Here is a 72089-nt window from a genome sequence, read left to right as displayed (position 1 = left end):
ATCAACTCATGCTATGTTACAATTAATAATGGCATTTAAACAAATAAAAAATTAATCATACTATTCGAATCACAACATATTAGAAATTCTAGGCAAAAAATAACAATATGCTGTATTTAATATTCAGATTATGCCATAACAGAAAGTATATCACTTCTGAAACTTTTTGAAATTTTCTAGCATTTTCTGGAATTTTAAATAATTAATAAACACACATGTTCAGAATCTGAAAAAATGCAACAATCATACCAGTAAATAGTAAACCATTACAGTGGTCTACAGTAAAAATTTCAGCTCCAGAAACTTAATCATGCAACATCAGAAGCATTTTAAAACAGAAATAATGAATTATTATTTCAGGAAAATTATTTTTAATTCTCAATAAAATTTTGAAAATTTTACAGAAGATAGAAAATTTAATTTTGAGTCTAACAGTACCAACCACGATTAAAACAAAGTTATAACGAATTACTTATGACTATTTAACGCAATTTTGGATTTAAAAAAAACAAAAAACAAATAGACCCTTACACCCAGCTGCCAAACCAGCCAAGCCGACGCGAAAAACGGTGCGGCTCGGCTCAGCGCGCGGCTCAACGCACGGCTCGAGCGTGGTAGTGCACGTGGCGCGGCTCGAAGCAACGCGGCTTAATGCGCACGTGGAAGGGCACAAGCCGTGCGCGTAGACAACGCAGACAGCGCGTGCGTGGTAGCGCGTGGAAGGGCGTGGGAAGGGCGCCTAGCACGTGGTGGCACGTGGAAGCGTGTGGCAGTCGCTGGCGGCGTTATCTGGCGCCTGAGCCTTCTGGGGTGTTTTCTGATCCAAAATCCAAGTTATGCTCTCCTAAGAGCAATTTAACATAAAAATATTGAATTTTTTATTAATGAAAAATATTTTATTTTTTTCATAAAATTATGATCTTGTATAAAAATTAATTACGAACCCAACGGTATAAGCCATGCTTCAATAAGAATTATGACGAACAATTTAGAAGCAATTAGCGTAGTTTTAAAATTAGAACAAAACAAACAGGACCTTAACGCAGCTGCCTTTTGCAGCTTGTGTGTCATGATGACATCAGCGCGTGTCATGCTGACATCAACGCACAACAATTTTGTCTTCTTCTCCGTTTTGTTCAAGTCTTGTCTCAAATTACGGTTTGAGTTTTCTCCTTATCCGTAAGTCGAAATCAGACCCATAACATACCGTTTCGAAGGTATCGGAACAAAGATTCCAAATATATAATTTTCATAACATAAAAATAAAGCATGTAAAACCAGCATGTAGTCAAAGTTACGAAAAATTAAATATAAATCTCTATTTTTTTCAAAATCCGACTGTTGGATTTTTATGAAACTTGGCAGATTTATTCTAAATGAAATATACTACAACATATGTAAATTTCAGGTTGATCGGAGAAAGTTCAGAAAAATTATTAATTTTCATGCATATATTGTGTATATATTTATATAAAATTATACACCTATTTTGATGCATAAAAATAAACACGACAATACCCATTAAGGCTCTGATACCAATGTAAATCAAGTATAACGCAGCAGGTAAAAATATCAGATCATACCTTAAGTGATAGAACCTGAAGCGAAGAATCTTGTAGGTAAATCACGTGCTTCAAAAATGCGAACAACAAACTCTCAGCAGTGGAGTGATACCACAATATAAGTATCACCCACACAGGTCACAGTGCAAAAAACTTGATCGTTGTTTTAATGGGAGAGAGTTAGTATGGGAAAAAATCATTCGTTATTTTTATTCATCCCATATCCCATATATCGTATCAGATATATAGGCTAAGTATATCATCTATCCATATCAGTTGATATGATAGATATAGATATCATGAGTAGACTATCCAAATAAGTTTTGAATTTATATTCAAACTTACATAGATAAGGTTCAAAAGGGTCATGGGTCATGTCACATGGGCGCCCAATTTCTAACATTGAATTTAGGACAACTTATATTAGTGGTCTATACATTTTACTCTTTAGTTTAATTTTGACTCTTAATTTTAAAATTTGTATCAATTTGGTTCAATTGATAATATTAATAGTATTTTTTTTCAAAAATTTATCACTAAATTGATTGACGTTAATTCTCTTAGTTGATTAAATTTATAATTTCACTCTAAAAATGTGACACATAACACTTATGTGCGTATTTTTTTGTAAAAAATATTAAAATTTGTAATCAATTAGATCAAATTGAGACAAAGTAATAAATTCAGAGTCCAAATTAAATCAATTAAAATTACAGAGACTAAAATAACATAAATACTAAAATATAAGGACAACTATCATAATCTGCTCTTGAATCTAAAATAAATTATGAGAGGACTTGGTCTAATCAAACTATTTCTTTGGGTCCCTTTCTTTCCATTGAATCTAATAAAAAACTAATAATAACCACTATATCAGAAAAAAAAAAAAAAAAAAATCCCATAATGAAGAAAAATGTACAATTAAAGAAATATCTCTAATAGGGTAAGCATGCTGACAATAGTTTATCCTAACTTTTTTTTATTGATAGTGGATGAGCGTGGCAATTGAACTAACTCAATTAATTAATTATGTTCATACATTTATACATGTAAAATATGTATTTTTTTTCTCTCGTTATTATACCTAACCTTTTGTCGAGTGGGACGACGGAACCTTAAACAAAACCACATGGTTTTTGTTGTTTTATTCATTGAAGAGAAATTTACTTCTTGTTATGTCATATCGTTCCTTTCTTTTTTATTTTTTAAATAAGTTTAAAAAAATTATGAATTTAAGTCTTATCACAATTGTTTTTTAAATTTAAATTATTTAATTTATTTTTATTTTAAACTATTTATCTATTTCGGCTAATGACTAAAATATTGATGACTTCATGTATATAAATATGAGCAAATAATTAAAGTGGCAAACAAATTTGTCTGAACATATTAAAGTGAGTTATGTATTTAAAATAATCTAATTTAAAATTTGTTCATTTAATAAAAGGTTAATTAGATACGAATTGGACAAATAAATTTGACCAATCTATTTACTTTATTGAAAGTTTTTTTCATCTATAACGCCCTCAAAATAAATGCATAAATCAATCATTCATAATATCCATAAACATGAGAAAATAAAATGTATTCATTCATCAGAGTGTTTTCTACAAAATATGTTACATATTGACAATAAAAGTAAATGCCCTACGGGCTTACAACTTTTCAAGTCAACACTTGGTTACAACAAAAGAGGGTCAAAAGCCCTTTACAATTAAAGCCCTTGGCTTGGAAATAAAAACATGTAACACAAAAGAAATATCAACAAAAGAAGCATGTTGCCTCTAAACCACCCAAGCTAGGTCCTTGGAGGCAGCATGTCTCATGTACCTGAAAATGATGTCCCATATAGGATGAGCCAAAGGCCAGTAGAGATACGCTAAAACAGAATATAAGAATTAACTAAAACGTTAGCATTCGATAAATATTTCACCTTATAAACCAACTTGTACCATTCTCATGACCAATCAACAATTTCGTCATATTCAATCTGTTTTCCATCATTTGATCACATTAATCCATTAGCATAATCCGATGTTATCCAAATTGTTTTAAATGAGACTATAACTCATATAATCACACTTCAATAACAAACATCATTCAACACTTCTATTCACATGCCATTTTACGGGACTACGTCTGAGGGAACCGGCACCCATAAATATATAAGATTTCGAGACTTGCACCCAGGACACTCTGATCAACTTGGTTATCATTGGAGTCCATCCCCTATCTCCTCACAAACAATTGGAGTCCATCCCCTATCTCCTTCCACACAATATACATCTGCAATGTATTTAAACACATAGTCATATACAATGACCCAACAGTTCACATATTCAATGTGTTAAATTTCACCGTCACATTCAGTGACATAATCCAATTGATTAGTTTTAATTTACCTAATCATCATGCAGTGTCTACAACAATCAAGACTATCCTCCACCGATAACCCAAAACAGTTATTTCTAAACAGATAAATAAATCTACCAAACAGATACTTTATTTCATTTTCCATCGGTGAGTGATTTATCAATCCAACTATATCATTCAACCACAATTCCATCTAATTTCATGATTTCCAAATCAATTTCATATTCCCACAATTTACCATATTAATTATTTAAACTTAATTAGAGCATTTTTCTCATTTTCTCAAACATCAACCCTAAGGCTCAATTTCATCAATTCTACACTAATAACCTCATTTTCCAAGGTCTCACATACACATGGTGCTCAACAATTGAAAACCTCTCTTTTATAATTTCAAATCCAAAACCCTAACTCCCCAAAGTTTCCATAACTCACCATTAATACAAAATGACTAAAATTTATGCTAAAACTCATAAAAATGAGTAGTTTATCTATACCTCAAATGAAGAGACTCAAAGGAAAAGGAGAGAAACTTGAAAGTGCTCCAAATGCAAACTTTTTTGGATCAAAACGAAACCCATGCAATGCTTTACCTTTCTTACAAAGAGACTAGAGTAGAAGACCCCTAGAACAAGGTGTATTTGTAGAGAGCGAGTGTGTGTATAGAGAGAGAGAGACAACCGGATCTAGGGTTTGAATGAAGGAGATGATGAAAAATTCAAGTATAACACGTTGCTGCCAACTGATATATTCGAAGCTCACTCGAGCGAAGGAGTGGTCGCTCGAGCGACTAGACACAAAGGAACCTCGCTCGAGCGAACAACGCGAAGCTTCAGGTCTGCAACCCAGACGCACACTTGAGCACAAGAGTTCTCGCTCGAGCGAAGAAAAGCAAAACATAGAGCTCGCTCACTCGAGCACAAGAAAGCTCGCTCGAGCGAAGAATACCAACCTTCAGGTCCAAAAGAGACTCAGACGCACGCTCGAGCGTAAGACTGCTTGCTCGAGCAAATAGACACAAGACACAAAGCTCGCTCAAGCGCACAAACCCTTGCTCGAGCGAAGAAGCAAACACCCAAGGCTCGCTCGAGTGCACAAACCCTCGCTCGAGCGAAGAAGGAAAAACCTGGGCAGCAACCTTTTGTTTCAACTCACAACTAACCTGTGTCAAACCTGCCTAACACATCCCAAAACTCGAATACAAGGAATTAAAGGACGGAAAAGAGATATATATATAACAATACTCAACCATGGAACCCAAGTCCAGAATACTATAAGTAATGGGGAAAACCGGGGTCACTATATCATCTCAAAAGACAGTGATAGTAGCAACAGTGACAATAACAATTATGATAGTAGGGTGCGGTAGCAATGTGGTGGTGGTGATGTTGGCGGAGTAAGAAAGGAAAGCCAAGCAGTAATTGTAATATGTGCTATAAAAAGGCTAGGGGTGCTCAAGAATCGGATTGGGTTAGGTCATCTTTTATCTGCCATTCATTTGAATTTAGGCAAATTATGAAAAACCAATCTACATCTGTCTGCTTAGCTAGCGGATTCGAATTGAGTGGGTCGTGTGGGTTGGTGGATAGATGCGAATCAGTTTGATGGATGGACTTTACTATTTTGGACATTTTAAAAACTATTTTTGAGTAATTTTTTACTATTTTGGGCTCAAAATTTTTTATTATTCATTTTTTTTATATTTTATAAGTAACAAATATAATTACTAAATAAATTTTAACACACAGTTTAAAAAGCATAACATCATTTTCTCAGGGGTATTGGCAGATCCTGTGGTTGGGTTGCCTCCCATTCGCCATTCGTTCGAATGTGGGTGGATTGAAAAAATTGCATCCATATCCATCTATTCGAACCATTAAAACCGTTCATTTTGTGATAGAAAGCCATTATTTGTTTTTGTTTTAAACAGAATAACTAAAGTATTTGTGGCATTTGAAAATCTATATTTATATATTTAATATAAATATTAGTTGTAATTTTTTATAATATTATTAAAAATTAATTCAATAATTTATTAATAAAAAGATATTTATAATGCAATAAAAAATTGGATAAATTACAAATATATCTCTTAAAATTTGCTTAAAATATGAATTAGCTCATGTAGTTTGGAAAATTACAAATGTCTTTTTGCTAGAATTTTTTATTTAACAAAATTAACTGAAAAAAATAAAATTCTTAACTGCTCTCCTATACAATAATAAAATTACCTAAATTATTAATTAAAATAATTTTCTTAAATCATTAAAAACTGTTAATTGACTTGATTATTTATTAATAAAAAGAGTTATTCGTTATGAAATTAAAAATTTTAAGAGGCGGGATGTAATGATCCAATTTTTTATTTTTTTTTAAAAGTCAGTGCATAAAGTAATTGAGCAATATTCGAATATGACTGTTGTGTAAAATTCTATGTGAAAATAGTCTAATTTTTTATTTTTTTTAAAAATAATTCCCTATCTCAGAAAATTATGAAATTTTTGTATGTTGTTCCCATATGAGTGTAGCATGTTAGGAAAAAAAATTCAAAATTAAATGATTAGCATTTATTTATGAAAATTTGTGAACTGATTGGCAGTTAGTGTTAAAGCAGAATTTTGATATTGAGTTTTGGGTGTATAGACCATGACTTCAGATAACGTTTGTTGGGTCTATTTTCATATTTAATTAGATCATATTTGGCTTATGAGTGAGAATTTAATTTAAGACCCATGACTTAGAATCAATTTAATTTGGGGTTGTGTATAACTCATGTTTAACTATTTGGTCCGTTTAAATTTTATGTGAATGGTTGGGACCATTTTGGGAGTTGCTATTATTTATTATACTGTACTATAATAAATTTTTAAAAAGTAAATTTATGGTGTGTACCATACGGTGAAAAAATTATATATTTTTCTAGTGAATAAAAAAGGGATATATTTTGTAGTGAGTAAAAGATAATATTTTGTGGTGAGAAAAATTATATCATTTTATGATTTATCTTACAAAATTTTGAGGGATTTTTAATTTATGGTGTTGGGTTGGGTGAGAATCCTTGGAAAAACAAACCCACGTGGGGTTGCTCCTCCACAATCTTTCAGTTGCACCTCTACCACAGACACTTGCACCTTCATGTGTTAGTAATTTTTTTCTATTTCTCCCACATGTATACAATTCTCCCTTTTTCTTTTTCTTTTTTGAGTAGAGAGCTCTGTCTCTCATTCTCCTCTGTGCCTCTCTCTCTCTCTCTCCATTTTTGACCTCCATTGTTGCTCAACTTTTGAGCTTCGAACGAGAGTCCTTAAACTGAGATTTTACAAAAGTTTTGTAAATGAAAGCCAGAGAACTTGTCCTACTCTTTGTAGAAGTAATCTCAGATCAAAAATTCAGTGAGGTTTGCATTTTTAGATCTGCTCATTTTCATTATTTGAGGTAGGGACTTTGTTCATATTATTGCTTTAAATCTGTGTTAGGGATATTTTGAGAAAATATATCATGATAGGAAGCATTACATATATTAATATCGGATTTTTGTTTGAATAATTTTTGGAAGAAAATTATGTTAAAATGTTAAAAATATTGGTATTCTGAAATTGATTTGGAAAAATCAACTTGTGTTGGCAATATTTGTTAAAATCCGAAAACAAATTTAATAGTTTATGATTAGATAGTTTATTTTGAGAAAAATAACGTTGAAATATTATCTCATCTTTGCTTTTTTTAGAATTTATTTTTGAGAAAAATAAATTGATGTTGATGGATATTGTTTAAATTGTTAAGTTGGAATCATAGAGTTGTTTTGAGATTAAAAACTCTAAAAGTGTTAGATTCATGATATTTGATGAATGGATATATTGATGATTAGGTTTTGTTCATTTTTTTTTGTAAATGAAAATATGAAATGTGAACTTTTGAACGTCTGACCTTAAAAAGTATACTCTTGGACATATTTCATAATTTTGATGTAAATATTATATTTATTAGTTAATTTTGGAAAAGTTGTGAAAATTATTATGTGTAGGAAATTTGGAGAAAATAAGTGAGATTAGTTGTTTGGTGTAAAACAAAATTGAACTAAGATTATTAGTTAAGTTAATGTGATTTGGTATTTGGTCACTAGTTTGACTAGTTGAGTTGTGTTATTATAATAATTTCATACCTCAAATTCATATATGAAATGTTGGAATTGTTTTAGCGGTTTTTTACAAGAAAATAAAAGAATGAAATTTTAGCTCGTTTAGAGCAAATGGATATTTTGAATTAAAACATAAATTGAGTTATCAAATTATTTTTTTTCCCCCCGATTAACTTGATGATGTAAATGTTAATAATTCGAAAGTGAACACTTGTTTATATTTTATAATTATAGTCAAAAGAGGATTTTGATATAAATGATTAAGGGTTGGTTTGGGATGTTCTAAAAAAGTGCACTTTTTGACTTATTGGCTTATATGGGTTGGGTTTAGGTTGGGTTTGATGTGATGTGTTAGAGAGGTGATGTGATTTAAATAAGATGATCTGACTTAAATAGGATAGTGACTTTTTGACTTTAAATAAGTGTTGAGAATATTTACTTATGTTTATTGAGAATTATGATTTAACTTGAAGATGCCGAGACTTTACATGCATAAGAAAAATGAGAATTTAATTCTATTGAATGTTTGGGGTGGTGATGAGTTTTGGAAAGAATGTAATTACATTACATTAATAAAGTATGTGTGTCAGAAATGATGAAATTGATGAATCCGTTTTTGTGTTGTATGTTATTGATATTGATGAATCTATTACTTAGAGATTCTGTCCTTGGTAACTGGTGAAAGGTTGCATTGTTAGTGATAGAATGATATGGATTTAGGTTAATCGAAAACTTACATGTAATGTACTTGTTTTTATATTGGAAATGAAATGGATATGGTATGTATTGTGATTGGTTATTGTGAGTGCTATAGATAGGGTTCCTTTTTTTCCTGTTAGCACCTGGTAAAGCGTGGCGCATTGATAACGGTTCTGCTCCCTTTCGATTTGTGCCTGGTAAAGTGTGTTGAGGTTTTGCTCCCTTCCGGCTTGAGGTCTAGTAAAGCATGACGTTTTGAAATATGTTCCACCCCCTTCCGGCTCGTGCCCGGTAAAGCGTGTTGTGGTGGTTGTGGCTTGACGAAACTTGATTGCATTATGTTATGTGATAGTAGGTGATGATGTTATGGTAGATGATTAAAGTGAGTCACTGAAGTTGTTTAATTATTTAAATTAACCGGTGTTTGTTAATTAAATAATTTGGACATATTTTTCTATTGGTAGTCGCTCAGCTTGATAACTTGTTAATGAGATATGGATCTATTTAAGTTAATGAGATATGAGTATGCTTGTTGATAACTTGATTTATTTAAGCTAATCGGCATGAGTTAATTAAATAATCAAGTTGGAATAGAGGCCTTGCTAATAGTCATTGTAATTGGTGGGTTCATTTAAATTAACTAGTATAAGTCGTTAAATGAAATGTATTTGATTCTTTGTTGGATGTCATTATGAATTATTTAACTATTGGATTTAACTGACAATTGGGTAATTGAATAGATTGAAAATGATGTCTAGTTGACGTTTGGAATATGTTTATTTATTTAAGTTAATTAATTGGAGTTAATTAAATAAATTGGATTTAAGAGATTAGGTAATAAAATTATAAGGTTATGGCATGATATGATTTTATGTATGAAAAATGTTTGAGAACCCCTTTGGGGATGACCCTCACACCCCCAAACCCCCAAAGTAATCTTAGCCCTCCATGTATGTTTGGGGGCCACTCATGTATGTATAGAGTCCACATCATGAGTGGTCCAGATTTGTGGGGGTCATGTGGGGGGTGGGGGTCTCAATCATTGCTCTTTATGTATAAGTATGGTATCATTATACCCTCAGGTTTGTTTGTTTGTTTTTTTTTTTTTTTTTTTTTAATAAATAATGTTATAATACAAGATTGTTTGGTGAGCTACTAGTTTGCTCACCCCTGCCTGTACATGTACACAGGGAATGCTTTTTGGACTTGAAGATTAAACTGTTGGTTTTACCATTTCATTGTTGTAATATAGTGATGAATTGTAATACTTTATTTGTTTATTTGGTTGGGTGCCCTTTCTTTTTTTGTAAAGAGTAGTGTCCTCTCATTTATTGTAACCTTTGAGATATTCCCTATGAAGCACATATGCGGGTACGGATATGGGTACATGTACGAAACGGGTACGTCAATACAACAAATTCTTTAAAAAGTAGGGTATAGGTACGAGTATGGCTAGGGTACGCCAATTTTTTTTTTATTTTATTTTTAAATAAAAATTTATAGCTAAACATCTAACATATAAATCAAAATTTCAATATCAAAACTAAAAAGAAAACAACTTGTTTAAAAAGTTATATAATTCTTTCTTTTTCTTTTTTGATTGTTTTAAATAGGATAAAAAAAGAGTAAAATCATGACTCATGGGTAAAGGTTGTTGGAAAAAAATTACTTGATATTTTCAAAATTGAAAGAAAACAATTCGAAAATTTAAGTTGTTCCTTAAATTTTATATTAATAATATTTAATTATAAATGATTCAAAAAAAAATTTTAACTTTACGTTATTATTTGAAATTATTTTATGAGTATTATGATATTTTTATTATATTTTTCTTAAAATAAAATACACTAAAATATAATATTTTCTATACAACAAACTTGCATGGCCCCCAAGACTGCTCGCCACTCACGCCTCATTTACTATATAAATAGCTATCTATGAGCATCATCATCATCACCAAACTCTCTCTCTCTCTCTCTCTCTCTCTCTCTCTCTCTCTCTCTCTCTCTCTCTCTCTCTGGCGTCCAAGTTTTATATATAAAACTTCGAGTTTAGTTTAAAATAGTTAGTGGGTCACAGTGAACGAGAGGTAAAAGTTGAAATTAAAGTTAGAGCGAGTTATTTTATACCTTGAGTTACCATACTATGTTTTACATATGTTTTGAGTTACCATAATTTATTTTACGCAATCATATTTTATAAATTATATTAATGTTTCAATTACAAAAATTATTTTCTGAACTCTATTTGTTTAAAATGAAATCTATGGATATGTTTGTTTGACTTTTAATAATTATTTGACTATGATTATATAAATATTTATTTTTGATAAGTACCACTCCGGGAGTCCCATGCTTTAGGGGACTTAAATAACCATTGGCTCTCTGATTAGTCATGTTGTGACCCTCTGTCTATCATGGATCCACTGACACTCTGATTCTGGTATGGAGCAAAGTGTTGTACGGAGCTAAGTGCTACACTATGGTGAGAGTCACCGCTAAAGTTCGTACGAGTCACCGCTTGAGTCCATACATCTGTTCTGTTCTATACCGTGGTTATGATTTCTGGTGTGGAGCAAAGTGTTGTATGGAGCTAAGTGTTACACTATGGTAAGACCACCTCTTGAATCCATACATCTGTTCTGTTTCATTTTGTACCGTGATTATGATTATTTTTTTAATATAATTTCTGTATTATATGTCAAATGATTTCTGTATTATATCAAGCTTTGTTTAGCCAATAATTATCCATGGTGAATTTTATGCCCTTATGCTCTTAGTATAATATTTCTCACTCTGCCATGTACTTATAGTTGTTTACCAATTTCCAAGAAATAATGCAATTCAGAAATAACTTTAGGAGAGTTTTAGATGCAGGACGGCAGAATAGACACACACGGTACTTTTATGGTATTTTTATATGTAAATATCGATCTTTTTGGTCAATAAATTTTGTTATAAAAATTGGAGCTCCAATGATTATTTTGGTACTCTCACTTAAATATTTTTCCGCTCGCGTTTAGTAATTTGTTTAAGAATTGGCCAAAGGTAACTTCAGTTACTAGCCATCATGATGTGGGTACGGGGAGTGGGTCGTGATAGTTACAAAAAATAAAATAAAATCACCTCGTCGTACCCACGATGTACCCAAATGTATTTGCTGTACCCAATATGTGTACGATCGTACCGATACGCATACCCGCATCTAGTAAATATCCGGTACTCGTACAACACAATTTTTAAAATCCCGTGCTCCATAAGATATTCCATTTGTAACAATTATATTATATTAATTGAAATACACATAGATTGAGTTTATGGTTTCATTCATAATATTTTCTTATATAGAGTAGTGAAAAAAATAAATAAAGAAAGAAAATGGTTAGTGAAAATGAATTTTTGATAATAAATTAAATGAGTATGAGATTTTTTTAAAAAGCCTCACGTTTCAGTTTCAGTTTTAGGCGAAAAGTTAAAGAGTTATTATAAATTACAAAAAAAAATGGTGTTTTTCAAATGAGACTTGGCACATAATGTAATTATTAAAAATACATAAAAAAAATCACATTTTAAGCCAATCTCAAAAAAACATATTTATAATTTATCCATTTATTTAAAGGGATAAAATATAATTTATATAATCAAGTTAGGGATTGAAATTGGGGAAGAGAAAAGAGCGCGAACACAACAGACGCACCTTTTTGTTCTGCTTTCAATTTGAATGGAGTTTGGAGCTTGTTCTAGGGTTTTGAACACCAATCAACCGTCGTCGTCGTATTTCAGCCCTACTATCAGATTTCAACCATGCTTTTCAAATGCTTCGTTTCAAGTTTTCACAGCTATTCCTAGCAGAAGCGATTGTTGTTGCAGAGCCATTGTCAAAGATTCCGACAACAACATCAGTAGTATGTCCGTAGAAAAGGAAAAGGTTGTTGTTTCTCTCATCATCACTCTAATAGTTTGTGTTTGTGTTTGTATACCATTATTATTATTATTATTATGTACAATTGCTCGCTGTGGCAATTGCCGAATTGAAAACAACTACTTTATCTATGTTTGTATTCATAAGGCTGCAAAAGAACCGAGCTGGAGCTCAGCTTATCGAGCTGGTTTATTGAGCGTGAGCTCGGCTCGTTAATTTAACGAAACTCAAGCTCGACTCGGCTCCGTATATATTTTTTAATATTATTTATATAATTTAATATATAAATAATATATTTATTATATAATTTAAATAAAAATAAACGAGCTGAACTTATGCAAGCTCGAGCTCGGCTAGTTTACTAAACGAACTGAGCCAAGTCCTTAACGAGCTGAGCCGAGTTTGTTCATGAACAATTCGGTTCATTTGCAGTCCTATGTATTCATGATTAGTGTGGATTGGCATTTATAATGCGTAATTAGGGTTAATGGTGTTGATATATTAAAAATCCAACTTTCTGAACCTTGTCACTTAAACCCAGTTCGGGCTTAATTAATTTATTTTTTAAACACAGTTTTATTTTTTTTAATCGTTTTATATTTTTATATTTAAGGTAAGCAGTTAGTTTTATACCCAAAAAAAAAAAAGAAAAAGAAAAAGAAAGTATAGATAGTCAACACTCAACACGCTGAGGGTCTACACAGCACACCCAAGCCAAAAGCTTGACAAAACATTGCACCTATCAGGATAAGATTAATTGTGTATTAACATTGCACCTAGCCTACTAAGATTAATATCTCACAATACGAGAGGCTAGGCGAAATTGTCACACTCTTAGGCAAACAAGCTAAAAAATACTTCCAAAACCCTGGAAGTGGACAAGATCCATCCATCAAGCAAAACAAAACTGCAGCCACAAGGAGCACACATGCACATACGTGTATAAACTTGTTTGACTAAATGATTTCGAAAACTGTTTGGAGAAATTTTTATAAAAACACCCATTTGGAACTTTTTTCCCCATTGTTTTCAAAATTTTCAAAACTGTTTTCGATAAAAAAATGACTATTTTCAAACTTTTTATTGTTTTATTTCAAAAAACTAGAAAAACAAAATTGAAATTTTTTGAAACGATACCAAACAGGCCAAGGAGTTGTTGCTTATATCTGTATCTATGTATAAGTTTATATACATGCATAAACTTTCTTAGGTATGCATGCACAAGTGCATGCTCACATACACATAGGCATGTGCGTAACTATGCATATATTGTAGTTTGATTCACTTTGACTCCAAAGGTTTCCCATTGAAATTGTAGGCAACTAGTTTTCAGGGTAATGCATTTGCAATGCGACGAACAAAAATCCCATGCCAAGCAAGCTCAATCTAAGCACGAAACAATATGTAGGCTATTTTATTTTTGGGGTTTAGTACATTGGTGGCTGTAGGAGAGGGGAGTCTTTCTTATGGTAAGACTTGAACCCTTGACCTTCTAAGTTCTAATGAGATGCAAGGGTTCTCGCCAACTAGGCTAGCCCCAGTTGGTTGATATGTAGGCATTCTGTTTATCAAAACTAAAAATATATGTGTGTATGTGTGTGTATGCATGTGTGCTAATGATCCAACAAGCCTTTAATGCGACTATGGTAACTCAATGTTATAGTATATTTCTAATAAATGTATGATGTTCCTATAATTTCTATACCATTCCTCTTCCATATTCTGAGTGTTGGTACATTTTCATAGATGCAGTACCGGATTAGTTTAGACCACTAACACTTGTTGTATTTCATGCTTTTTTTAATCTGTTTTTGGACCTTTGTAGGTAAAGAAGATGTCTGGAGAATATTCTCGTGACTTTGAGCTCTCAAGTTTGACAGCTTTGTCACCTCTGGATGGTCGTTATTGGGGTAAAGTCAAGGACCTGGCTCCTTATCTGAGTGAATATGGCCTAATTTACTTCCGAGTTGTGGTTGAGGTATTGTTCTATCGTATATCATTTTTACTTGAAACAGCAAAACTTTGTTATCGTCTTTGTTGTTATGAACACTTTTAAGTTACATGTACGAGTGGGTTGAAAGAAAAGACAGAAATATATGAAGCATAATATCAGATTAGTATCACTATAATACATAGTTTATATCATGGTCATAATACCATCGACTTTTGCATTTCCTGGTGGCTTACAGTTTCAAAGTGTTGAAATAAGTGCAATATTTTGAACAAACAAAATTCAAGTTAAATGCTTTGGGGTCACAAATTTTTCTATGACTGTCTTTTTTCGGATAACTAAAATCTCCTTCTTGAAAGTGGTTTATTTTTTTTCAATAAAATAAATGTAATGATTTTTTACAGTAAAGATAAAAAATGCTGACTCTAATCTAAAATACACGAGCCTATTGTAAAGGAAATATTTCATAAAAGACATTAGCTTATTTACAATACAATTATTCCTTTTTTCTGATGACAATAAACTTCTTTACAGTGCTGCTAGCTCTTCTTGAATTGTTTTGTATATATGCTTGTACAAATTGGAAAAGCTTGGTTGATAATTAGTGTTGTGTGGTGGTCTTGACAAAGTTATCTGGCTCGGCTCTCAAGTTAATAAACTTCAGCTTGAAATTTATTGAATGTTATGTACTATTAAGATCACTGTGCAGCTTAGTGGAAAAAGTTATCTGCACAATTGCTTGGAATGTGACTCTGCTTAAATTCAAATCATTTGTGCTTGTGCAAAAATTTTGGTTCAGCTAAAATATTGTAAATTGGGTTTTTTTAAAGCTAAACTCTAGCATTGTTTCAATCATGTATATTAATAAATAGTCAATGAGTCTTGATAACTTGGTTCTGGAATCCTCAGACGAGGAGTGATATACTGGATACAATTGTCATTTCGTTGGCCAAAACTGATGAGAATTTTTTTTGAGGAGTTTTGAGATGCCCACCACATGACTGAAATTTTATATAAAATTCATCTGCCCTTTGATGGTTTTTACGGCATTGTGTTGTTAGAGTCATCATATTCTAAACCATGCTCAAATCATTTAGGCAAGTTTGTCTCTGAGAATATTTTCGGTGAGCTTAATCATCATATTTATGCTTTAGGAAATTTAGGAAAATTTAATTAATTACAAACAAATCTGTTCAGAAACATACTTATTCATAAAAACATAAAATGAAGACTCAAAATAACTTGAAACTTGATTACATAAGGTAGGCCTGTGTGAAATTGCTAATTTGACCTTATTTTTCTTAGCATGCTATGCATCAATTCAGAATGTATTTTTGAGATTGGTATGTAGGCTGAATTAGCTGATAATACATCAAGAAAATTACAAGACAATGCATCATTTTGATATAAAACTAGTATGCGACAGATAACTGTTAAGTGATCCTTGCTGCAAAACATTGCAGTGTGTGTGTGCGTCTTTGTATGTCTGTGTAGAGAGAAAGATAGACAGACTGATTGGCGGATAGACCGATGAATGCTACAAGTTTATGAATAATAACTAGTGAGCAGTATGCAATTCAAAAAGTGTGGATGCTGATGCTGCTGCTGCTGCTGCTGCTATGATGAATTCTTCTGCAGCAGCTTATAAGCATGGACTTGGAATTTCTCTGTGGTTGAGCTATCCACTGGAGTATGCTAACTTGACTAATTGGTTATGCCGATTCAAACAAGATTTGATCGTTTTTTAGATGATGTCACTGTACTTGACCCATTGCTTGATTGAGTTTGGATCTTACAAATTTACGTGTTAAGTCAATTGACTAATTCCACTTTGATTTGACTTAGATATTTGGATTGAGTTCTTCAGTGGCTGTAAGGACAGATTTTCCAAAGGATTAAGACTCTGAAAACATAAAGCAAACAATTTTTGGGACTAGGAAATCCCCTTTTGTACTAATACAAACTTTGGGGTGTCATCATTTGTGAGTGGAAAAGTATATGCTGACTTCTTCAAGTTTCTGTTCCAGCTACTTATTGCAATAATAATAATAACAATAAAATCTACTCCAGCTATGCAGCCAAGATCAACAAAATTGTCACACTTGTTAATGGTGGTTCTGCTAATATATGTTGTCACTGGGAAGTTTGTTTATGAAAAGCCTCTGTGGTTCTGCTTCAATCTTAGACCTGCATAAATCACCTGTGTTATTCCCATTTAGCGTCTGAAATTGATGGGTATTAGCTATGCATACCATGGAATGCAGTGGTTGGTTAGTCATCTGCAAAGATTGGTTAATTTGATTCTTCCAATTGTCATTAATATTTGTATCCACTTTCATTATATGTAAATTTTTTTTCTCTTTGTGAATTTTTTTTTTTTTTTTAATTCTTTTTCTTTTGGTAATTTTTTAATTGTGAAATGTTCGTTTCTTAACAATTAAAACCCTCATTCAGATCAGATGGTTGTTAAAGCTTTCACAAATTCCTGAAGTTACCGAGGTTCCAAGCTTCAGTGGGGAAGCACAGTCTTACTTGCAAGGATTGATTGATGGATTTACCATAAGTGATGCCTTGGAAGTTAAAAATATAGAGAAAGTGACAAACCATGATGTGAAAGCAGTGGAATACTTCTTGAAACAGAAATGCCAATCACATCCAGAGATTGCGAAGGTTTGAACTTGTCCTCCAGTTTCTTCAGTTACTAAAATGACCAGCTTTAGTACATTTATTTGACATAATTCAACTGCTAGTGTTGTGTTGTGATGCCTATCATGATGTTAATTTTGCTAATGCAAAATTTTTTAACAGCTAACCTGTTCTCTTTCAATTGCTCAAGATAGTATAATGACTGCCTTAGTGTATTTGACATAATTGAATTGTTACTGTAGCCAGTCTTTAAGTTGCAGTGTCTTTCATTATTACTGTTGCTATTTGAAATATTTTGAGTAGCTAACCTTCTCTTCATTGTAGGTGCTTGAATTTTTTCATTTTGCCTGCACATCCGAGGACATTAACAATCTTGCCCATGCATTGATGCTGAAAGAAGCTTTGAACAGTGTCATATTTCCTGTCATGGATGAATTAATTAATGCAGTTTGTGACATGGCTAAAGCTAATGCTCATGTTCCCATGTTGTCTCGCACTCATGGGCAGGTAGATGAATTTTTTATTTTAAAAAATAATAGATATATAGATGTTGCACTGCAATTCATGAGAGAGAGACTGCTCCATCTGATTAGTACCCTTCATACATTGGATTATCAAGAATATGCATAATCACTTAAAAATAACTAAATTTGATGACTAAAAGGAAGAAGTGGAGTTGATGAAAAATTACAACTGATTGGAGGAAAATGGTTTATTTACTTTAACTCAAATTGTTGGGATATATGCTTTGTTGAGTAAAGTTGTATACTTAACCTGCCTGGCATATGGTGGTGCATGCAATTGTGTTTGAACAATGGTTTTAGAGCTAATAGAGTCATCAATAGATCACTTATTTGGTTTATTGTTTTGTAGCCAGCTTCACCTACCACCCTTGGAAAGGAAATTGCAATTTTTGCTGTCAGATTAAGCAGGGAAAGGCTGGATATTTCTCAAGTTGAGATAATGGGGAAGTTCGCTGGTGCAGTTGGAAATTACAATGCACATCTTGTTGCATACCCTGAAATTAAGTGGCCTCAAATTGCAGAGGAGTTTGTGAATTCTCTCGGATTAAGTTTCAATCCCTATGTGACTCAGGTGTGTGTTCCATGCACGAAATTTCTTCTCACTTCAGTTTTTATTAGATTTCTCTATAATTTTTTGCAGGCCAGAATAATTCCTAGAAATTTTATCTACACGTGTTAAGTTAGCAATCTGTAACCACATTTTAATAGCTCCTTTTGATATGCTCTCTGTTCTCTGTTGACTCGTACAGACCAACCATCCACTACCCCCGCTGCTCTATGTATCAAAGCTAGAGAAGTCGGTAGTCTTTATTATCTATTAGATACTCATTAGTGGACTCTCCTTCCAATTTTTTACATCCAGTCCTTGCTCCTATTGTTTTTAGCAAATGCTTTCATAATTTAGCCATGTGTTATAGGTTAGTTGCTGCTCCAGATTATCAATGTCATAATTTGAACCACTGGTCTAATAATATTTTTTAAAAACAGAATGATTATTTAGGGATATTTTTTAATGAAATTTACAGAGGGCTTGTGATGCAAGCATCTTCATGTGTTTACCTGTTCTTTTAATTTAATACAATTTGAACTTGCTATGCAGATCGAAACTCATGACTATATGGCAAAACTTTTCCACTCACTTATCCAGTTTAACAACATCTTAATTGATTTTGATAGAGACATATGGGGCTACGTATCTTTAGGTTACTTCAAGCAGGTGAGCTTTCTGATATATTTGTGAATATGTTGCTACTGGTTTTCCTCAACTAGCACTTATGTTTTTCATGTTCAAATGCAAGCAGATAACTAAGGCTGGTGAGATTGGGTCGTCAACCATGCCTCATAAAGTAAATCCCATTGATTTCGAAAATAGTGAGGGCAATCTTGGGAAAGCTAATGGAGGTCTATCCCATTTAAGCATGAAGTTGCCTATTTCACGTTGGCAGGTAGAACTGTGTGTGTGCTCTCCATGCAAAGATATATACAGTCCCATAGTATACTCAGTAACATTGATAAGCTACATAATTTTTAGGAACCAAAAGTGCAGGGTAGAAGATTATATGGCATTGGGAAAATATGATTTCCTTACCATATTGCAGATCCAAGTTAAGTCTGTATAAACCAAGCCCAGTAAAAGGAAGGATTTTGTTAGTTAGAATTTTTCTCATCTAATTTTAGTGGTGGTGATAGAGTGAGACATGCTTTCTGTTTTGGAAGTAAATATTTGTTTTTGTATGTTATGTGCAGCGTGACTTAACTGATTCAACAGTTCTGAGGACTATGGGTGAAGGTTTAGGACATTCTCTTCTTGCGTACAGAAGTACATTACAGGGAATATCAAAGCTGCGGGTAAAAAGTTAAATCAAAAAACATTACTGCATAATTACTAACTACTTTTCATCTTGTCAACGGTAGAAGTGTAGTAGTAATTATCTGCTTATTATAGGTTGTTTTCTTATGAAAATATTATGTCACACATTATTACTCTGATGTTATTGATATGATGAAATTAGCATTTGCTATTTGACTTTTATCAGGCAGCATTCTCCATTGCCCTTGCCATTGTTTACTTCCCTTTCATTATTTGACTTTTTTGTTGAACTAATTTTGCCATAGGTTAATGAAGCTTCTTTGTTTGAAGACTTGAATGAGTCATGGGAGGTACTTGCGGAACCAATACAGACTGTATGTTCCTTTCTCCTAGTTTACATATCATATTCAATCTGAATTTTTTTTGGCCCTCTCTACAGATTTGAAGGATTAATATTGTGACTGCTAAAGAAAATCTTTTAACTGAATGCCATCAATAACTCATATTGAATGCTAGTGACAGTGATTGACTGATTTTATTTTATCTTTCCTTCTCGACACTTGTTTGAATGAAATAAACCATTCTATGATTTTACTTCATAGGTTGATATTCATCCTATGCCATATATTACTATGGATCACTCTGTGTTTAATGGGACAATTAAATGCCTTCAGAGAGCCTTATATGTAGTTTGGGTTAATTACACTTTTCACCCCTATAGTTTAATCCAAATTTCAGTTTAGTCCCTATTGTTTTAATTTCAATGATTTGTTTTTAAGTCTAGTTTCAATTTGGCCATTCCGTTAAAATTTTTGTTAATTTTGTCTATATGTATATCTTAGAAAATGTTGCAAAAATTGTTAGTTTTAACATCCAATTTAGACGTGTGACCAAATTGAAACTACATTAAAAGTTTAGGAGTCAAATTGTTCAATTTGAAATTATAGATACTAAAGCTAAATTTGAATCAAAATATAAGGGTGAAAAGTGTGATTAACCCATATAGTTTTATAGTGAGAGCACAAATTTGCTGAGAGCTGATGCATAAATGGTTACTAACAAGTACTAGCTGCGGAGGATGATCCCATTCTTTAGAGTGCAGGTGTTTGTGTTTGATGATCCACAATTCGGCCCTAGAAATTGGCTTGGGCTTGACATCACTGTAATAAATGATTACCTTTGAAGGTGATATCTACCTACTAGTCTGACAAACATACTACATAATAATATATTTATAAACATTCAAGAAACCCTAGCTAAAAAGTTACCAATGCTAAAATAAATTCCAAATATAAAATATTATCAAAATTAATTATTAAATTCTATTTCTTCAACCATCTTTTTTTTTTTGCTCTCCATTCGTCCCATCCAGGTACTGTTTGTCATCTATGGAAAGTAGACATACCTGGTGGATGTATGTCATCATGTTCATGTCTAATGCATTTGATTATTTTATGGGTTATTTATATGGAGACCTCCTAAACTATTGAAGAATATCACTTTGACCCCATAAATTACAAAAGCGTTCAAGTGAGCTCTTTAAACTATTGAGAAGTATCACCTTGACCTCCTTTACTATAAAAGTGCACAAATGAATCCTCTAACTATTGGTGTGTTTCATTTTGACACCTTCCGTTTCTATACCGTGAATTAAATCAAACTTTTTACATTTTTGAGACAAAAATATCCTTCAACACTGACACACCCAGTAGCACTTCCTCTAAATTTTCCTCGAATCCAACTCCCTAAACCTCTTCATCTCCATAATTCACCAAACACTAAAAAAATAACATCCAGTAGTAACACAAGCTCAAACAAGAAGGAAATCACATCCAGTAGCTAACAACCACAAAACTTGGGTGATATGTCCTGCTACTGTGGCATGAGAGCTCTTTTGAAAACTGCGTTCAAGAGAATAATCCTGGAAGGAGATTTTTGAGATGCATGAACTTCAAGGTAAATATTCATCAAACTAATTAATATACATATATTTGTATTATGAGTTTTTTTATTATTATTCTTATTTTTAAATATTCTTTCTGCAAAAATATATTTACAAAGAATATTTTAAAAACAATAATTATATTTAAAAAAAATTAAAAAACAATAATAATGGAATTGTAAATATATAGAATGGTGAAGGGTATTTTCATCTCTAAAATGTCAAAAGTTTGGTTTTAACTTATGGAGCAGTAACGGAAGGGGTTAGAGTGTTTAGGGGGTTCATTTGTATCCTTTTATAGTTTAGGGAGTTAAAAGTGATAATTTTTAGTAGTTTAGGGAGTCTCCGTATAAATAATCCTTATTTTGTAGCAAATTGAGAAGTTTTGTCGTTAGTTTTCATGTTTTTTCTTCTCTATATATGTAGGTTATGCGAAGATATGGCATCCCAGAGCCTTATGAGAAGCTGAAAGAGCTAACCAGAGGAAGATCAGTTACTGAGGAAAGCATAAGGGAGTTCATAGAAGGTTTGGAATTGCCCACCCAAGCAAAGGCTGACCTGTTGGAGTTAACCCCTCATACCTATGTTGGAGCAGCCATTGAATTGGCTAAGGCAGTTGATATGGCTGTGAATTTAGTGAACGGGAGTAAGATATTGGACTGACACTCGGAAGAATTGCAAAATTTACTGGTAATATGGGTTTGTCTGCATTCAAAGATTCAATCACTCATTTTTGGAGGAAAACCGATATTTTGTAACTAATTTTCATGGTACTGATATGTATTATGGTGATGACACATTTCAACCCTCCTTCGAGCTTGCAGGTGAATTGAATAGGTGGAATTTGTGCGACTCAAAAAACGGGAAATAGATTTGCATGAGAAATTTTTGGGTGCAGGTACCATGCTAGCACCCCATATGTGGTATCCTTCGCCCATATATGGGATGTTGAAATGGAGTGGAATGTTAAAACTTCTTGTTGCTACACAACTTTCTTTGTGTCTTTATCACACCATGGAAAGCTTCACCATATATGAGCATTCACATCCAAGCATCGGATGACTTGAGCTGAGTCAGACATAAATATGTTTAAGTCGAAAAAGTTATACTAAACTCTGTAGGAACAACGAGAGAGATAGAACCCAACGTGGTGAAGCTGGTGTTGAAGTTGGTCGACATGATGGTTTGCAGCTTCATGTCAAACTCAGAGAAATGCATAGAGAACAAAATTTAAGAAAATAATTTTGTAGTTCTTCATTTCGGTTACAAATTCACTTATTGAAATTTGTTTTAAATATAGATTGCCCTAAATGGTTTGAAAAATTATAAATACTCTTTTTGTTAGAATTTTCTATTTAACAAAAAATATATATATATTCTAATTGTTTTTTTATATAATGATAAAATTAGTTGAATTATTAATTGAAATAAATTTATAACATCATTAAAAATAATTAATTGATTCCTTGATTTATTAATAAAATTGATGATTTGTTATAAAATTAGAAATTTTAAAAAACAAAATGTAACACGATAGACATTGTTTTTAAGTAAATTTTATAACTTACCCTTTTTATTTTGTTTGAATCAATCATATTCTAATATTAAAATTTGAATTTGGTCTGATGCAATGTTACAGGTTTCCTTGTGGTAATAACGTTCTGAAGTTGATATCGGACAAATAAAAGTTGTCACATTGATGTTTGTTATTAGAAAAACAAAAATGTCTAACACTTCTTTTTTTTTCTCACCTCCTTTGACTCCCTCTCTCTTTCATTGGTTGGATTTTTTTTTTTTGTTTTTTTTGTTTCCTTATCTTCCAATCACCACCTGCCATATGTGTGTAGGGTGGTGATTGGAGGGGGTCTCCATCACTCCTCTTAGAAAAATGCTTTAGACCTCTAAATTATGAGCTTTAGAAGAGTTCTAACCTGTGGGCCTCAGTGTGATTTGATGTTTTGGCCTTTGTTTTGTTTTTTTCTTTAGGTTGTCACGTCACTAGTGTTCTTATTAGAACTCCATTATTAAAACTCTTAGTTATCACTGTTGTTATTAAGGTTGCGGTGTTGAACATTCTCTGATGAGAAAATAGAATTGTCATAATATTATTGTCCTGGTGTGTTTGTGTTCTCCTGAACTCACCCTAATATATACGGTAAATTATGCAAATGATTTCTGTAATTTACACGTGTCAATTTATTTTTTGTTATTTTAATTTGTTTGATTTTATTTATTAATTTAACGGATTGTGTCATATTGGTCTAATAAATAACGGCCGTTAGGTTTGGTGGACAAAAAGTTGTCACGTACTCGAACGATGTGCCAATTTAGTTCTTGTAGTTGATATGATGGGTTAATTTAGTCTATATTATTTAATTTGCTCGATTTTGATAGGGATCAAACTGACGCATCATGTAAATTATAAGGACCAAATTGACACATCGTTTGAGTTTTCGTCCATCAAATCTAATGGCCGTTATTTATTAAACTAATATGACACAATCCGTCAAATTAAAGGACAATATCAAACAAATTAAAATAACAAAAACTAAATTGACATATCATATAACTTACAAAGACCATTTACATAATTTACCCTAATATATATGTCCTTTTATTTCTAGTTTCTTCTTTTTACATTTATTTTTTTTGTTCCTCATATGTTTTATTTTGTGTTTTGCTTGTAAGTTGTAATTTTCACATCTTTCATGATTTATGAATTCTAATGACGTGACTGTTTTTGTTTGAGAAGAAAAGAAGTGGAGGGAGAATCTCTCATTCATCATCTATTTGACCGATTTAAGTAGATATGAAATGGTGAATTCATCAAATAAAAAAGGGAAAATTACACCACAGTGGATGTCAGAATTTTTTTTTACAAAAAAATAGGTTACATTATAAATATTAATTATTAAAATTATAATTTTTTTATTAATGTGTAATAATTTTTAAAAAACAATATGAGATTTAGTGAGAAACTAAATTTGCTATTTATACATTTAAAATTTATCTAAATAATTTTTTTAAATTCAAAATAAATAAAATAAAATGACACATATCTGTCATCTTTTATTTATTATTATTTTTTAAACAAGATGATAAGAATTAAATTAAGTTTTTTTAACTAGTTGGGAAATGACAATTTATTAACTTTTATTTTAGCACATTGTGATCTAACAATTAGGGATGTGATTAGTTCAGTACGATCGGTATTTAGATAAATTTTTTCACTGAACTAGTAATGTCGATTTTATTATTTGAGTACCGATACAGATTGTTTCTCTCATCAAATTGTACAAAACTGCATCATTGAAATGGTTTTGGTTGGTGTTTAATCGGTTTAGGACCTTTTAAATTTTACCCACTTTTTAAAGTTATAATATGTCATATTTATAATTTATTATTATGTCTTTCGGTATCTTGTGACTTCTTCATTAAGAATTAAGTAATGTATTTTCTTCATAATTGCAGTGAATGAGCGTTGCCAATATCATTTTCCTTTCTACACTACGATATGTAAGGATTTTATAGATTAAAATTGAATTTAAAACTAAAAATTTTGTTACAAGTAACATTAAGTAACCAATTGTAGTCGTGGTCAGTTGTCATAAAAAGAAGGTTCAGAAAAAAAAATAAAATAAAATAAAATAAATTAGGACCTTTAACAGCAAATTTTGAAAATGAGACTAATAAATTCATTTTTAATGACAATAATTTTGTATGAAAATATTTAGTTCTTACGACGACAATTTTGATCTCAAAAAAGTAGTAATTTATTACTAAATATTTAATTTTATTACTAAAAATACAACAATAGCATTTTTTTTAATTAAAGTGATTTGGTCTCAAAATTTTTGTTTCCGAAACTTTAATTGTGGTAATGTTAAACTTCAACAACTTCCTTCGGGTTCGAAGAATTGGGATGATTACTTATTCACTCGTTTTATGAAATAAGAAACATTTACGAATTAAGTTTGGATATATGAATTTAAAATAAAAAGCTTTGACACTATTTATTCTATAAAATTGGCTTAAATGTAGATACAATAGTTTACATTGAATTTGAGAGTTTTATCACGATGAATTTAAAACGATAATGTAAAAATAGTTTACATTTGAATTGGAATGTAGGAGGTTTGAATTTGAGATCTTAGAGGGAGAACACCCTCAACTTCTAAGGCTTAACCACCAGACTAACCCCTTGATTTTCATTACATAATTAGTATACGTGGGTTAAGTTTATGTGAATTGTGGATTGAAATCTAATTGAGGCCAAGTTTGGCTATCCTAAATAAGTACACACTTTTTATCTTTTTATCATCATATCATCTCTCTACTTTTCTGCACATCTTTTCGTAAAAAGACAAAAAGTACACTTATTTAAGTCATCCCAAACAATCCCTGATTATATAATCATGTTTTTTAGAAAGTAAAGTTTTGGATATATAAAAATAAATGAATAAATAAAAAATAAAAAAGAAGCAAAAAGTATAAAACTAAAACAAGAAGACTAGATTTTTTATTTTTTTGAGTTCTTTCTATCCTAATTTATGTAGTTAAATTTTAGGGATATACAAATAAACTGTGAGTTAATATACAAGCAAATTAAAATAAAAGCAATAATAATTGGCTACTTACCATATGTAAAAGAGCTCCTCATAAAACTCAGGGAGCCTTATCTGCTCTGTTATTCCATTAATAAACTCTTAAAAGGAGTATAATCCTATTAACTGTATTTGGATGAAATTTAAGGACATTAATTGAAATTGCATTCATTTTTCAATTTCAAATATCCTTTGAATTTTCCTTGATTACTGGAAGAGATGCACAAGAGAAGAGAGTCTTGACTTTTTGTATTCTCTTCTCTCTCTTAATTTCCCCATATATATATATATATATATGTGTGGGGGGGGGGGGGGCTGGGCTTCTCTCCGGTTTATGATCGGACTGGAGGGTACTGTTGGGCTCGTTGGGACTAACCACGGGTCCTGTTTGGATAATTTGAACCGTTCAATGTGTACTCATCGAGTACTATATGGCTGTAAGAAATCACATTGATCGGATATCAATAGCTATCTCATCAGATCAGATTTCTGTCAACCGATTATTTTTTCACTGTCCATTTTTTCATATAAAACTGATTTGATCACGTAGCTATCGATATCCGATCAACGTGATTTTTACAAGAATATAGCACTCGACAAGCAGGGCCGGCCCTGCCCTAAGGCAGGTAAGGCTTGTGCCTTAGGCCCCATATTTTGGTCCAAAAATAGGGCCCCAAAATTTAAAAAATTGTTATAGGTTTAATTTTTTTTTTTTTTTTTTGGTTTTAAGATCAATTTAAAGGACCCCAAATGTTTTATTGGGCCCATGTATAATTTAACCCATATTTATTTATAAATGTGTTTGGCCCATATTTATTAAAATGAAAATATATAAATAAATAAATAAAAAACAATAGGGCCCCTAAATTTGGTAAAACATATAAACATATATAACATAGGGCCCCTAAATTTGGCAAAATATTATAGGCTCAATGTTTTTTTTTTTGGGTTGTAGGATCAATTTAAAGGGCCCCAAAATATTTTTTTAGGTCCATGTATGATTTACTCCATATTTATTTATAAGTGTAGTTTGATCCATATTTATTAAAATGAAAATATATATTAAAAAAAAAGTGTTTGGGCTCAAGAAAAATAATACATACAATATATGGGCCCTATTTTTTTTATTTTTTATTTTTACCTTCTTTATCTATTAGATTTTAGTGGAATAAATAATTTTGCTCAAATTTTTTTACCTAGGTCTTTATCAATTTTAATTGAATAATTTTTTCCTAATTTTTTTGTTCTAATTTTGTTTTATTAAATTGTTTTATTTATAATTTTAATAATTATTTGTGTAAGTAAATTTTTTTATGGCTACAAACAAATAAAAAAATTGTAACTTATCGTTTTATTCATGAATTTTTTTTCAATATAAAAGGGCCCCAATTTTCAAAATTCGCCTTAGGCCCCGACAAACTCAGGGCCGGCCCTGTCGACGAGTTCTACATATTGACGGTTCAGATATCAAAATAGGATCCATAGTGAGCCTTCACAGGCCCAATAGTATCCTCCAGTCTGTGATTCGACTGGAGGGAAGCCCGCCCCTATATATATATATGTACACACACATTAGCTTTGCTATAGTGTGATCAAAATCAGAGCATTTGTCAACCCATTCGCAAGTATATTTATAGGTGCTGAAAAAATATATCCAGGCATGTGCTTATGTGAATTCTCCACATAATTGCATGAAACTTTAATTCAATTTATTTTATTTTTGTAGAGTTTATTATTGAATATCTAAACTTCTACTATTCTATATTTTGCATTGGTGTAGAAGATGGAAGGAAGAAAATGGGAGGAGATGAATATGGATTGCTTGGTGAATGGTTTGGGAGAGTGGGAATTGGATCACTTCTACTGGATGTACCATTTGTGTGCAAGTCATGGTACAAAGCCACTCTCAGTCCTCTTTGCTAGCAAACTTTGGTCTTTCCCAGCATGTCCCATTTACTAATGTGGGAATATGAAATAGAGTGTAAAGGTGATGATGAGGAAGTTGAATATCAAGTGTTCACTCCTCTCCATGTCACCAGATTGGTTAAGTTTGTAGTGAACCGTAGTTGCCAATCTGCCACTACCATTGTTCTTCCCATCTACCACCTCACAGAAGATGCACTTGAATATGTTGCTCAAGAGTATGTCATCAAAACTATTATTCATTTTGGTTTTCTATCAGTTAGTTTTTTTAGATGGCTTGTTGATCAATAATTTAATGTTACGTGTTTAACTGTCATTGCCTAGTTTGATAATTAAAATATTTGTATGTATTTTGCTCATTTATGTACAGTTTTATCACACGTAACATGACTTGAGAATATATCTTTTTTAAATTTTTTTTTTATTTATCACTTTAATTGGAAAGGAGTCTTTTCTTTTATTTTTTTATTTTTTTAAATGAAGAATTTTGGCTTATGTGCTTTGGTTGGTTTTTTAGATACTTCGGATAAACTATGTTCGTTGAAGGGATTAGTATTGTTGGTACACAATGCCGCTCCCTGCGACTACTTTGAAAATAGGTTCGTGAGGTGTGATGTTAAATGTTATAAAATATATAAGTGAAACCCTTCCTATCATCAATTGGTTTTAGGAAAGAGGGTGGAATTCGGTCTGACAAGTGGTATTAGAGCAAAGTTGTCATTGGTTCAAGTCGCGGGAAGCATCATTGTGAGTGAGGGATTGTTGGTACACAATGTCACTCCTTGCGATTGCTCTAAAAACAGGCTCAGGAGGCGCAATATTGAATGTCATAATAGATATAAGTGAAGCCCTTCTTATCACCAATTAGTTTTAGAAAAAAGGGTGAAACTTGGTCTGACAAGTATTTTTCATTAGATTGAGACTTAAAATTAATTTTTTTATAATATCATTCTTTTGTTTATTTATTGATTTAAATTATTGAATATTTTCACCTAGGTGCCCTAACATAAGGACTTTGATGGTGCCTTATGAATTCCCTCTGCATGGTCTACCCATACCTCATCGTCCGATTTTTGCTCATTTTTGCAAGATCCCAAACCTTGTGAGCAACTGGAAAAATTTAAAGCATTTAAGTCTTGCAGTAAGCTTGAGATTGAAAGAACACCAAAATTAGTGTTCACTGCAAGAACTTTCAACCTTTTGCCAAACATGAAGTATTTAGATATGAGGAAAGCATCCATTCAAAAGGAATATCTGGTGAAGATTTTGCATGGCTGCAAAGAACTTGTGCATTTTGATGTTAGTGATTGTTTTGGTTTTGATGCTGACGATGATGAGATATTGAAGCTTGCTTCTGAAATCAGGACATTCGAGTGTCAGGGTTCGATTTTTGTTGATTTAAGAGGGATGGAGGAACTTGTGGCTTGTTATGCAATGTTACAGACTTTCTTGTTGTAGTGATTTTATGATCACATTTTTGTAGCAAAAGTTGTCGGATGACAAACAGAAGTTATATCTCATTGATGTTTATTATTAAGGTAGTGGTGATGAACAATATATGATAAGAAGAAACAAAACTCTCCTGCCTTCAATTCTTTTCTTTTTTTCTTCTCAACAAGTCTTCCACAAATTTAAATTTCCATCATAACCTTAATTGTTTTTTCACAATTTTAAAACGACTTTGACAATGACTTGATCTATCATGAAATTAGTATTGGGGAACCATCTCTGATATTCCCAACTTTTAATTACCTTTAACTACCAGCGGGCAAAGTATTAAATCATAAATTCTATTGGGATAAAAAAATAAAATAAATAGCAAGTGCATAGAATTCAATCACAGAATCCAAGCATAACATTTTCACATGAGGTGAGACTCAATAAATGTGTAGGTCTGACCCCATATGAAATGGTTGTGTTTGATTCTGTTATCGAATTTTGTACACATAGAAAACCTGAATGTACAAGAGTATAACGACTAAAAACTACCTGTCCTTGGTGAGCCAAGTCAAAAACAAATTTGGTTTGGTATTTTGAAGTCAAAACAATATGTAGACAGTAAATTTACTACTCTAATGCTAGTACATATGATCTATATTGTTGGGATCTATATCGGGAAATTTAAGTGTCAGGGTTCTATATATTTCGATTTAAAAGAAATTAGGAAACAAGTTGATGGAGAACTCAATGTTAATGATCCAATGTTACAAGTTTCCTTGTGGTAATTATGTTTTGAAGTAAATATCGGACAAGGAAAAGTTATCACATTGATGTTTGTTATTAAGGTTGCGGTGATGAACATTATATGATGAGAAAATAGAATTGTCATAATATTATTGTCCTCGTGTGTTTGTGTTCTCCTATTGAACTCACATTATATGTTTTATTTTGTGTTTTGCTTGTAAGTTGTAATTTTCACATCTTTCATGATTTATGAATTCTAATGATGTGACTGTTTTTGTTTGAGAAGTGGAGGGAGAATCTCTCATTCATCATCTATTTTAACAATTAAGTAAATACGAAATGGTAAATTTGTCAAATAAAAAAGCGGAAAATTACACCATCGTGGATGTCAGATTTTATTTTTTTTAAAACAAAATAGTAGGTTACATTATAAATATTAATTATTATAATTATAATTTTTTTCATTAATGTGTAATAATTTTTAAAAAACCATCCTAAAAGGTAATTTTTCCAATAAAAAATGATGAGATTTAGTGAGAATCTGTTTGGTTTAGATTTCAAAACATAGTTCCACCATTGATTTGAGTGTAGTATTTGGTTGCAACTTTCAAATTATAATTCTACCCCCATTTCTCAAAACTCATTTTAAACTATAATCATTATTTTTCAAAACTCATAACCAAACACACAACTCAAAACTCAAAAACAACTGTTTGCTATTTATATATTAAAAATTTATCTAAATTATTTTTTTAAATACAAAATAAATAAAATAAAATGGCACATATATGTCATCCTTTATCTATTATTATTTTTAAAACAAGATGACAAGAATTACAATAAATTTTTTTAACTAATTGGGAAATGACAATTTATTAACTTTTATTTTCGCACCTTGCGATCCAACAATTAGGGATGTAATTAGTTCAGTACAATCGGTACTTAGATAAACTTTTTAATTGAACTGGTAATGTCGATTTTATTAATTGAGCACCGATATAGCTGCTTCTAGCATTAAATTGTACTAATGCATAAAAGCTTTGGTTCGGTGTTTAGGGGTTGTTTTAGTGATTATAGCTTATTTTAATTTGGGTGTCTGTACCAGACTGTTTGATATAATTTCTGCTTATAGCTTATTAGGCAGAAATAGCTTAAATAAGTTGAAAAAAATTGATTATTTGAAAGCTGGGAAAAAGGTACTTTTAGCTTCTACTTTCTGATTATCAGCTTTTAACTTAAGAAAAGCTCCACCAAACATCGATTTAGGATCTTCTAAATTTTAGCCACTTTTTAAAGTTGTAATATGTCACTAATTTACATAAATCAAGACCATATTTGTAATTTATTATTAGGTCTTTCTGTATCTTGTGACTTCTTCATTAAGAGTTGAGGAATGTATTTTCTTCATAATTGGAGTGAATGAGTGTTACCAATACCATTTTCCTTTCTACACTCCGATATGTAAGGGTTTTATAGATTAAAATTTTCCGTCTTTAAAATTGAAAATAATTTTAGTAATATACAAATAAACTTTGTATGAATATACTAGCCAATTAAAATAATAACAATAATAATTGGCTACTTCACCATATGTAAAAGTGCTCCTCATAAAACTCAGGGAGCCTTATCTCCTCTGTTATTCCATTCCATTAATAAACTCTTAAAAGGAGTGTAATCCTATTAACTGCATTTGGATGAAATTTAAGGACATTAATTGAATTCATTTTTCAATTTCAAATATCCTTTGAATTTTCCTTGATTACTGGAAAAGATGACTTTTTGTATTTTCTTCTCTCTCTCTTAATTTCCCCTCTATATATATATGTACACACACACATTAGCTCATGTGAATTCTCCACATAATTGCATGAAACTGTTATTCAATTTATTTTATTTTTATAGAGTTTATTATTGAATATTTAAACTTGTACTATTCTATATTTGGCATTGGTGTAGAAGATGGAAGGAAGAAAATGGGAGGAGATGAATATGGATTGCTTGGTGAATGTGTTTGGGAGAGTGGGAATTGAATCACTTCTACTGGATGTTCCATTTGTGTGCAAGTCATGGTACAAAGCCACTCTCAGTCCTCTTTGCTGGCAAACTTTGGTCTTTCCCAGCATGTCCCATTTTGACTCCTTCACTCATAGAGTACTAATGTGGGTATATGAAACAAAGTGTAAGGAAGTTGAATATCAAGTGTTCACTCCTCTCCATGTCACTAGATTCGTTAAGTTTGTAGTCAACCGTAGTTGCAGATCTGCCACTACCATAGTCCTTCCCAGTTACCACCTCACAGAAGATGCACTTGAATATGTTGCTCAAGAGTAAGTCATCAAAACTATTATTCATTTTGGTTTTCTATCAGTTAATTTTTTTAGATGGGTTGTTGATCAATAAGTTAACGGTACGTATTTAACTGCTAGTATCGCCTTATTTGATAATTAAAATATTTATATGTATTTTGCTTGTTTATGAACAGTTTTATCACACGTGACATGACTTGAGAATATATGAATATTAAAGTTAAATTTTTTTTTTATCACTTTAATTGGAAAGGTGTCATTTTTTTTTTTTTTTTTTTGTGGTAGAATTTTGGGTTATGTGCTTTGGTTAGTTTTTTAGATCCTATGTTCGTTGAAGGGATTAGTATTGTTGGTACACAATGCCGCTCCCTGCAACTGTTATGAAAACATGTTTGCGAGACGTGATGTTGAATGTTATAAAAAACGTAAGTGAAGTCCTTCCTATCGCCAATTGGTTTTAGGAAAGAGGGTGGAATTCAGTCTAACAAGTGGTATTAGAGCAAAGTTGTCATTTGTTCGAGTTGCAGGAAGCATTGAGTGAGAATACACAATGTCGCTCCCTGCGATTGCTCTAAAAACAGGCTCGCGAGACGCAATATTGAATGTCATAATAGACATAAGTGAAGCCCTTCTTATCACCAAGTAGTTTTAGGAAAAAGGGTGGGACTTGGTTTGACAGGTATTTTTCATTAGATTGAGACTTAAAATTAATTTTTTATAATAGCATTCTCTTGTTTATTTATTAATTTAAATTATTGAATATTTTCACCTAGGTGCCCTAACTTAAGGACTTTGATGGTGCCTTATGAATTCCCTCTGTGTGGTCTACCCATACCTCATCGTCCGATTTTTGCTCATTTTTGCAAGATCCCAAACCTTGTGAGCAACTGGAAAAATTTAAAGCATTTAAGTCTTGCAGTAAGCTTGAGATTGAAAGAACTCTTCACCGAAATTAGTGTTCACTGCAAGAACTTTGAATCATTGGCCATTCCAGATGCCTTTATTAGTAAAGATGTAGTGTTGGCCATTGTCAACCTTTTGCCAAACGTAAAGTACTTGGATATGAGGAAAGCATCCATTCAAAAGGAACATCTGGTGAAGATTTTGCATGGCTGCAAAGAACTTGTGCATTTTGATGTTAGTGATTGTTTTGGTTTTGATGCTGAAGACGATGAGATATTGAAGCTTGCTTCTCATATCAGGACATTCGAGTGCCAGGGTTCGATTTTTGTTGATTCAAAAGTGATGGAGGAACTTGTGGCTTATCATGAAAAGTCACAACATTTCTTGTTGTAGTGATTTTATGATGATGACATTTTTGTAGCAAAAGTTGTTGGATGACAAACAGAAGTTATATCTCATTGATGTTTATTAACAAAACTCTCCTGCCTCCAATTTTTTTTCTTAAAGTCTTCTATGAATTTAAATTTCAAACACAACCTGTTATTTCACAATTTTAAAATGATTTTGACAAGGTCTTGATCTATCATGAAACTACCAGCGGTCAAAGTATTAAATCATAAATTCTGTTGGGATTAAAAAAAAAAAGGTAAGTGTATAGAATCCAATCACAGAACCCGAGCAAAACATTTTCACATGAGGGGAGACTCAATAAATGTGTAGGTCTGACCCCATATAAAATGATTGTGTTTGATTCTGTTATTGAATTTTGTGCACATAGAAGAACTGAATGTACATGAGTATAATGACTAAAAACTACCTGCCCTTGGTGAGCCAAGTCAGAAACAAATTTGGTTTGGTATTTTGAAGTCAAAACAATATGTAGACAGTAAATTTACTACTCTAATGCTAGTACATATGATCTGTATTGTTGGGATTTAATTCTCCACTTCAATTAAAAAATCAATAACAACGAACTCTGCTTAATATTCCCACTAATCACCCATAAAGATGGGGGCAAAACAGAACCAAAATGGCAAGCACCTGGTGTGTAATTAAACAAGATATATAGATCATTCAAGCTTCTTGCAATCCTTGTCCTCCAAATACAAGCTCAAGCCGGTAGCTCTAGCTTCACATTGTTCTTCCAGCTGCCAACCATTACAATGGAGCGAGTCAAATTTTCATACAAAAATCCAAGTAGTTGAATTTATTTCTGAAAATATTCGAACATTTTTACCTTTGGAAGTAATAATAGAAGAAGTCGGCATAAAGCAATGTCTGAACAAGCCCTGATATCCAAGCTGCAATAGCAGAGCCATTTAGTGCAAAACATTGTTGGTATTGATATGCACAATAAAAGCACTATAATGTGTTGTTTTCACACTAGTGCTGAGAGAGAGAGAGAGGGAGAGAGTGTCATACTTATCCAATGGACATAGTGAGGCTCAGTGAAGTAGCGATAGATCCAGTTTAAAATGTACAATGATCTGTATGCCCTGTAGTATGGAAAGCAGAAGAATGTGAATATCTATCTCATGTTCAACAACTAGTAACTTTCCAAAGGCCGGTATTACATGAACCCTTCCAAATGCATAAACAGCAGTGTCAAACAAAAAACACTGGGGAAAAGGGTATGTAGAAATGTGTCCGAGTATGTCTAATACAAGATAAAACTACCTTTGCCACATTTGCAACATGTTTGCTTCAAAATGAGTTGAGTTCCCATTCTTATCCCTATGTATTTCTTAAACATCATATTATCCTAGTGAACAAGAGATGAGTACTAGGAAAAATACCAGGAAAACACTAAGAAGCACAAACACAGATGACACTGACACGCTGAGACATAAATTTTTAAGGGAAATTACAAAAAAAAAAAAAAAACCCAGAGTTTAAGCTTGATAACAAATTAAACCCTACCTTTTTAATTTTGTCAATTCAAGCCTTAAGATTTTAATTAGATATCAATCTTAACCCTCTGTCTGTTTCAGTTAAGTTGGACTAACAGAAAAAGATTTTTCAACACACATGGCATAATTTTATTCACTCTTTTAATTTTATATTAATCAGAACTTTGATTTGGACCACACCAAACCACAACTAGCATTTATCAACCATCAAATAAATAAGGACCACTAATCATCAAGATTACAGTACACTTAGCTATATGTTCAGACCAACACTCAACCTTTCATCATTTCTGTGCACTGCACCAGCAACCCCGTTCCTTCATCATCGTCTTCACCATCCCTCCGTCTCTCATCTCCTTTCCTCACAGCCCTGTTCTTCTCCCTTCTCCTTCCCCTTTAACCTCCCAATACCCGTTGCCTTTCCCTCTTCCCCCACTTCTGGCCGTCATCTCTCTTCTCTCTCCACTCACACGCCACTGATGGATCGAATCCAGCACCTGAGATTGACGCAATCTACGGAATCAATTCTCTCTCTATGTATATATATATCTTTCATGGGATTGACGGGATTGATTTCGGCGCCTGATTATTGATTAATTCTAACTCACACTCTCTCTTTTTGATTTTGTTGTGCTTGCACAGAGATGCTGGGGACGACGAATTTGAGGAAGGGTTGGTGGGAGCGACAAATCTGATGGAGGCTGTGGAGAAGGCGACAAATCTAAGGCAAAGGAGGGCGGGGTGAAGCATAGGGTGCCGGATCTGAGTGAGGTGATGGCAAGGGAGGGTGGGGCTTGGTAGATCTGAGAAGTGTGGTGGTAAGGGAGGATGAGGAGTGGCGACCTGAGGGAGCGAGGAAAATGGGTGCTGGTGACAGGGCATGCAAAACCCTTCTCCGTTACTTCACACGGACAGAGATGGATGGAGAAGCCACATTTGTCGAAATTGAAACTTTGGGATTTAAAGTGTAAAACACGTGTAACCTTAGGATTTGTTTTGTAATCAACCCAATTTTTAAAAAATGTAAGACAAGACATGTGGGGGACACGTGCAAAATATATAATTTGATATAGTTATTATATGTCATATTATATGAATATTTGAGTCAAATATAATAATTTTAAAGTCTAAAGGAGGAAATAGATATAAATTTACATTGCTTTTTGTTTTATCATTTGACTCCAAGTAACTGGTACTGTGCTTCATGTGTAGTGTTGGGAAGTATCCGATAAGTGTTGTGTCGTTTCGTTGTCGGAAACAACACGTTACCTTCTTAGAAGTATCCATGCTTCTTAGGAAACATATAATATTAGCCATGTTCCAGTGTGCTTAAGTTTGGAAATTAGATGAATCCAATGCTCACACCCAAACTGGCACTTGATACATGTACTAGAGTCCAATCTCCATAATAACCATCAACTGAGATGTGCTCAATTCACTAATTCTGCATATTTCTAACTCAACATATTATTCCACAAACAAATCTCCTCAAGAAAACCCCCATAACCTTCGGCTATAAACTCTTGATCTGCTAAAGTTAGGGAATTAATCCCACAAACCAACTACCTTGGGCAACTAATGGATGACACTTGAATAATGTGTCCCTTGTTAGCAAGCACTAAGTAGCACATACATGGACACATGACACGACTGCCAATGCTGGAATTTTCAAAAAATACAAGATACAACACACTTGGGACTCATTAAAAAATTATATTTTTTTTATAAATTTATTATATGTCAAATATATAAAATAGTTTTATTAAAGGTAATTAAAAAAAGGGATAATTGGCAATAAGTCCTAGCTTTCTCATGAATTTCCATGGACTCCTGTTAACACATGAATCAACACTCTATGGAAATTTTGTGGGAAAAATAGGACTTACTGGATATTTTCTCAAAAAAACAAAAAGCAACATAATAAGAAATTCTATTTGCACACCGTATAAAATCTCAGTACATAAACCATTTATGTCGTCCAAATACAAACTTCCGAACAAAAGTTGAATGTTCGAACACACAGTTTAATGGAATGTATATTTGAACAATTTATTTTTGTTCAAAAGTTTATGTCTGAATATTTGAATTTTGTTCGAAAGTTTATATCCGAACAACACAAATAGTGTAGTGAGATTTTATGTGGTGTGCAAATAGAATTACCCCAACATAACATTGATTAAAATAAGAAAGTCCTATATTCCATAATTTCAACATCAAGATATCATTAACGTAGCAATTGCATTCAAAAAATCCAAAAAAAACTGTTAAAAATTGAAATACACATGATATATTCATCTTATAAATGTTTCAAAGCATATTTAGAATGCACAAGTTGCATTACTATGAAGACATTGAAGAGATCTATCACATAGTCATGTTCGAAGGCTTTAAGAAGTGTCACCGAAGTGTTAGAGAAGTATCAACAAAGTATTTGATATTATGAATTAAATTTTTTAATTAAGATACATCAAAGAATTTTTGGACGCAGATGTGAAGTGTCCACAGATTGTCATGTCTGACACGGATTTTTGATGCAACACGCCTCCTCCATACAACTGTAGTGCTTCTCAGACCAAATACACCACCAGGTAAAGAAGATAAAAATGAAATAAAAAGGAAAAAAGAAGTGGGGTTAAAAGGTTCCTAGAAGCTCTTACAATTCCATGTCTGTGATGATTGGCATTCTAAAAAGTATAAAGAAAAATTCTACAGACAACTCAGTTTGGCCCCACTTATGAAGCTCCTAATAATCTATACCACAGACTCGCTTTCATTAGCATAAGGGTCGCAAGAATGTACAAATTTTATGTTTCCTCGTTTGAAGAACCATTTTTTGAGCTTATTGTTACACACCAGCAGGATGTGCACCTGTCATACTATCAAGATGGAGGCAATGCACACATCAAAGAACAGTTGCTGTGTTCCTATTTTTTATTAAAAATTTCTTTCAGGGTGAAGGTATGTCTAATGCTCCTTTTAGAGTGTTGTTTCTTTCTTTAGTTCTCTATTTACCCCATCTGCAACCCCCATAAATAAAGCCAAATTATATGTATCTTGGTTTGACCTGGGTTGACCAGCTAGACCAGATCAACAGCTGAAATCTTCTTTTAGGTCCAATCCAATGAAAAGTAAAAACATAAAGACTTCATTTTAAAGAGCAACTATAAGAGGCTTCATATTTCCGCAATTTTCAAGAAAAATTAATTTTCTTGATAGGCTCATCATTGTGACCTAGGTTATGGTTCTCTCTTTCTAGTAAACAACTGCTTAACACAACAGAATCAGGGACAAATAGAACCAGCCATCCATTTCTGGAGCTCTTGATAACCATCTGATTTGCATTGCTGTTAATTTAGAAACAGCATTTACAGAACATTGAAAATTTTTCATCTTGGCGAACAGTTTATTTCCAAATTGTTTCCTATTCTGTCCTAGGCGCATGTATCCCTTGTATTTAAGAGAAATTACATCAACTATTTCTGGTGCTTTTAATCACCTTCAGAATTTCTATGCAAGTCTCAAGCATACAATGCGATCTGTTTGTAATCATCCTAACAAGATGATATTCAAGAAAATGTGCATAAAATATCACATGATCATCAACAAGTAAATATCTCTAGTTCTTTCAGTGAATCTTGTCTTCCATTTTGTTTTAGTTCCAACAAAAATGAAACACAGTGCATATTTATCAAAAAAAAAAATTTGGAACACAGTGCATGAAACTGGTTTTCGTGACTGCAGCCAAGTAAACGCAAACCAAACAAAATCAACAAAAGTTAAAAGAGAACATGCATATTTACAAATTCATAGTATCACACAATCAAAGATAGTGTATCTGAAAAACAGGAAGCACTTGGACAAGCTATGAAGACGAAAACTTCAACCTTATCCCTACAGGTAAAAAAGATTTCCCATAGTCTCTCCCCCCCCCCCCCCCCCCCCCCCCACCCCAAACACCAATGAAACAAAAAAAGGAAAAACAAAGAAAGAAAAAGATCAATAAAACCAACAAAAGCACCATGGCAATATATGAAAGAAATTAATAATAACAAAAAAAAAAAAAAGACCTAAAATTCCACATCACAATTCAACTTATGTGGCAATTTTGCTAATTTAACAGTAAAAAGAAGAGATTGAGGGATAATAGATTACCCAAGGAGAAAAACATATTGCCCAGTCAAGTTGTCAATATTTCTTGTCCTCTGCAACAAGACCAGCTGAGGAAGTATGGCAACAGCTTCCAAATATAAGGAGAATGTCCACATCACCTGCTCCATTAAATCAAGCAGAAGTACTTCAAAAGTAGAAGATACGGCAGAAAGAGCAGCAGAACTATATCATGATTTACAAGTAACAAAATTTAAATAATAATTATTATAGCAACATAGGTTAATAACAAAAACGTCTACGACATAAGAACCAGCGGTCACAGTATAAATTTACTGTACAAAAAGAGTCAAATGCATTGACATGCATACCTCTTTCAAATTGAACTTCTCATTTATAACTAGAGCCAAAAACAAACAAGGAAGCACAAGGAAATAATGGCGAAACGTGTCTTGGTCTTTGTCATAAGATCTGCGGACAATCTTGTGATGCCTTATGTACCATACAATTGAGAAAGAGCTTCCCAAGAATATTAACTTCATCACAGTATTATAAAGTGAGATGTAATCCGTAAATATATCCAAGTAGCGAGTTGCAAAGACAAGAGCATAGAGCTCTTGAGTCTTCAGCGAAATGCCTGCATACAACAAAGGAAGTTCAAAATTACAAAATGATTTTGACAGTACTAAATTTTTTTGACAGAACTAAAAACAGCTAATTACAGCCATTACTCACAAACCAACCACATTAATGTAATGCAAAATTGCATTCAGATCATAATATATAGAGCTAAACAAAACTTAACAGTAAACAGCATAATTTGTTACAAAAATGGTGCACAAAGATATATGACAATCGATAACGTAATATCTATCTATATATGTGTACACTTGCAAGGAATCACTAATACAACTTGTCTGAAATGTAAGTTAATCACAACACAGAGAAAGAGAGAGAGAGAAGTAGTGCACTCCCTTTACATAGCTTAAATTATGATTGGGTAGAAATTTCTTCTCTAGAACTCAGGTTTGCAGTGGCTTTAACATTAGGTTGTCAAATTGGAACCTCAGGTTGTCCAATTAAAATGAAATAAACCAATTGTTTGTGTCTTTTTTTTGTTTGTGTTTGCATCTGTGTATGATGTTCAAGATAGTCTTATCCTAGTTACATGGGGTCAATTATATGATGCTTCTTCCCATTCAGCTCTACCAAGGACGATTTTGTCCTTTGAATCATATGCATCGCGCCTTTGATGAATAATCAAAACCTTGCATCATGTTTTTTGCCTTTCTCTAGACTTGTAGATACACTTGCACCAAATAAATAACATCCTAAGAAGCATGAATGCTTCTAAGAAGGTGACGTGTCTGTGTCCCATATATGTTGGACACTGACACTCATTAAGCACTTCCAAACACATGTTAGACACACATATCAAATTGTTTGGGCTAGGTATAAATAACTTAGGATCCAATAATAAAAGAAAAATAAAGTAGTTTTGTACCTATTAATCCATCCACCTTTAAACTTTAGAAATTAGTGTTATATTTTATAATTTATTTTATTTGGAATGAAATATTCATATAATGACATATAATAAATATATAAAATCCTATATTTTGTGGCTCTCTCCCACATATCGTGTCTTGCAAGTTTTGAAAATTGTCATGTCAATGTGTCTTGTGTCGTGTCACATGTCCATGTAGCTCACATCAATAGCCATTACCCTGCACTTGTATGACCAAAGCATATTAACTAACCTTCATTGAACAGGCTTCAATTCATATTCTCTCTAACTTCTCATTAATGCATTCTTTACAATTCTTATTAGTTATTATCGTGCCATTATTGAACTCAAAATAATCATTCTCTCACACTCATTTCATGGATATGCTTCTTGGCTCTCAACCAATCCATGCCACAAAACCATGTCAGCATTTAACAAGTAATTAATATGGATCCATTGATATGGATTTCCTGTGGTGTTGTTTGGTTGATTCATTTAATCACACAATTTAAACTGCAAGCATAAAAAAAATAAATTAAGCACAAATAACAAGACTCCAGATTTTTAATGTGGAAACCTGAACTTAAAAAATCACGAGATCTTGTCCAGCCAACCAATCCAAAATCACGAAGAACCAAAAGACAAGTTCCAATTCCAACTTAGAAACCACCACTAACTGAATCCATGATGTTGAACTCTTGAACTAGCTAGGGTGCTCGCTGTTCCAACCGAATCCACCATCTTTGTTTTCAATAAATGATTTGAGTATTGAATCCACAATACCTCTGGAATCTATCACAAACTGAACATGATCCATCAACCAACCTTTTGAATCCACCAAAGCGCTCATCAATGTATGAACAATGATGTAAACAATCACTTAGAGACTAATCACCTTTTTGAGGCAAATAAGCTCATTGAAAACTTGTACTTCAAGAAATGATTGAGTATTGAATCCAGTAGCACAATAGCATAGGCTCTCCTTGTGTCCTCCAAGCTTGTTTTTGTCCTCCCCTAGGGTCTTATTTATAGTTAAGGTGTCCTAAGATGACTCAAAACACCTTTTTGATGCATCTCCATGTGATAAACTGATTTATATCATGCAAAATGGTGCCTCCCGCTCAAGCCCGCAAAAACCCACTCAAGCATGCTTCAAATTGAGCATTCTGGTCATACCTCGCTCAAGCGCGCTTTTTACAAAAATACCAATTATGTCCTCTGGCACATTGCAAACTTGTACCCTGGTGCATTGCAGATGTGTACTCAACATTTATTTGACTTGTTTGCACTCCAAGTACATACCAAAAAATATTCCAAGCCCAAGTCTAATTCCACTTCCTAACATGACTATAAGATCATGTTTGATTCAAAAGACTAATAGTGAAGTATTAATAATCTTATTAAATTAGTATAGTATTCACTATCCAATTGGATTAATATCCATTGGATTAATAATCCCACCCCCACCCCATTACTAATAATCCTACAAATTTGTTGGATTAATTATCCATTAGATTAATAATCCTAAACCAAAATGTTAAAACAAACATGGGATAATTGGGCCCACGGATTAATAATCCCAATCCCATGCTCTAATCCACCCAATCAAACATACCCTATGTGAACTTAATTACAACTCAAATAGGCAATTATAAATTAAACAGGTTTTGCCTTAGGGGATTAACCTACCTAAAATAGAATTCTTCCACTAACAAAGACCAAACTAATGATACTAAAAAAAATCCCTATCTACAATTCTGTAAATTGATTCTTTTCTTGTGCTTTCTTGCTACACCCGTTGCATTGCAGGAAGTACTTCACATGCCAAACTAATATTGTGCTCTCTCTCTCTCTCTCCACCCCCTTGCAGATAGCTATTCAAGAGGATCACTCTTGCATGATTACCAAACTAAAAAAGAATGGATTTGTTGAGATCAAAGCAACAAGAGTGGACAGTGATAATCCCAATAGCTGGTGAGCAAACTCACAATTTTATCTAATTTCAGCTCACAAATCAGCGAGTAAGTTTTTCAATTGAAGGGTGATTCTCTGGGAGGCACTCAATGGACATATAATGAAGAAAGTTATGGGGCAATAATTGAAGTGGAAAATGAAATGGAGATGACAATTGGGGTCAAATCCAAAGGTGCTGATGGTGTAGAATGTTGATGGGGGTGTTGAGGTGTAGAATGTTTATGGGGTGTTTAAGGTGGAGAATGTTGACTGTGATGTGAGGTGGAGAATGTTGACTATGATGGGTTTGGTGGTGGTGGTGGTGCTGTCTAGAGATGGTAGAACCTGGGGTGCTTGGCAGCAGAGGTGTGAGGATGCAGAGCAGTTGGAGCTGTGGTCATGTTACAGTGACCAGAAGTGCTGGGTTTCCACTTTCACTCTTCTCTGGTTTCCTTTCTCACATTTTCTCAATATCTGATCAATAACTTATTAAAAAAACAAAAAAGAAAGAAAAAAACAAAAAGGAAAAGAGTGGTGTTATGTAAGCTTCAACCTCTATCAGTGTTAAGTCAATATGCGCACAGAGAGAGAGAGAGAGAGCATATCAAACGCTCTTTAAGTATACCAGTATGTGGTATGAAGAGTTATATGAAATAATTAATTTTGGAAGTGTGTTAGATAGAATTTTAAATTAAACCAAACAAAGCCTTGTATCCCAATAAATCAAACCAAGCCAAGCCAAGCCTTGCCTTAAGTCCCATGGGATCAGCTACATGAATCCTTCTTCTCCACTCGACTCTATCAAAGGCTATTTGGTTAGTCAAATTAAGGAGATTCATATATCTATTTAAAATTAGCGCACGTCAATCTAAGTTTGTCCCTTCCCCTACCACTTCCCTTTACTGTCACTATATCGTATCTCTTTACTACTGTCTCTGTTGGTCTCCGTTGTATATAACCAAACTATCTCAATCTATTCTCTCTTAACTTATTTTCTATCAGTGCTACTCTTACCCATTCATGAATATACTCATTCCTAACTCTGTCTTTTTTAGTCTTGCCACACATCTACCTTAGCATCCTCATCTCAGCAACACTCATCTTATCTATATGTTGTTTCTTAGTTGCCCAACATTCCGTCCCATACAACATCGCTGGTTTAATAGTCGTTCTATAGAACTTTCCTTTTATTCTAATGAGTACTCGTTTATCGCATAGTATTCTAAACGCACTCCTCTACTTAAGCCACCCCGCCTTAATTCTATGGACCACATCTTCTCCAACCTTTCCAGCCGTAGTGATAATCGATCCTAAATAACAAAAATGTTCACTTTTAAATAATTCTTAATTCTTAATCTTTACTTCTCCTCCGTTTCCATTGTTACTATTACTAAAATTTCTCTCCATGTACTTTGTCGTAGTTCTGCTTATCCTAAATTCTTTAGATTCAAGTGTTTCTCTCCAAGTCTCCAACTTAGTGTTAACTCCTCTAGTCTCATCCACTAACACGATATCATCTGTAAAAAGCATACACCATGACATATTATCCTGAATATTTCTCGTTAACTCATCCATAACTAAAGCAAAAAAATAAGGACTTAAGGCTGATCTTTGGTATAACCCCAACTTAAGTTTCAATTATAATTTCTCCTTGATTTGACAAGCATATTTGTTAGTAGCATTGGAAGCAATTCTGTGTTTCATTCAAACCCTTTTGATTTCACATTTGAAATGCTCTTCATTCTCCACCTCCCTATTTTTCTCATATTGGATCCAACGTATCACTCTTCAACAAATCTACACTCCACACCACTAAAGAGTAAATTACAATATTCACAAACCTTAACAATAGGTCGTCAAGAGCACAGCAAACATAGGGTTGATGGTCATTCAAATCTGGTATGGACCATATAAATGGATGATAGATAGAGTCAATGACTCAACAACTCATTAAGGGATCACTCATCTAGTTCCTTTGGGAAAAGATAATTATACCCATTGCAAGCAGCATAATTGTACTATCTCCCTTCAACCAGTTGATGTGTGGCAGAAGGAAGAAATGCCACCACCAACACCATCATCTGCACCATCCAAAATGTCGAAACTTTCCCACATACATCATTCAGCAATGCATCTTCATTGACATAAAAAGCATATTCTCTTTGACACAAATGCTTTTACTTTTGTTATCTTATAAAAAGAGCCCCCCAAAACTAAGAGAAATACCAAGGGTTACAGGAATGCATAATTATCAGAGTTTATAATTATTTTTCAATCCACATGTTCTCTAAGTCTGCCAAAGTACAAATCTGCAGGGAAAAAAAAAAAACAGAGGAAAAGAAAAAAGGATTTGGAAAGCAGAGAATGTTTAACTAAAGTTTATATTTGAAAGAAAGCAATCTGGTCAATTCGTGTATTTGGAAACAAGCCATCGGCTAAAATTTCAGCACCAATGAAGAAACAGCTTCAATTTGATTATGTTTAGCAGCTTTTTTGTAAACCCTGGTTTTGATGTGCATGCTTTGTGTCACAAGCTAACCCACAATATAATGGCACAATAAAGCAACAAAAGGCACACTTGGAGGCAAGGAAGGCACTTCTATTAGTGGAGCAAAATATCCGTACTACAATTAGGAGGCAGAGTAAGCTAACACATGATTTATTAGGCGCTTGGACTCACCTTGCTTATCCTTCCCTATATATGCTTTCTAAGCATTTACAAAATTGGCAAAAGGAAAGATCAACATGTTTGAGTAACCATAATGGGTCTACAAAAGTAAATTACAAGCAATCTGCTCAAATCGTTTGGATTACACTTGGAGCTTGTTTGGTGCAGCTTCCTGCAAGCTGAAAGCCAACAATCCAAAAGCAGAAGCAAAAAGCTCACCTTCCCCTACTTTCCAATAATCAGCTTTTTTCAGCTTACTACTTTTGTCTATAAGCAAAAGTTACACTAAACAGTTAGGCACATATTTCTATAAAAAAAATAATAAAAACTATAAGCGGCCCAATAAGGTGCACCAAATAAGGCCTTATACATGACCCTTGGCTAATTTTCTAGACCTTTGGAAAATTACAACCATCATCTCCTCCATAGGGCTTTGGCATACAAAACTTCAACACCTAAGAAGCATAGACACGGACACATGACACGACATGGACACGCAGACACACTAATTTTTAAAAAATGTAAGACAGGACCCGACATGTGGGGGACATGCATGAAATATATAATTTTATATATTTATTATATGTTATATATATAAATATATCATTTAAAGATAACAAAAAATGTAATATGACATTAATTCCTATAAATTTATATGATTTTGTTTTATTATTGTGTCTTAAATTGTATTGTTCAAATTTATAATTAGTTTCACATGTGTCTAATCGATAGACACGTGTTTAAGCAATAGACACATGTGTCCTCCAAGTATTCAAAGAGTGTCCAGATCTTTAAAAAAATTTAAAAATAGGACACGTTTTGAAGAGTGCTGGACACGTGTCCAAAGAGTGTCGGTATCTGACACGGACAAGACACGAATACGTCACCTTTTTAGAAGTGTCCGTACTTTAGCACACTATCCCATGTCAAGCAAAATCTATGCATGCACCCCTGTACAACTATTAGTGCTATTTAGTTCCCACTACATGTACATAAAGGTTTAGGTTGGCACGAGACAAGAAAATGAGGGCACGAGCACTAGCACGGGCACTAGCACGGGCATGACGCTTGGCTTATGACATTCTCCCCCCACTTATGCGATTGACGTCCTCGTAGAATTTTAAGTGAGAGACTCCTCAAGTTCATCCATAAATGGCTAGAAGTCTTCCTCCTTCACCCAAATGATCTCATTTCCAAGGTCCTTTCACTTCACTAAGTACAACTAGTGTGGGCATCTTGATTCCCTAATGACTCAATTGGCAAGAATCTCTTCAATTCCCTTGGTCACTAGTGTTAATGGCTATTATAGTTGAGGTGTTGTGAGTTGGTATGTTAGATTGGCATGATACAATACGTGTCAATTCAAATGGAATACTAGGTGGACCTTCATCAAGATTGGAGGTTCTATATTAAAGAATGGCTTCCTAACTTTAGCAACAATTAAAACTGGTCCTTCGTACATCCGAAGTGTGTGTTTCAATTGCAAACGAAGCAGACTTGTTCAGGCAATGACTTAACTATAGAGTGGCCTTCTTCCTTGGTTTTCCTATTTCTTTATTCTCTTGAAAGCCTCTCTAAACATGTCCTGGCTGTCTCAGTACCCTACTTCCATTCCGCGAATTGAGCTTGGTGTACTTGGCAAGACATAATTAATCAAGAGATTTGTGATGAGCGGGATAGGGTACTTACTCTTCATTGTCAGCTTGTTAAGAGCCCTATAGTCCACATATAGCCACAAGCTTCCATCATGCTTCTTTTGGAAAAAAGCATTGGGGCTCCTATATCGTGCCTTGACAAAACAAAGGTCAACTCAATGAGCGCATTTACCTGCTTCCTTAACTGTACAAGTTCAACAAGAGTTGTCCTATAAGGCCCATGAATGGGTGGCTTCACCCTTGGAAACAACTCAATCTCATTGTCCACTGCCCATCTTTGAGGTAAGGCTTTGGGGAGTTTTTTTAGGCATGACATCCAAGAAATGTCACAACACCATTACGGTTGTCACACAGCCCTTATTCCACATCATCCTCCACTGACAAGGATGCCACACAAGTGAGCTTGTGTCGCTTCACGATCTACTTAAGTTGCATCACCAGTTAGAAATTTTCATTTCAGGGTTAAACAATAATGAAGTTGGAAATAGAACAAATCCTGCAATCATTGCATTTGGAGCTTAACTTGCACCCATGACTTAAGGGCTCTTCTAGGAAATAGAACAATTTATCTTTGTTTGTACATGTCCTGGATGTCTAACATCAGCACCGATAACTACTTCACATATTCTCTTAAAATGCCCATATGATTGAGGCCTCTTAGCTTGCATTAAGCGATGTACTTGACATTCTCCGGGAAGAATTGGTCATTAGTTCACTTTTCAAGTCTTCCCAAGTGTCTATGGTGCAAAGCCTATTTTGGATCTCCTCATTCGTAGTATGCTATGGTAGTTTAGCATCATCAATTGGATACATGGTACCCATTGTAACCTTCGTTTTTCTGCATCAACCTTCACAGCCTTAAAGTATTGCTCCATATCAAGGAGATAATTCTCTAATTGTTTATCATCATGTGCTCCTCCGTAAGCACAAAATTTCGAAATTGTCATTTCAAAGATGGAAGTGCTAGTGGTCAAGTACTGACTACTGGCTTAGCAAGTTCATTTTAGTGTTGAGGTCATCATACGTAAAGCTCTTTCATCATACGTAAAGCACTTAATTGTCAGAAAGGTCAACTATGCTATAGTGCCACTAGCTTGTGGATTGTCAACCACGGTGCTAATAGAACTTGAGCACGCGTTTTGCAATCTCATGCGTAAGCATTTCCAATTGCTCCTCTACCTCATTGAGATGCTCATGTTGGTTCTTTGGAGGCATAGTGCAGTACCTCATCCCACGTCGCTTGACTCACTTGGGTAGGAAAAGTTTGTGAGCTATCTTAATAAGTTTCCATCCATACCTCATAACAAAACGTTTTAAAATATGAGGTCCTAGCCCAAAGCATTTTGAGATGGAGGCATTACAATAGGTATTAGAGCGAGCCCTACCTCATGATGTATAGGCCATGTTGGCCTGTGTGACACCAATGTGTTGTATAGATCGAAGTGTTGCATTGCACAGTCAAGGAGTGGTGTGAAGCACTTCTAGAATCCATATGAGCCACCTCTTGAATCATAGAGAGAAGGATGAGTAGTCTTGTGGGAGGGTGAATGTAGTACTCATCCCGCCTCTAAAATTCACTACTATACTAACGATGTATTAAAAACCGTAAGTGCCTAGCCCAAAACAAACACTATCATTACTACTTAGGATGGGGACATTACACGTGGCTTCCGACTACCACAAGAGGCTTCGAATTGAGCTCTGATACTGATTTTTTATGAACCAACACTTTCCACTATTTTATGATTGTGGGGTGCTTGCCTTGGACGTTAACCAATTAAACCCACCAAAGATTACCTTGTAAAGAACACACACACAACACAAAAAAGGAAACAAGTAAAGGCGCTAGTGCATAATATAGAAGGCACAATAAAACAACAAGATGCACATTTGAAGCTAACAAAGGCACATTCATTAACGGAGAAAAATATCTAGACTACAAAAAGATTGGCAGGCAATAAGCTAACACATGCACTACTACGGGTTAGACAAACTTTGCTTACGCTACCCTATATATGCTTTCTAAGCATTTATAAAACTGCCAAGAGAAAATATCAACATGCTGAGCATTCATACGTCTACAAAAATAATTACAAGGAATCTTCATACAACCCTAAAATAATTTTCTAGCCCTTCAAAAAAATTACACCACATCTCCTTCCTAGGCCTTTGAGACACAACTTTGGCGCACCACCCCGGGTCAAGTGAAAATCAACACATGCCCCAACTACAACTATTACGTATTTAGACTCCCTATTGTACATATATAAAGGTTTAGGTTGGCACAAGTGAAGAAAACGAGGGCATGGACTCAGGCTTGAAGTTTGGATCGTGACACTTTACAATGCAGTTTCAAGTTTACATGTAATCCTTATCAACTCAGACTGGTGCATTTTGGCTAATTTTTGGATTAAAACCCCTTAGAATAAACGATCGTAATATGTTTGGGACATATGGATATGAAAAGAAACATCAATCCATTTTGTTTTGATGTGGTGTTGATTTGAAACAACTATTAAATGAAAAATATAGCAAAAAGTTTTCAAACTTAGATTTTTTTATTTTATTTTATTTTAATATAAAGAGAATGAACCTTTAGTCTCTTTATTGGGACAATGCGACCTAAGTTGCTAGGGTGTCCCCTAGGGAACCTAACTGAGATGCTTTCTGGAAAAACCTTACAAAATTCCTAAAATACACTAATGCAATAGCTATTCAATAAAACTAATTTTGGAGCTTGGCGTTGTGATGATAGATATGTATTGTGTAGTGTTAAATTTATACCATACCAAGAAATAAAGAATAGACCGGTACACAGTATAGAAGTTGAGGGTCACATGGAGCATAGCCCATGAATCAATATATAAATGTCAAAAACATATTTTGAGGATCAGATGGTGCATATTTCAAGATACCAAATTATCTTTGCCAAATGCGCTAGGGAGCTTTTCTACGCAAACAAAGTAATTCCCTGTACTTCTGGATACATATTTATAATCTATGCATAACGATCAGGGAATACCCACCGAAATTGTGTATTCTATGTTGCATGAATGAACCAAATTCTTCAAGTTTGAACAACCCTAAGCGGGGTATTTGCTGTTAATAGAATGCAGAAACTCCAAAGATCAAATTTAATAAAATTAGCTTCTTGAGTAACTCCAACTTGAATTGAAAGTTTATGCATTTCAGATAGGTAAGAAATTTTACAACAGTTGTCTGTTGCATATAACATTATAGTAATTTCAATAAAGAAGCAGCACTTTAGATAACAATTTCTGAAAATTTACTAGGAAAAAGTAGACAAGCTTTTGAAAATTCAAGTTTATTTTGGTAGAATAGATGTTTGCTTCCAAATTCTAGATTTCTCTTATTGAATGTCTTTCCGCCATCTTTATACAGTTTCAGGCTTCACAGTAGCTATACATTCTCAGAGAAAAACCAATGAGAAAAGACTTAACATTTCTGACAAAGACTAAAACCGAAGTCTAATAAATTTAACATTCTGTTCACTCCAACCATCATTCATTGAGCATGAAAGTAATAATTTGGGTTAATGCATATAAAAAACAATGCAAAGCAATTAAACTCAAAAACTCCATCAAAACCTTGTGCAAACAATTTGGGGTTAGACAAAAACAAATTTATTTGCTCTATCAAGGACCCATATCTTCAATTACATGATAAAGTAACCATGATATTCTCTGTGCCTTAACCAACATTCCTTTCAAGGTTTTCCCTTTCTTTGGAGGTCCTCCAATCCAAGTTGAACTAGATAAGTCCTTCCTTGCACTCCAGTCCATTTCACACATGGGGAAATCACAGAAAACGATTGAGACAACTAAAAAAATTACCACAATTTACCTACAATGACATGACATGTTATATTTCAACTTTTGAGTTGTTACAAACTTTGTCATGCAAGGCCCAACTCCCTTGCCATGTAGCATAAAAAAATCTCTAGTTTTAATGCACTATTTTTTATTTTCCTCAACATTCACATTTGAGCTTCACTTCTGCATACAACTCAAAAGAATTAATCCCTTATCCTAATTCAAACCGAGAAAGATTCAATTACTATGAAACCTAATGACCTCTCAATCTTAACCTGAAATGCTACTCACCCAAAATTAGCTGCCAAAACAAAAAAAAAAAAAAACCTTATGAACCCACTCCACTAAACACTTAAATACTTTTTTTCCATAAAACCCAATCTCACATGTGAGCAATAACCTACTTTAAACCTAATTTAAAGACCACTACTAACCCATCATAGAAATCCCACAAAATTATCACTAAACCCCAAAAAATTATGTAAAACCCAGTTTCCAAAACCCCCCCAAATTATCACAATCTCAGTTCTTTGCATAGGTGATTCATCAAATGTACAAATGCAGAAATATATAACACATAATAACACACGTAAATATACAAATTTAAATACCCATTAATACAGATGTGTATCTATGATGAGTGAAAAATGGGAAAGTACAAACCAGCGCAGGATTTGATAGTGTGGATCTTGAGAAGTAAAACGAGGACACTGGCGAGATGGGTCATGTCCCCTGCTAATCTGAATATATTCATGTTTTGGTCGATTGATAGATATACGTATGTGTGTGTGGATCAATCTGAATAACTTGGACCTCGAAAACAACCGATCGATCTACCCAGAAATTGATTTTTTTTTCTTTTTTTCTTTTCCCACCAGATCTCTTATTGAATATTTTCCTTTTGTTTTCTTTGTTTTTCTCTTTAATTTCCCTTCTTCGTAAACCAGTGGTTTACTGGAGAAAGAAGAGGTAACGGAATAGTAATGTTTAACAATTTACTACATGGGATTTGGGTAAAAAAAAAAATTTACTACATTTCCGGTAAGTTTGGATTGTCTTTAAAAATACAAAAAGTCAGGCACCCGTAGAATCGAACATAGATCCGAATATAAAAATTGTGCATTAGGTTAAGTGGTCAGGCGACCGGTCAGAACTTATTGTTTGTGACTGTTATCTTTGCTAGAGTTTGTTAACTGTGACTGTTATGATGTCTTTCAATCGTCCGATGAAATTATTTGGTTTTCTGTGTGCGTAATATTACTGTTTAAAAAATATATTTTTTTTAAATTCAAAAATATATTTAGTTGAAATATTTTTAAAAAAATTTAAAAATTACTTTTTTTTACTATACATCAATTAATTACTTTTACTCAATTAATTTTTTTCTCATACCTATCTATTCAACTATAAAAAAATATTAAATCATTTCAAATTCTAAAATTTCAAAACTATTTTTAAAATATAAAACTAAATAAATTTTTAAATTTTCTAAACTCTCTCTAAAAATTTATTTTTAAAATAATATCTCAAAATACAAACCAAATAATGCCTACATTTTTACTCGCATTGAAAATCCCATCTAGCATCTGGCCAAAATGGATTATGGTTGGATGTTTATACCCATTTTTTCTGTTTGTACATAAATTAATTATAAAATTAAAAGTTAATTAACTATATTTTTAATCTTCAAAACATATTGAATTAGATTAATTGATGAAAAGTTCACACTTATAGGGTCATATATTAATTGATTCAATGTTTAATTTATTTGGTGATAAAGAGGCTCGTTGAGAGGTCACGTATAATGGTGCAATAAACATATAGGTAATATTGGACAGATAGGGAAATAGATAAGTGACATGTGGACAAATAGGTAACATTTGGATATATAATTGACAAATAGATGACGCGTGCATAAATATGTAACATTTGAATAGATAATTGAACAAATAAGTGACACATGTATTGTACATATATGTGACATTTGGATAGATAGATGACTAGGTCCCAAAAGCAAAAGTCACCAAAAAATCAATTATGATTTTGGAATTATTAATCTTCTCACAGATGTGGTTTACAAAAATAAGATTTGAATCAAAATGAAACCCAAACTTGCCGACATCTTTGCTGACATTCTTACCACTGTTGCCCAACTCCACCATTGCCACCGCTGCCTTCTTGAATGTCACGGCCAAAAGTTAAAGTGGAAGAAGAAAAACACCTACAACAATAACAGAGGAGGAGTAAGTAAAGAGGGAACCATAGAGGAGAAACTCTTAAACCCCTCTTCCTATGTATAAAAAAACCTAGATCTACACTATAAAAGTGTTTATGAAACTAACGGAAAAATGTCAAAAACTGATCGAAGGGGCATCAAAAATTGCTTAGAGAGAGAAGCTCTCTCTAGAACCTCACCCAATCTTGTTGCTTTCGTTATGTATAAGATGACTAACACAAAGTATGGTATTGAAAATCTCACAATTGGAGTCCGTTATATTCGACTACCAATCCTAATCTCATTGTCAAAGCACATGATAGACCTTTATTTTATTTTATTTTATTTATATATGATATTATAATAAATTACATTTATAATAACAAAGATCAAATACAATATCAACCAAAAGAAGGAAAAAACCTTTCAAAGTATGAGAGAAAATCTCAATAAATAGATGGGAAATAAGACCCATATACAGATAGGAAAATTTAAACCACTAACATTCTAGTAAGATACAAGGGTTCTAGCTAGGGGTGGGTATCGACCTATTAGACTGCCCAACCCATCCGGCCCGATCCTATTCTTTTTAGGATTTGCAAAAATTATTTTAGCCCATATATTAATAAGTTGAATTAAGGATTTATACTTAAAATATGTAAATCCCTTAGCCTTCTAATTCCTACAATCAAATAATTTAAAGTTTGTCCCTTAAAATTTTACCTAAATTAATTCTCACTTGTATTCTTAAATAATTATTTTTCTAATTTTACCCTTAAATTATTCACTAGTTTTTTTTTTTTTTTATTTCTTTCTAATATGACCTAATTGGCAACGGATGTTAATACATCTGACATAAAAATGCCACATGGCATTAACTTGAAGGATAATTATGACCTTCTATTTGCCCCATCAGTGCCGAAAGCTACTATTTGCACACAATTTTACATTTGAGCACAATACCTTTAAAGACAAAACTGAAAAAAAAATCCTAGTATATCCCACTTCTCCCGCTTGCCACTACCTTTCCATCCCCACTGGCCACCACCTTTTAGAGCATCTCCAATGCACTAGGCATATAATACTTGTTAGTTAAAATGCCTAGTGTGATTCACTTTTTTCAATTCCAATGCACTAGGCATATGATTAGGCATTTTGCCTCAACTCATATTTACTAGTTACATGTAGCTAGCCTTCAATGCTAGGCAAAATGTATTCAATCATTAGGATCATTTCCCTCCATCTTTGTTGTTGACGTGGCATTCTATAAAATTAATAGTATTTGGATAAATAGCTAAAATAAAGAGCATGGTTAGAGTAAAAACATAAAACAGTCGATAGGCAAAATAAAATATATACTTTATAGTAATATTTAGATAGGTAAAATGCCTACTACCGTTGGAGATGCTCTTAGTTTCCCTCTTCTTTTCTTAACCACCCTTCCTAGCTCCCTTTCCCTCCCCGTGTCACCAAGCTATTTGGGTTTGTAGTCATGGGATTTGGGAGGTTGTGCTAACGAATACAATGAAAGTTGCAAGAAATTTGGGCATTGATAGTGGATGGGTTTAGTGTATGGTACAAGTAAGACAAAGGGGGAGGGTGGTAGTGGGAATGAAGCATGGTAATAGTAATAGTACTATTAGGAGATAAGTTGAGGTATAGGCGAGGTGGGGGAATGGATGAGATGGGGAAGGAGTTGATCATAGGGAGCAAGGGTAGCAAGAGAGGTCGTGGGAGGGTTCTTTTGAGGTAGGGGTTAAGATAGAGAAGGGAGGTCAGTGAGGGTTTGGGTGTTGGCCATGGTGTAGGTAGGGAGGTAGTGGTGAAGGTATGACATTAGTGGTGTGTGTGCATGTGGTGGTGGTGGAGGCAATGGGTGTTGATTTTAAGGTGCTAGTAGTGGTGGTGACGGAATATGATAAATGGTGCTTGTGTAAAAAGAAATAGAAATGCGATGGAGAATTGATTATTAGTGCTTGAGCAAGACAGAGGTAAGTAGCAGGGTGAGGAGGAAAAGATAAAAAGGTGGGTGACTTAATAAATCAATTAATAGTAAGAATTCAGTTAATGTTGAGTAAATTTAGAAATTCAATAAAGTATAAAGGATAAATAAAGACTTTCTATTTTTTGTCTGCCATTTTATGGACTTGCAAGCGAATGATACATGGCTGTCAATTAAGTTAGAAATCACATCGAAAAAAAATCCAAATTAAAAAATATTTATCTCAAAACATGTGTGATCTAGATTTTTTAATCCACATGTTATATAACCATTTACATTGCAATTTTGAATATGGCCTGCTATGATCTTAAACATGAAGAAACAAATGTGATTTTAAGATGTTGAATTGACATTGTTATGCACATGTTAGTAAAAAAACTTGTTAGGTAGTGGATTAAACAGGGCTTAACAAAAATTCACCAAATACAGACCGGACGATTGTGTGAGTTCAAAGGATTTCTTTTGAACTATATATATGAGATAGAAAGCAATTGTAAATAGAACTAGAAAGAGAATTTTTATTAATAGACTTCTAAGGTCATTTTTTATTAAGTCTAAAAAATTTGTCATTTGGGCACAAGGTCATTTTCTCTGTTTTTCCTGCTTTTATAGTCTCTCTTTGTTGATAACCAACTGCTGACCTCAACAGCCAATCATGGCGGTTCCTATCTATCCTTTGCTCGTTGGTCACCAACAATGTGTCCCGCGTGCTTTGTGCCTCTTCCATGTTATGTCTATCGACATATCGTGATACAAACTACATAATTACTCAAATTTTGATTTCATAGCACTATTCGAATCAAGTTAAAAATAAATTAAAATAAAATTAAATATATATTTAGTTTTGATTGTGAATCTTAAAAAAAAGAAAAGAAAAAAAGAAAGTCAAATTGGGTTGGAAAAAATTCCAAACCCATTAGGGGATGGAAGGGTAGTATCCATGGGGATGGGGAATGGGGAGTGGAGAAAAATTATTATAAGGGAATAGAGATAGAAAATTAATATCCACTCTATTGTTTCCCGTTGCCATCCTAACTCCATTAAAAAGTAAAATATTGCTGTGACAAATAGACAATGGAGATTTTTTGAGTAGTTGAGTTTCCAAAAAAAACAAAAACAAAAAATAGAAGCGTGAACAAATGACCCTTAAGTTGTGTTCTGTAGCCTGCAAAGCTTATTATTTCAAGAAACACAACATGACAAAGGGGTAAGAAAATCAGAACTTGTTGATGAACTCAACAATGTGTTTGTTGATCTCATCTGGTTTTTCTTGGTTGAGAAAGTGCGCTACACCTTCCATGACGACAACTTCATCCAACATGGGAACATCTTTCTTGAATCCACCGTTATGTATGTATTCCTTGGCACCCAGGACGTTATAGACCAAGTCCAAGTCACCCACAATAAACTTCACAGGCACTTTCACTTGGCACCCTGCCCACGGTGCCATGAGTTCCCAGTTTCTGCAATGAAGAGGGAAAGAAAAAGAAAATAGCTAAGATCTCTGGAGAATTTTAACAACCACTCTTGAATATAGGTAACTCAACAATAATATGTTTAAACTTGGGAACAAGAAGAAGGCAAGATGGACATCAATTTATGATAGGCCTAATTGCACTACATGAAATTCTCCATTTTTTTGGACCTTGAAAACAATATAGAATTCTATAATGAGAAGTGGCTGTTTTTTGTCTTTGCTTTGGTTTATTGTGCTTAGTTTCTTTTGTTTTTTTATGCTGTTTTTGTTCCTTTGCTTTGGTCTCTGTTTGTTGTGGGTCTGCTGGTTGAATTCTCCTCAACTAGCTTTTGGCAAGTGTAAGCACATGATTAACCTAGTTGGGATGAGTAGGGTTCATTATGATGCTATTAGCACTGTTTTTGTCTATCTTTATTGATATAAGATGTAAAGGATTTATCCTTAGTTCTGATTCAATAAAGTTTATTTTTGTTGATAAAAAAAAATATAGAATTCTATAATATTTCATTAAACATATTTTAGTGTCACAATCTTAATTAAAAACTATCACAAACATTCAAATTGTGATACATAAGGTTGGAATATACATATCAATAAGTTTTTTGGCATTTGTTAGTTCTTGAAAAAATTCACAAGTTCAGTTTTCAATTCATGTTATACATTGGCTAATAATCCTGCTAACCACTACACGTTCATAAGCGTTACACTGTCCAATACTGTGATTTAAAAACCATGTGCATAACCTAGGGTCATTACATAAGCATCCTTGGACTTATAAGGTTGGAGAGAACCCCTATTGGAGATGAGTTTGAAAATGTACATGAAAAGAAGATGCAAAATCTCTAAAATTATGATAATTTCACAATGGTAATAGAAAATTATTATGTCTTCCATAAATTATCATAATTAAGACATTACTAAATCTCAAAGTTAAGAAAAATTGAAGGTAACTTACAGATCTATAGCTCGGTAGTAGTTAACTCCTCCGGTGAATCCATGCTTCTCAAATTTGCTAGCATAGTAATCGACATCTTCTTCCGACAACCAAGAAGGCAAGATAATTGGAGTATCAGGTGAATCACCATCTCCAAATCCTTTACCTTTAGGGAAAAAAAATGGAGCGGGATCACGGTATGTTAGGAATTTCTTGATAGATCTTCTAATGCCAACTTGGGCTAACTCAGCTTCAATTTCTCCAGAGACCTACAACAATATATATATTTTTTAATTTAGATAAGACCTCAAATTCTCCAATTCTTTTATGATGTATGCCAATTTCTCACCCAAACAACAACTTAAGAATCCGAGCTTTAGATAAATATATTTACCAAATTCAAGTTCTTTTGAAAACTATTTCCCAATTATAAGTTGTTCTAAACTTAATTTTCAAATTTAAGTTTTTAAAACACTATTTTAAATAGTTTTATAATAAATTAATTGACATCGTGTTTTTAAAAAACAACATAGAATTATAAAATAAGTTCAAAAAGTCCTTGGATTTGAAATTTTTGTTTTAAAAAAACAAGTTTGGTAATATAAAAAAATGGGACAATTACCAATTGGTCCTTTGGATTGGATTTATTTACCAAAAAATCTTACTTAACTCTCAATGATAAATTTATCATTACAAGGATACCAAAAATATTTATCATTATACAAATATTTAAAAAAAAATTACAATTCAGTTATTTATAATTCTCACATCATATTTCAATAGAAACTAATGAAAATAAACTAAAAAAATAAATTAAAACTTACAAATAAAAAGTCAATATCCCAATATCTTTTTGGAAAAGTCACATCATTTCTCTATTATTTTTTTTACACTTTTTTTAAAAGAAAAAAAATTAAAAAATTAATTTTTAACCTACTTCTCAGTACAATTGATAAATTAATCAGTATTATCAAAGCGAAATTCTACACTGGGACCCCAGTGGGGTGACCCTAACACCCCCCAGCTCCACATGTCTTGCTGTGAGAGCAAAACTTGAAAAAAATAAAAATAAAAATAAAAATTGAGCCAATCAGAAAACAATGGAGGTGATAGGGTCACCCACTGGCGAGGATCCTCACCTTAATAGTTAGTTTTGAGGTGAGTTTTATCTTAAATCTTATAACTCGTATAATCAAAATAATCATTCCAAAATACAAAACACATATAAAAAGTTAGGAAGGAAATTCTACAATGCCATATGTATGAACCCTAATTATAAGATCTTTGATTATTATTATTTTTTTAATTATGACTTAAAAAATAGAATAATGCTTGAGACCCCTTTTGGGTCACCCCTTCACCCTTTGCCACGTGGCGGGTAGTGATTGGAGGAGCAGGAAAAAAAAAGAAAAAAAAAATGAAAATGAAAATGTAACCAATGAGAGAGAGAGGTGGGAGAAAAGGGGATGAATCATTGTTGTAAAAAATATAAAAATATGTCATTTTCTTTTTAATTATATGGTAACATATGTTACAAAATTTGCACTCCACAGATTTCTACTCAACTCTCAAAATCCAAACAGAGTGAAAACGAGAACCTGAAATCTGCAGATGTAGTGATCATCGCCATAAAATCCTCGAAGCACATCGACAAAGCTCGTCGTAGGGTTTCTAGGACTGTAATGAACGCTCAAATTCACCAAAGCCTTGACTCGATCAGGTCTGAAAAGACACAAATACCAAGCCAAAACTGCTCCCCAGTCATGCCCCACAACAAACACCTTGTTTTCATCAGGTGCGATTTTGTCAAGGAGAGCAACGATGTCTCCGATCAGATGGAGAGCGGTGAATTTGGAGGAGTCGTTGAGTGGTGCTCCGGTGGTGTCGCCGTAGCCTCGGAGGTCTGGCGCCACCGCTCTGTAGCCGTGCGCCGCCGTGTAGGGGATCTGGTGGCGCCATGAGTACCAGAGCTCCGGGAAGCCGTGGAGGAAGAGGACCACCGGACCTTTGCCTTTTTCTGCTATGTGCATGTTTATGCCATTTACACTGATTGTCTTGTGCTCTATTCCCTCCATCTCTCTCTCTCTCTCCCTCTCTCTCTAGCAATAGCACAGAGTGTGTGGTGGGAGTGGGATTGCTTTGATGATGGTTTTTATATGCTGGAAAATGATATTCATTTTTTATGCAGAAATTTTTGATAAGATTATTTGAATTGTTTAATATTTCATTTGACTATATGAATAGGTTAGTTATATAAGAAAATAAAATAAGATTAGTTACATAATCCTAACCTATCAAATTTATATGTAAAAAAAAAATGAACACTTCATTTTAAACCTAAGTGTTTGTTTGGAATCTCTTAAAAAAATAAATAAGAAATTAAAAAATTATTAAAAAGATAAAAAAATTAACACTATTTACAAAAAGATAAGAAATTTAGGAATTATTAAAAAATAAAAAAAATTAACACTATTTGCAAAAAGATAAAAAATTAAAAAATTATTAAATTTTTTTTTTTAACACTATTCACAAAAGTTGGGTGAAAAAAGTTCACTGGTCAGACCAAAAAAAACACAATTGTCCTTTTGCTCAAAAAGTTTACTGCCATATGGTTTTTCGAACGGCAGCGCCACAGAGTTCTCATTAGAGCTGCATTGTAATAGCTTTAATAAGTTGGCGCATAAATAAAAAAAAAAAATAATAATAATAATGTAAAAGACAAAATATAAAGAAAAAAAAATAAATTAATACTCCATTAGAATTTTCCTTTTAGAGGTTTAACACATTTTTCTTTTTTAAAACAATGTACTCACGGGTCCAAAAAAATAAAAAATAAAAAATAATTTCAACAAATATCAATTGACATGCACGGATTGTAGGTCAGTACTCAGATGGGTGAAAAAATAATTTTGTTATTTTATATAATATTTTAATACATATATTTTTTTTTGTAGAAAGTCGAAAAATTATTCTAAATAATCATCTTTTTTTCCTCTACTTCTTTATTCAAAAAGTAAAAAAATGCACTTATATAGTTCGTCTCAAATAACTTCTAAATATTATCAAAACATGTTTTGTTATGATTAATTTAATTGTTTTACGTGAACAATTTATACATATAATCAAATGAAATAAATAATTTAAGGGTAAATTACATTTATCTTTTTTAAGATTTCATTTTAATACAGATCCTCCTTCACGTTTGAAAAATTACACTTACCTCTTAAGATTTCTCTTTAATACAAATCTTTCTTTACGTTTGAAAAATTACACTTACCCATTATCAAAGAGTTGTGGTACAGAGCCCGAATGGGCAACGGCTCAAATGGCTCAAAAAAATTTTTCCTTTTTTTTTTTTTTTTTTTTTCTTTTCAGCCGGAGAAAGGAGGAAGACGAAGGAGGGGGAGGGGGAGGGGGAGGGGGAGGAAGGAATGGAGGGGGCCTAAAAAATGGAGGAGGAGGAGGCGGCGGAGGCGGAGGCGACGAGTGGGGCAGAGCCGACGAGGGGCGGAGGCAACGATCGGGGCAGAGCCGGCGACGATCAGAGCAGAGCAGCGAGGCGGCGAAGGCGGAGGCGCGGCGATCGGCTATCGGCGACGACGACGGCGACGGCCTCTCCCTCTCCCTCTCCCTCTCTTTCTCTCCTCCCTCTCTCTCGCCTCTGCTTCTCAGGTTCAAAACGAAGAAGAAGAAGAAGAAAAGAAAGAAGAGGAAGGAAGAAGAAGAAAAAAAAAAAAAAAAAAAATCAAAACCCAAAACGACGTCGTTTTGGGTTTTGAGCCAAATTTGAGCCACTAATTTCGGGCCCTCAAACATTATTCATTATCAAATTAAAATGACATATTTGTCCGTTAGCCTGTATACATATATTTAATAAAATAATACTGATATTTTGTTCATGTTATTTCAAGAGAAATAACAATTATCTTCTTTGGTTTAACTCACACAAAAAATTAATTTTTTTATTTTTACTAATTTTTTTAATATTTTAAGCAATTTATTATTTTTATTTTTAGATACATCTAAAAGAGATATACTTAAGAAATATAATATTTTGTGATTTTTTTTAATTCACCAAATACAAAAAAAAAAAAAATACAAAAATACAAAAATTCAGTAATATTGTAATAAATTTGAATGACGGTGTTTGGTAATACTATAATATATATGGGTGAATAGACGAGAAAGAAAAATGATGGTGAAAATAAAAATGAAAAATTCTATTCATATATAAAAATTTATACAAAAAATATTATAAAAATGTTGTGATAGTGATATTATTGTAAATATAAATCATGTTTATGAATATTTTGTTTTAAAGTGAAAGGTCACTATTAAACTATGTCATTGTGTTTGCAAATTTTATATAAAATTTATTTTTATATATCATCACTTAAATAAGAATATGTTTGGGTAGAATTTAATGATGAAAAGTTGTAGAATGTAATCATGATGATAGGAAAAACAAAATGGTAAGAAAAATGACAAAATGGTCATTTAAAAAATTTTGGAGTATGATATTAGCAATTCAGGGATAATTTGTAATACGATTACAAACCTTAGGAAAAAAATGTAATTTTTCAAACGTAACGGAAAAATCTACATTAAACAAAAAACCTCAAAAGCTGTCAATATAATTTACTCATAATTTAAATTATCAAAATAAGATTCGTAATAGACCCACACAACCTAACCTAACCGCACCTTTAAAGTGGTTTGAAGAGAAGTCTCGTGGTTGGAAAATATAAACTATCTTGATAGATTTTTTTATTTTTTTTTATTTTTGAAGATAAAACCAAGACATTCATATCATTTTGTATTATTTTTTAAAAAATATTTATGTTTATGTACCACTACTTTGATAAGTTTACATATTTTTGAGCAATTTCAACCGTGAAAATCAAAATGGTGATACTACTAGAATGGTATGTTACGGTATGTTACGTTGTCTTACTAATATGATGTATTTATGTATTTGACAGGGAGATTTGCGTGGAACGACTAGCCGATCTATACCAACACTGAACATGGTGTTAGGCCCCAAAGGGAGAGCTTGGGGCGTTGAAACCAAAGTGGGTCCGTGCTGAGTGCGGCGGAACATCGAGTTAGGATTAATGGAGATTCACTTGGACGAGCTGAGGTAGAACACGTCAAATCGAGCTTGGCCCACGCAGATTATGGTGTTGGGCCGGGCTTGGATGAGCATGCCCACAGATCGGACTAAGGTTGTATTTGACCAAGTTATAGGTGACTCGGACCGCGAATGTTGAGATAGACGACCCTTGAGGGTGCGGTGTGAGGTCGAGATGTCGAGCGGCGTGTCTCGCAACTTGTCGGCTCTGGTGGATCTGTTTGATTTTGCTCGGCTATGGTTGTCCAGTATAACGTCTGTCTTTCAAGTAATTGCTCGGTTGTGTAAGCTATGTGGACCAATGGTAAGAAGAGGGAAATCCACGCCTGGTATTCGTCAATACTGTTTGGTGGTTTGACATACACTACTTGGAGGTTTTGGTCTCTACATGTGTAAGAAAGGTAAAGGGAAGCATAGCTGCCTACCTAGGGAAGGACAGCAGAGGTAGTGCACCCACAATCTCTAAGGCTGCATGGCCAGCCTTGAAAAGGAGGAGCACGCAAACATTAGAGGTATGCAACTTGAAAGAATTCCAAGTCTCTCTTTCTCTACAGTGCTCTCCATATTCTTTTTCTCTCCCAAGGGTGCTGACTTGATCATCAAAGGGTTTATCCGGCAGCACACCGCCAGACAGCTCACCGTTTCTCTGTTCTTAGGTTAAGCGACGTTACGTGAAGCTTGGATTCAAGGAGTACGGAGAACGGAAGATATTTCTTTCTCACACAATTGGAGTCGTCTGTGTGAAAGCTTTGACAAACAAACCTTGCTCTCCAAGATTTTTCAACCGTTTCCTATGGCAAACAACGACGAAGCACCGATGTCCATTGTCGATGGCATTACACTAGAGTCTGTCCAAAGGAGAGATGGCCCTCCTGCTATTCCGACCATGGTAGGCCTAGAGACCTCTTCTAGAGGCGCGCAAGACAAATGTGCGAGGAGCATTGAACATTCAAAAAGTCCTGAGGGTCACCGACGGTGAGGAGAATCTCATGCTCAGCACCTGGAGCAGAAACTCAGAGACCAGAATGCCCTCATTCGGAAGATGATGGCTGAAATGGAGACGTTGAAGCACCAAATCAAGCGGAAGGGTGTTGCTAGAGTGGGCGACCACACCAAGCGCACCCCACCCCCGTTCTAACAGTCGTCGCCAACATGGGACACCGTTTCTCTCTATCACCAGAAGCTATGGAGTTGGCGACTTCGACCTACAGGTGGAGAAATCTTACACGCGCGACAGCAGTTACCGTCTCTCGCGTTTGTCGACGACGTCGAGATACTCTTACTCTGCCCATTCAAGGGACTTGAGGGATGTGCTGGAGGAGTGAGCTCGCCGTAGAGAGACCCAAAGATTGCCGGAGTTGCAAAGGCTGAGTCCTCAAATCTGTTGTAGTGAGGAAGTGGCCATGTCAGTGCCTAGAATGGTAGCTTCAACATCGATGGACAGAGAGCTAGCAAGACTTACCGCTACCCCATTGTCCCCAGAGATCAAGAGCACACCGCTCCCTGTCGGATTTCACCAACCTAAGTTCACGTTGTAGAACAGCAAGATGGATCTGTACATGTACGTTAGTCATTACAGGCAAGTAATGGCTGGCCACCGGCGCAACGACGCCTTGATGTGTCTCATATTCCCAGCAAGTTTGGGAGAACTAGGCTTGGAGTGGTTCGAAAGGCTCCCGGAGGGGAGTATCGAGGGGTGGCAACAACTAGCGGAGGCCTTTGCCACCAGGTTCAAGACCAATACTCGAACACCGAAGGAGGTCGACCACCTCCTGAGCATCAAGATGGTGTCAGGTGGTTCTTTGAAGGCATACAATGCCAATTATTAGGAAACCTACAATGAGATCCTCGATTGCCCCATCAATCTGGCGATTGTCCAATACAAGCGAGGTCTACCAGTCGGGCATAGGCTGCGAGACTCGCTCATAATGCATCAGCCCACAACCATGGAGTCCTGAATGCAGCGGGTCAATGAACACATCCGAGTAGAAGATGATGCCACCACCGCCACCACAACCGAGAAGGAAAATTCAGTTGCGACGGACAGAGGGGTGGCTGGGAAGGTTCACTCGGTAGGGTAGGAGGATAACCGCCTTAATAATTGACCTAGAGATCAACATTGCAGTTCAAACCATAATGATAGAAACAAAAGCTGCGAAAATGACCGAGCTGACGCTCCTCGCAGCAAAGAGGAAGATGCCAAGAAGAAGTTAAAAGCACGAACCAGCATCACCACTGTCTTTAACATCCCAATTTATCGCATCCTCAGTGAAATCCGAGGTGAGCCATACGTGCATTGGCCGGCCAAATTGGGAGATACGTAGAGGGGCTTCATCGAGGTACTGCTGTACTTTCCATGAAGAAAGGGGGCACCAAACGGAGGACTGTGTGTTGCTCAAACAACACTTGGAGGAGCTGGTTGCGGCTGGGCACTTGGATCAGTACATTGATGGGGGTATGAAGGCTGCTCCGCAAGGGCAGGCCGAGCCAAATGGCCTTATCGTCTCGGCTGCAACATCCTAAAAAGTAATCAATGTTATTCACGGCATCATCGAACCAACGCAAGTTTGCAAGCTGAGGAAGATGATCAAGAAAGCCGAGCACATGAGGGAAGTGCTCTCTGTTCAGCCCGCTGCGAAGAAAGGGAAGACCGAGATAAAAAAAAGGTCTTAACTTTTTCAAACAAGGACTTGTAAATAATTCAAACACCTCATAATGACACCTTAGTTGTGACTCTTCGTATCAAAGACTTCGACATCAAAAGGATACTGATCGACCGGGGGAGTTCGGTTGAGATCATGTACTACGATGCATTCAAACAAATGAAGTTAGAGGACAAAGACCTAGCTCCAGCGCCGTCTCCTCCGGTCGGCTTCGACTCTCAACAGGAATGGCCGATCGGAAAGATCATATTGCCAGTCAAGGCCAGGTCAATCACAAAACAAGTTGAGTTTTGGGTGTTGAAGGTTCCATCAACCTACAACTTGATCTTAGGGAGGGGCTGGTTGCACGCCATGCAAGCAGTAGCGTCGACTTATCACTAGGTCATGCGCTTTCCTGCACCGGCTGGGCAAGTAGAAGAGGTTTGGGGGGACCAAGTAATGGCAAAGCAATGCTTTATTGCGGTGAATGGCAGTCGGGCTGCCAAAGGCTTTGTCCAAATGATAAAAGGGCCAGAAGAAAAAAAGGTCCTGGAAGATGTGGGAAGAAAAACTGAAGAGAAATTGGTTAAAGACTTGGTAGAAGTGCGCATTGATGAGAATGATCCGAACAAATTCTTTCTTTTGGGATCATCTTTGTTTAGCGCCGAGCGGCTGGATTACGTGAATTTTTTTGGTTTCTAACATCGAAGCCTTTGCATGGACGCCTTACGATATGTCTGGCGTCGACCCTAGCTTCATTTGCCACCAATTAAATGTCCTTCCCAACGTACGACCGATCATTTAAAGAACTCGGTGCTTGGCCTTGCACCATGCCAAGGTAGTGGCAGAAGAGGTCAAGAACTTGTTAGAAGTCGGGGCAATAGAAGAAGTACAATACCCTAGATGGATCTCTAATATGGTGGTAGTGCTGAAGAAAAATGGGAAGTGGCGGGTATACGTTGATTACAAGACAGTCAATCGTGCCTTCCCAAATGATAGTTTTCCACTACCAAGGATCGACCAGCTGGTGGACCTTATCGCTAGGCACCAAAGGTTCAGCTTTTTAGATGCATACTGAGGCTACCACCAAATAGCCATGTATGAGCCAGACAGAGAGATCATATTGTTTACCATACCCAGGGCCTTGTACTATTACAAGGTCATGCCCTTTGGCCATAAGAACGCTGGGGCAACTTTTCAAAGAATGGTGACCAAAATGTTTGCCCCTTTGTTGGGCCGCACTATGGAGGCTTACATTGACGACATGGTGGTGATGAGCAAAGACAAGTCTCAGTATCTCATTGACCTAGCTGAAATGTTCGCCATCCTCAAATACCACAAGTCGCAATTGAATGCATCCAAGTGCGCTTTCGGGGTGGGAACTGGAAAATTTTTGAGCTTTTTAGTTACCAACCGAGGAATTGACGCCGACCCTTCATAGATGAGGGCAATTCAAGAGCTAGAACGACCAAATTCCACAAAGGACATGCAATATCTAGCCGGAATGGCGGCCGTGCTGAACAAATTTATCAACCGGTTATCAGATTGTTGCAGGCCTTTTTTAAGACTTTGAAAGCCAAGTTTTTCTAGGATGAAGAATGCGACCGCGCGTTAGCGGATCTAAAAGCTTATCTCTCATCAGCCCCAATCCTGGTCACACCACAGCTGAGCGAAAAGCTATATCTCTACTTGGCAATTTCTCAGCACGCGGTAAGCGCGGTCCTCGTCTGTCTTAAGGGGATCCAGTACCTCCATATTTTTTACGTTAGCAAGACACTGCTCTCGGCTGAGTTGAGATATCTGCCGCTTGAAAAATTGGCACTAGCTCTCATGATGGCCTCCAGGAAGTTAGTGCACTACTTCCATGCCCACACAATAGCAGTGCTGACTGAATTCTCGCTCAAGGTGCTCTTGAGAAGGCGGACTTCACCGATAGGATTCTGAAGTGGGCCGTAGAGCTAGGAGAATACGACATCAAGTTCCAGCCGCACACAGCTATCAAAGCTCAATCCCTTGCTGACTTCGTGGCGGAATTTGCCCCTGGCACACACCCTGTTTGCCCTGTTGATTTGGCTAGCACGGACTTGGCGTAGCCCACGGCTTCGATAGTAGAAAAATGTGACGAGAAACAAGTAATAGAACAGCAAAAAGATACTGAGCTAGCAATATAGGAGCAGGCCGGCTTACCAACCGACCTAACAGTTAGGATAGCGGAGCAAGGGAAGGCCAACTTGCCAACTGACCAAACGAATACCCATGCGGATAAGCTTTGCACAGAACCAACCAGTGCCTTGGATTTGAGAAACTCCCAAAATCCCTCCGACTGCTGGAAATTGTTCATTGGCGAGATATGAAAGCTCTTCGTTGATGGGGCCTCTAACAGACATGGCGCCGGGCTAGGGGTCGTGTTGACATCACCAGATGGGCTGACCATTGAACATGCTATCACGCTTGGTTTCCCGGCATCCAACAATGAGGTGGAGTATGAAGCCCTCCTCGCTAGACTCAAGAATGCTTTAAGAATGAAGGCGTCAAAGCTTATGGTATTTAGTGACTCCAAGCTGGTAATCAATCAAGTCTCTGGAGAGTATAAGGCCAAGGATGAAAGGATGGCCAAGTATCAAGTGTTGGTTCATGCAAAAGTCAAAAAGTTTGTCGTGATAAGAGTGAAACAAATTAACTGTGAAGAACACAGCCAAGTTGACGAATTGGCCGGCCTAGCATCTATGCAGATGACTTTTCCCAATCCGTTAAGGATAGAAATCTTGCCCCGACCAAGCATTGAGGAACTAGAGGCGCCTAAGGTACTCTGCACGGACTTGGGTCCATCCTGGATGGATCCAATCATCGCCTTCCTGAAAGATCGAATTTTGCCCACTGAAAAGAAGGAAGCCAACAAGATAAGGGCCAAGTCAGAACGGTTTTGGCTCTCTCCATCTGGTGCCTTATACAAGAAGTCCTTTACTAGGCCGTACCTGACGTGTGTCCACCTCAGCAAGGTTGAAACTTTTCTCTTTGAGATCCATGAAGGCATTTGTGGAAGCCATATCGGAGGTAGATCTTTAGCGTACCAAGCAATCTCCCAGGGTTATTGGTGGCCGTGCATACAGGCTGATGCGCAAAAATATGTTCGCAAATGCGAAAAATGTCAAAAATTTGCTCACCAAATCCACTAGCCGGCCCGAGAGTTGCTCCCCCTGACAAGTCCTTGGCCATTTGCAGTTTGGAGGCTGGACATTGTCAGACCGCTTCCAACTACTCCGAGCAACCGTAAATTTTTCATCGCTGCTACTGACTACTTCACTAAGTGGGTAGAGGCCGAGCCATTGGCCACCATCAAGGAGAAAGATGTAAAGAAGTTTGTCTGGTAAAACGTCATCACTTGCTTCGGCATCCCAAAGGCCCTCATTTCGGATAATAAGACACAGTTCGACGAAAAACTCTTTCGCGGATTTTGCAAAGAATTAAAGATTGAGTTTTATAACTCTACATCGGCCTACCCCCAATCAAATGGTCAAGCCGAAGCCTCAAACAAAACTATTTTGGACGGACTGAAGAAGCAATTGGAGAGGGCCAAAGGGAGGTGGGCTGAGGAACTCCCCAACGTGCTCAGGGCATACCGCACTACACCAAGACGCTCAACCAGGAAAACTCCCTTTACCTTGGCTTATGGCATGGAGGCGGTCATACCATTGGAAATCGGCATGCTAACCATCTAATCTGAAAGTTTTGAACCAGACTCAAACAATGAGGCTGTAGACCTGGAACTGGACCTAGTTGAAGAAAGAAGGGAATATGCACTAATTCACATTGCGGCCTACCAATAAGAGCTTTCCAAGAAATACAACAAGACCGTGTATCCTAGGCTATTCAAGATAGGAGACTGGGTCTTGAGGATGATGATGGGTAACACAGTAGTCCCTAGAGAGGGCAAGTTAGAAGCAAATTGGGAGGGGCCGTACAAGATAAGTAGCCTTGCTGGCAAAGGGGCATACCATTTGGAAGACTTAGACAATAAAGCTGTCTCCAGACCTTGGAATACGGCCAACCTCAAGCTATTTTACTTTTGAGATGTAACCTTTTCTCCTTCATTTTTTGAAACCTGGCCTTTTGCCATTAGATGTAATATGTGATGTGTAATGAAAAATTGTAACACCCCAATTTTCATGCCCAAATGATAATACAATAATCATGGCTCTTTAAAGTAAAACTGAAAATAAATCCCACTCTTGCATTCCGTGATACAAATAGTCTTCATGCGATAATACATTCACTTCGAATCAAAATAACATAAACAAATAAATTCCCTCATGGGTTTACAAGTTTCCAAGACTTAGGCCCGGTTACACAAATCAGTTATTCAAACCCACACAAATATAGCCCTTGACTTACAAAACAGAGTCATGCAAAATGAGAGCATTGTAGTCCCAACACACACACTTCCACGCCTTTAGTTAGACGGAATCACCACATCTTTTCCTGCACAAAAATCCCGTAGGGTGAGCATAAAGCCTAGTAGGAAATCCTTAACAAAGCATATACATTTTATACAAGTCTCAAGAGATGAAATGCATAGGCCATGCTATGCCTTTTTTGAAAGAAAAACACATCTTCATCTTTTGTAAAACCATAAAGTTCAATGATGTCATGCAATTTCCATTATTCAAAACTTAACATTTTAATTCAATAGGCGGTAAATACAACTCTGGTAATCCCTGGGTCGGTGTCTGCAAGTAGACTGTACAAGTACTACCAATTTGTCATTTTTATCGGTATGAACCAAAAGACTCGACACCTATCCGTATGGGTTTTTCGGTTTTTCACTTCGGACACTGAGGCCAACTTATCAATTTCATCTACACCACCTTTCAAGACTTACCACTGTATTTACCCCAAAACCATTTCATGAAAACCGTTTCCTAACATTCTTTTCTCAATGCAAGGTTTTCAAATCAACATTCAAAGCTCAACATAATCAAATGAATTGATATGCTCATGAAATGATTAAATGCAATACCATATTTCTTCCATTTTCAATACTTCTGCACAATAATTTCATTGTGAACAAATCTCCTATTTCTCTTTTTAAAACAATAATATCACAAGATGAATATATAAACTTTGATTTCCAATCCATCCAAGAAATAACATAATTTTCACATTTAGAGCATTCTCAATAATTTAGTCATTTCAAGACTACAACAACATTTTGAATAACAACTTCCAAAATCAAACTCTTCATATTTCATGAAACTCGCCATTTGTATAAATACAATTCAAGCTTTTCCAAAACATTCCTTCATTTTAACCTCCAACGAAAATATGGCTATTTTATTTATAAAATCTCAACATCTTTTTAAAACTCAAACTTTTAGGTTTTCTCACCAAAACCAACCATCTCCAAGATATTTGAAGAAATCTCCCCAAAAACAGCTTCCATCAATCATTATAGTTCAAAACCATAAATTTCTATTTTTAGAAGGAAAAAGAAAGTAAACCCACTTTCAAAATCACTCATCTTCTTGAATCAATAATCAATAATCAATTTTCAAAACTAATCAAAGGATGATTTCGAAAATCAAATCTTGCAAAAATATATATACAACTCAAAGAAAATCCCTACCTCAAGTTTAGAAGAGAAGATGAGCAAAACAAGGTTGAAACTCCAAAGATGTCGAAACCAACTTCTACTTGGATCAAAATGAAGCTCTTGACAAGATTTACACTTAATCTCAAAGGGGTAAGGCAAGGAGATGCTTCCAAGTGAGTAGATCTAAAGATCTTTTAGCAAAAAAGTGATTTTAGAGAGGGAGAGAGTGACTTGCGGCTAGGAGAGGGAAAAATAGAAGAAAAAGTAAAGAAAATGTTAAGTGAGGGACCTATTTATAGTGCTAGGTCAAAGAAAAATGAAGTCCCAAAGTCAATCCAAAAGATCAAGTCAAAATCTCCAAAAAGTAGGCCCAAAACCGGACTGAAATTTGGAAAAAAGTTTACAAGTGTCGACCCTTGCAACACAGGTATCAATCCTTATGAAGAAAAGCTGGAACACTTATGTTTGATGGCAACACAGGTGTCGACCCTTCCTAAACTGGTGTCGACACCAAAATTCAGCAATCAATTTCCAAATAAGGGTCGACCCTTCCCAGACTGGTGTTAACCCTTGTGGCTAACAACAAAAGGAAGGTGTTGACACCACCAAGACTGGTGTCGACTCCAGAACAAGATTTTTAAGTTCCCAAACAACTTTTCAACGTAAACAAGCCTGAACGAGTAATCCCAACAAGTTAAATCGATTTGTACTCCTCCAAAACTAAGATACAACAACACTAAAAATTTCCAAAATAAAATAAATGATTCAAATACTTCCCTAAAAGCTTTGAAGGACACAAGTGCTACAAAAATGGCCACTTCCTTCTCTTATACTATGCGTTTTTGTACACAAAGTATTAAGCTTCTGTGAGTACTAGAGGCAATGCCCAAAACGGGCTAACTCTACCTGCCGTACAAACTTAGCCTTGTTCTGCGCTGATTTTGATCGTCACTGCCCGAGCTGATTCCTGCTCGCCATT

General features: G+C 34.5%; 4 protein-coding genes across 5 annotated transcripts; 2 read left to right on the top strand and 2 right to left on the bottom strand.

The window, feature by feature from the left end:
* Positions 1-12342: 12342 nt before the first annotated feature.
* LOC114262762 (uncharacterized) lies at positions 12343-22556 on the top strand. 2 transcript variants are annotated; one of them, XM_082877926.1, is made up of 10 exons: positions 12343-12699; positions 14519-14671; positions 17099-17314; positions 17615-17797; positions 18164-18385; positions 18914-19030; positions 19116-19259; positions 19561-19662; positions 19930-19998; positions 21993-22556. In XM_082877926.1, exons 1-10 carry the CDS (start codon positions 12493-12495, stop codon positions 22227-22229), a joined length of 1650 nt encoding a protein of 549 aa, XP_082734052.1. In that variant the 5' UTR covers positions 12343-12492; the 3' UTR covers positions 22230-22556. The 2 variants fall into 2 exon arrangements, with proteins under 2 accessions (XP_082734052.1, XP_028058958.2); XM_028203157.2 differs by lacking the exon at positions 18164-18385 and having other exon boundaries at positions 12410-12699.
* A 9680-nt stretch (positions 22557-32236) lies between these two features.
* LOC145795807 (F-box/LRR-repeat protein At3g48880-like) lies at positions 32237-33879 on the top strand. The gene is made up of 2 exons (XM_082880712.1): positions 32237-32604; positions 33357-33879. Exons 1-2 carry the CDS (start codon positions 32237-32239, stop codon positions 33877-33879), a joined length of 891 nt encoding a protein of 296 aa, XP_082736838.1.
* Positions 33880-34289: 410 nt separating this feature from the next.
* On the bottom strand, positions 34290-52268 carry LOC114262761 (ER lumen protein-retaining receptor). The gene is made up of 6 exons (XM_028203155.2): positions 51783-52268; positions 39875-40140; positions 39549-39664; positions 34909-34982; positions 34724-34787; positions 34290-34634 (listed from the first exon to the last, which is right to left on the bottom strand). The coding sequence occupies exons 1-6, from the start codon at positions 51871-51873 to the stop codon at positions 34598-34600; spliced, it is 648 nt and encodes a 215-aa protein (XP_028058956.1). The 5' UTR covers positions 51874-52268; the 3' UTR covers positions 34290-34597.
* A 4039-nt stretch (positions 52269-56307) lies between these two features.
* On the bottom strand, positions 56308-59903 carry LOC145789396 (epoxide hydrolase 1-like). Its single transcript, XM_082877931.1, has 3 exons — positions 59346-59903; positions 57769-58016; positions 56308-56799 (listed from the first exon to the last, which is right to left on the bottom strand). Exons 1-3 carry the CDS (start codon positions 59820-59822, stop codon positions 56553-56555), a joined length of 972 nt encoding a protein of 323 aa, XP_082734057.1. The 5' UTR covers positions 59823-59903; the 3' UTR covers positions 56308-56552.
* Positions 59904-72089: the final 12186 nt, after the last annotated feature.

The sequence above is a fragment of the Camellia sinensis genome, chromosome 7 (genome assembly GCF_055761805.1).
Source record: "Camellia sinensis isolate YWXY chromosome 7, ASM5576180v1, whole genome shotgun sequence".
In the NCBI taxonomy this organism is placed as follows: Eukaryota; Viridiplantae; Streptophyta; class Magnoliopsida; order Ericales; family Theaceae; genus Camellia; species Camellia sinensis.
This window is presented reverse-complemented; position numbering and strand designations above follow the sequence as displayed.

Coding starts and splice junctions, on each gene's coding strand:
- LOC114262761 (XM_028203155.2), bottom strand. CDS start 51,873: ATGAATATATTCAGATTAGCAGGGGACATGACCCATCTCGCCAGTGTC. Junction 39,665..39,874: donor AGAAGTTCAATTTGAAAGAG/GTATGCATGTCA, acceptor TTAATGGAGCAG/GTGATGTGGACATTCTCCTT. Junction 34,635..34,723: donor TTCTATTATTACTTCCAAAG/GTAAAAATGTTC, acceptor AATGGTTGGCAG/CTGGAAGAACAATGTGAAGC.
- LOC114262762 (XM_082877926.1), top strand. CDS start 12,493: ATGGAGTTTGGAGCTTGTTCTAGGGTTTTGAACACCAATCAACCGTCG. Junction 19,260..19,560: donor TGCCTATTTCACGTTGGCAG/GTAGAACTGTGT, acceptor TGTTATGTGCAG/CGTGACTTAACTGATTCAAC. Junction 19,663..19,929: donor AGGGAATATCAAAGCTGCGG/GTAAAAAGTTAA, acceptor ATTTTGCCATAG/GTTAATGAAGCTTCTTTGTT.
- LOC145795807 (XM_082880712.1), top strand. CDS start 32,237: ATGGAAGGAAGAAAATGGGAGGAGATGAATATGGATTGCTTGGTGAAT. Junction 32,605..33,356: donor CTTGAATATGTTGCTCAAGA/GTAAGTCATCAA, acceptor ATTTTCACCTAG/GTGCCCTAACTTAAGGACTT.
- LOC145789396 (XM_082877931.1), bottom strand. CDS start 59,822: ATGGAGGGAATAGAGCACAAGACAATCAGTGTAAATGGCATAAACATG. Junction 58,017..59,345: donor ACTACATCTGCAGATTTCAG/GTTCTCGTTTTC, acceptor ATATTGTTGTAG/GTCTCTGGAGAAATTGAAGC. Junction 56,800..57,768: donor TACTACCGAGCTATAGATCT/GTAAGTTACCTT, acceptor TCTTCATTGCAG/AAACTGGGAACTCATGGCAC.